The sequence below is a fragment of the Martes martes genome, assembly GCF_963455335.1.
Source record: "Martes martes genome assembly, chromosome: 6".
NCBI classification, from domain to species: Eukaryota; Metazoa; Chordata; class Mammalia; order Carnivora; family Mustelidae; genus Martes; species Martes martes.
In genome coordinates, this window is record NC_137893.1 from 87,779,472 (window position 1) to 87,849,014 (window position 69,543).

Sequence of the window (69,543 nt, forward strand, 5' to 3'; positions counted from 1 at the left end):
CCCTCCTTTCTCTCAGAAGAAACATACTAAGCACCTTGCTTCAGGGGTTCAGACCAGAAAGTACCAGAATTGGGATTAAAATCCTAGGGTCTTCACAAGGAAGGAAATCATGGGGTAGCTCCGGAAGGATGAAGGGAGAGGGGTTCTTTCTTCTGTGCCTGCTCCTCGGCTTTTCCTTGTCCCCAGGCATACCTCCTCTTCCATGGAAGGCTGGGTGCCTGCATAGGGGAGGCAGAAGGGCACTGGGTGGGTGTGCTCTACCCTCCCCCACCCCCATCTTTAGGTGTGTCCTGCTATCTCCTTTCATGGAAATCCCTCCATAGAGAACTCTCACTTGACCCAAAGATGCTGTGTTCTAATTGATGGGAAATTGTTCATTGCTTGTCAAGTTATTGTTCATTTCCTGATCCTTAATGACTGATTTTCCACCAACCAGCCTAGAGTCCCATGCCCACCATCCCATGGACCAAACCTGAGTCTCTGAGTTCCCAGAAATGACTGCAGGGGACCCTGCAAATATCTCCCAGGACCCAGGCACCCAGCCAACCTGGCACCAAGCAGGGCAACTGAGCCCCACCCTCAGTCCTGAGTGCCTTCCACCCCACAGCCCCTGGGACAGCTCCCCACAGTGCATGGTCCTCTACTCAGGGCAATATGGTAACCTGATAAGCTTCCCCCAGGGCTAAGAGCCTCCCTTAAAAGGGGGGCATCTAGAGAGAGTCTTGAGGGTTCCTGGCACAGTTCATTAAGATATCAACCCTTAATGAAATATTTCTTTGTTTAGATCATCATTTATCTTGTGGCCAAGGAAAAGGCTGCCCCCTTATATCCCTCCACCACCTCCACCCAACACACCCCCCCCCCCAGGGGTCTGTCAGAGTCAGAAAGACTGGGAAGCAGGGTGGGGAAGAGCATTTGGGAAATGGGGAGGGGAGAAGATTCCAGAGTGGAAGAATCACAGGGGGAAAGGGGAACAACTTGATTGAGCAGGAGGCAAAGGAGGAGAGAGAAATAGAGGTCTGGGGTGGGAGAGGAGGGAAGGTGCACACAGAAGGAAGCCCGCTACAGTGTGACCACAATAGCCAAAGTTCAGAAACAACCCAACTGTCCATCACAGGGAGGCTGGGCAAAGAAACCAGGGCACTCTGATACAGTACAATGCTCTCCACCAGCCTTTTCAATGATTGACCCAGAGATACATGTAGCAAACCTAAATTAATCTCCCCAGCATGAAATAAACACCAAGAACAAAAAGTAAAAGCAAGGAGCAGAAAGATACCTTCTATTTAAAATTTCAAGACACCCAAGTGACAACTTACTTGGAGGGCTACCTATCAGCTCCAAGAAACTGGCTACCTCTGGCATGGGAATGTTGGAAAAAGTGGAAGGAATAGGGAGAGGTCCTCAACCACATCAGCAACAATGTTGATGCTTATACAGCAGCTCAATTAATTTTCACAAAGGGAACACTCTTGCAACCAACTCCCAAATTCAAAACTCAGAACATTCCCAGACCCCCCAGGAGCCTCCTCTTACTCTCTTTCAGTCATGTCCCCTAAGGTCCAATGCTAGAACCAGTTTTTTGTTTTGTTTCGTTTTTGTTTTTGTTTTTTAAGATTTAATTTTTTATTTGACAGAGAGAGAGTGAAAGATCAAAAGTAGGCAGGTGGGGGTGGGGGGAGCAGGGTCCCCGCTGAAGAGAGAGCCTGATGAGGGGCTAGATCCCAGGACACTGAGATCATGACCTGAGCCAAGAAGAGGCTGAACTCACTGAGCCACCCAGGTTCCAGGTACCCCTGGAACCAGTTTTTGAATTTCAGAGAAATGGAATCTTAATGGGTGCTTTCTCGTGTCGTGAGTTTATGCTCAACATTGAGTGTGTGAGATTTCTCCATGTTGCTGTGCATGGCAATGGTTGGTCCATTCTCATTGCCAAGTACTAGCTCTTGTACACGAAGACAATGATTTGTTCCCTTATTGCACTGCTCATGGCTATTCTGCATGGTGCTGTGGAGAACATTCCAGTGTATGTCTTCCGGTGAACACACATATGTCTGAGTTTTAGGACTGGAACTGCTGTTATGCTGGAAAGTTCTATTCCTTAATAATGCCAAAACAAAGGTTCTGAGGACAAAAAAATAAGAGTCAAACCATCAGATGAATGGAAATATAAACCATCTGAGCCTAGATGTATGGGATTGAGGAGACTAATGTTTTTGGACACTCCCCCATGCCCCCCGAGTGTCAGGCCTGGAACAAGGAATAAGCTCACCCAGTAGCTCACTTCACCCCACCACAGGGCAGCAGCTAACCCTGGTGAGGGGCCTGCAGAGCAGGAAGACCTGGGAGCGCTTCCTCGATACACCACCTCCTAGCTGTGTGACCTGGAGCAAGTTGCCTGACCTCTCTGAGCATCAGGTTCCCCATCACAAAATGAGAAGAGTGACCATGTCTGGGGCGATAAAGCTCAAAGACCCATGAGAGTCAAGTGCCTGGAGCAGAGCAAGCTGAATAAATATCGGCTGCATTTGTGTGTAGGGTCTGCATTTTTGTGAGGTCAGTTATCCTCATTTTTAGGTGAGGAAACCAGGGTTTACAAAAGGGAATGGGAGCATGTCTGGAAAACTAGATGATTTGCCCGTGCTTTTTCCTGCCGGCCACCTAAGGAGCCATTCTCCCAGTGTTGTAGAGGAGGAAAGTCAGGCTCAGACAGCATGTAACTTGCTGAGGTCACACTGCTGGTAAAGGTCAGAGGCTAAAGCTCAACCCATGGCTGCCTCATGCCAGCCCCTGTGCTTTTGACAATGGCCTTCCCGGCAGAGCTAGGCCATGGGCTCTCATTCTTGCCATAGTTAATGCCCCGGCCCCTTGGAAGGGGACCCTCCTGCCAATTCCAGGTCACCTCCACCTCGGGAGCCAAGGGCCACTCTTAAACCTTCTTACAAAGGCCTTGTACCAGAAGAAAGAGCTTCGGAGGGGGTGAGTTGATTTTGGGGTGTTTGTTCGGTACCTTTCTTTGGTGAGGCCTTGTTTTCCTCACCAAAATGCTATTTTTAGGTGAGGATAAGACAGGGTCTTTTGCCTCTCTAATACCCCCCCCCCCCCCACTGTGACTCACAGGGCGCTGGGAACTGAGCTGGCTTGAAGATGACCTGTAACCTGAAATGAAAGCCAAAGCATTTCCCAGGGAACCCCCTTTGGGCAAGAGAACCCCCATGGGAGGTGCAGAGGGCTGCTTCAGGAAGGTGACAGGGAAAGGACTGGGCAGGGGGAGGGGTGCTGAGAGTCAGCCAGAAAAGAGATGGACGAGCCTGTTCCACCTCCCCTCTGCAAAAATCCCTTCTTTTGTACTGAAAGTCCACCCTGAACCTCTGCAGGAAGGATGGGCAGGAGGCCTGAGGGACATGGCCATGGCCCAATTGGACTGACACAAGGACCGGCCAGCTCCAGGCCAGGCCCGGACCTGTCCACCCAGCCCGACTCCCATCAGAGCTGACTCTCCATGGAAGCTAAACTGGATCACATGGCCAAGGGCCTCCTTTCTCCTAGACAGCACTCCTCCTCAGGTAAGCTACTAGCAGTGCTGCTTTAGAAACTTCCATGATATTCTTCCCCCTCCTCACTGAAGTAGCTCTGGTCAGAATCCTGCTTCACCACTTACCAGCTCTGTAAGCCCATGCAAGTGGCTCAATCTTCCTGTGCCTCAGCTTTCTTTTCTGTGAAATGGACATAATGGTACTCTCCACCTCATCAGGTTCTTGTGAAGATGAAGTAAGGCGGCTACCTGGCCTGAACCTTAGCTTTGTTATTCCTTACTGCTACTGCTATTACTGCCCCGGAAGGGACACTGCGGAGAGTCACATAAATGCCACTTAGAATTCTCCCTACAATTTCCCACCTAGATACCTGAAGGGTTCCAGAAGGACCTAATTCTGTCTGTCATACCCACCTAGTAGGGCAAAAACAGAGTATCTGGACCTGGATGGGGTATCACTAACGGTACAACTACTTTTGACTATTTGTACCGGCAGAAAAGGGATGGAATAATTGATGAAAACTGACCCTCTCCTAGGTTCCTATCCTTCCAAGCCCTATTGGAAAGACCTCTTCCAAGAGACCCTTCTCTCCCCAGGCAACGGGCTAAGCACCCCCAGCTCACACTCCACGGGGGCACCAATGGGTCTGCCCCGTCTCCTCCCGCCTCAGGTGCTGCCTTCCTGCCCTCCTCCCACGGCAGGGCCCTCAGGGTATTCCTTGAAGATGGGGGGGGGGGGTTGTCTTTCACTTCTCCCCACCTGTAACACACGGAGACAGACAGATGTTTTGGAATTGGAGGTTTTATTCAGGTTTCCACGGGTGTCTGAGTCGGGGCGTCTGCTACCAACATACCCCTCCGCCTTGGAACTCGGGCCTTTCCCCTTTCGGACTCCCCCATCCGGACTCCCCCACCCCCGCCTCCGCCCCAACCCAACCCACGCCACTGCCACCACCACTATCCCTCCCAGCCCCCAGACAAAGACGTTGAGTTTTGTTTGGAATCCGATTTGTCCGGATAATTGCCTCGACTTTGCACTTCGCTTTGCCCGCGTGTATCCGGCTTTGGGTCCCTTCTTCACCGGTTCGCAGAGCACTTTCTGGGAAATTCCCCTTCCGGTAAGGGAGTCAGCGCGCGCCCGGGGTGAGGGTTCACAATGCCCAGAAGAAGCCTCCCCACCTCCCCCACCCCCGATTCAGAAAGCTCACCCCCAGCCCCCACGCAGTGGGGATCGGGAGAGAAGCAAGGAAGGACTCGGGCCCGACACCGGCTCCGGGATCAGGGCCCCCGGCCACTCCCCGCGCCGAGCGCAGCCCGCCGGGAACCAATGAACCTTGTGGGAGCAGGGCTCGGCCATACCTCCAGACTCCGGGGAAAAGCTAGGGTTTGCAGAGCGCGCCACAGGATTCGCGAGGGCCGGGAGAATCCCTGGGGTCTCTCCACCTCCCCTTTCTCAGGTCCGCAGCCCCGTGTCTTCTTCCCAAGTCCCCACTTTTCTTCCCCTAAAGTTCGGTCCACGTGGTCTTCTCTCACTCGCCGAGGCGGCCTGGCCCGGTAAAAGCGGCTGCACCTGCTTTAGGCGAATTATGGTAGCGCTAGAAGTTGGTCTCCCCTCCCTCCACCGCTCGCTCGCTCGCTCGCTCGCTCCCTCCCTCCTCCCCGGCTCTCTCCGCGCGCTCCCTCCTTCCCCTTCCAGCCCGCGTCCCCCGCCCCCTCCCGCCCCGCCCGCGCACCGCCCGCTCGCAGCCACTCGCATTCCGGGCTCAGTCGCAGCCCCTCGGAGTCCGGAGCCGGCCGCCCCTGCGGACCGGACAGCGCGACCGGCGGCCGGGACGGAGACCCCAGCCCGCGAGGAGGGCGCGGCGCAGGCGGCGGCGGCGCGGCGGGGAGGAGCCCGGGCCGGAACCAGGGCTGGGCCGGGGGCGGGGACGCCGGGGTCCCGGAGCCCCGGAGCCGGAGCGAGCGAACAAGCGTCGCGGGAGCACCGGGAAGGAGGAGCACCGCCGCCGGAGCGAGCCGAGCTGCCCACAAAGTGCGATGCCCCGGCGGGGCTAGGGCGCGCGGCTGCCGGCGCGGCGCGGCGCGGAGGGAGGACGCCCGGGAGCTGCGCGGCGCCGGGAGGCGCGGAGGGGCAGCCCCAGCGGGCGGCGGCGGGCCCGGGCAGCGACCCGAGCGAGCCCCATGCCCCGCGCGGGCTGACGGGCCGGAGCCCGCACGGAGCGGCCGGGCCGGACAGGTAGGTGGCGGGCCGAGCCCGGGGACGCGGGTGGGGGCTGGGCCGGCGACCAGACCAACTCCCTAGCTCGCGCACTCTCTCGGCCGCTCGCTGGCTCACTTTGTGTTTGCAAACTGCCCGCCGGAGCCGCGCCGGGCGCCGGGAGGAGCCGGGCCCAGGCCGGCGCACTTTGTTCCAGCCGGGGCCGGCTGCTGCGCCCTGACCCCGCGCCGCCACCACACCCCGCCCCCGGCCTGGGCCCCCGCGGCCCACAACCGCCTTGGGAACAGGTGGGGGCTATGGCGGGGCGGCGGGAGGTGGGGGCAGTCGGAGGTCGGCGGGGAGGGGGGGTTGGAAAGGCTACTGAGGCCCGCCCTTCCCCCAGAATCTGGGCCCCGCCCCCTCCCGGCCTGGCGGCAGGGAGTGGGGTGTAAGGGGGCGCGACCCCCCCAACCCGGCCCCCGCCCGAGTCAAACAAAGAGTACTTCCCGGCCCGGACTTTCCTGAGCTGGGGAGGGAAGTGGTGGCGCGAGCTCCCCCAACCCAACCCCAGTCTGTCCAGGATTCCCCGAGACGCGCCGGAGGCAGATTGGGGGGGGGCACGGTCGCACCCGCCGCGTCGCCTCTGGTGAGAAGGGGACTTGTTTTCCTGGGCTCGCGCCTTGGAGGTTCCGGGGCCAGTCAACCCCGTCCCCCCACGGCTCGGCCAGCTCGCAGATAGAGCGGAAAACTTCTTGGGGACTTAAGAGCGTCTGGAAACGGCGCCTGTGCTGGAGGGCGGGGGACGGACCCGGCGGATACCTTTATTCACCGCATTTGGGGAGAGCCACCCCCACCCCCAACCGCTTCACCATGTTGGGGAGGAAAGGGTGGGCAGCAGAGGGTTCCGAGGCCCCCAGGGAAGAGGGTTCCCGAGTAACCAAGCAGGGCGCCCCTCAGACTGCCGACCCCAGTGTCTCCTCCCGACGGCCCCCCACGGACACCTCTCTGACCGGCAGTCACCCCGGCGGCGCTCTGACCCCGCGCTCCGCGTCAACGCCAGACTAACTTGGGGCTGAGCCCGGGCAAAGCCTGTGGCGCTAGAATGTGGGGCGTCCTGAGCGACCCGGGGTCCCGGCCTCCCCGGCAAAGGACCGTGTGATTTCGCGGGACGCGGATTCTGAGACAGAGGCCCTAACGGCTGCGGATGCCTTCCTACAACTGGGGCGACCTGGTGAACACCGCCGCGTCCCTCCCGGACCCTCTAGGTTGTAGGGAAGATGATATGGGAAAAAGGAGACCCTGAGCCTCTAGAGCGCCCGGCTCAAACCTCGGCAGTCCAGCTTCTCTTGTCAACCCCCGCCTGACGGATTTCCTCGCTCCCTCCGAGCCTGGGGTTTAAGGCGTCTGGAGATCACTTTGTTTCTTGCACCCCATCACCGGATCTCCCTGCAGATTGGCCGTGGAGTCTGGAGCAAGGGTTCAGATGGGGGGGGGGGGGGAATGAAAGAACAAGCCCGAGTCTGAAGCTGTCATCCCTGCAGTTCCTGAGAAAGCCCAGGAGCATTTTGGCCAATGCGGGTTTTTACTTGAACTTCAGCATCTTCATCCCCCGTTTTCAAGCACCGCCTGGATTGTCCCAGGGCAAACTGTTGTTGGGTCTGGGATTGAGGGGCCGGGGAGTGAAGCTTTAAGGACAGCAGGGGTTGGAGCCAGAGACTGGCCAGGGTGCCCCCATCTCCCACACAGAAAGAAGGTGCAGCAGGACTGCTAAAAGGCCTGTAGCAGTGGGAGGGTCTGACCAGTCCCACCTGAGAGCCCAGTGGGTAACCCAGACTTGACACTGAGAATGTAAACCCAGAAACTCACTTTCAGCAGAGAACCAGGAATAAACGATTCTAGCGCGGGCATTTTAAGCACCTGACTCCTGGTAAGCCAGCGGGTAGTCACAGGGGCCCAAAAGGCAGGGATGGCCGCATCTCAGCTGCCCAAATGAGAGACACCCTTGCTTTAGACAGCCCTTGCCTCAGACAGTCCCCACACAAACCGGCAGAAAATTGCTTCAGGGAATGGGAAGTCTGCAGGCTTGTTTTGTTTTAAACTTGAGAAACTTTGTCTTGCCTGGGTTCTGGGGTTCTTTGTCACCTGGCAGGCTGGAGGAAGGGCCCAGGACTGCTGTAGGCACCTGGATGACTGGCTTGCTCTGGCTGCTTTAGATCTGAGCCTCTCAAAAGCGGGGATGTGCCTCGGGAAGGGGGGGCAGGGAGCACTCCCTATCTGGTGTTGCTCCCACTTTTGTCAGCCAGGCAAGGTAGCATGGGGAGGAGAGGGTGCTGTGGGGGCGCAGTCCCCCAAACATACCCAGGACCCCAGTAGGATGGGGTCCCAGACCCTTTGCTCCCAGACCCTCAGCCTACTACCTTACCCAGGTCCCAACCTTAGCCCTGAGTTAGGGGAGACCATGGGAACCGTCCCTCCTGGCACTAAGCCGTTGGGTGTCTGGGTGGGGTTTTCTATACTTCTCCTAGTCCTGGGCAGGTTTCCCAGGAGTTATGGAGTTGGGGAACCCCTGAGCCCTGGGGAGAGAAAGGCCTGACACCAACGCTGGGGAATGCCAGGGGTAGGGCAGGTTGGGCCCTTCTCCAACCTAGACACTGATACCCCCACCCCCTTTCCCCTGCCTTTGGCCAGAAACTTCCTTTCTGGCTGCCAGCAGGTAGGTCCCTTCTTGCCAGGAATGTGCATATCCTGCTGGGCCCCTACTCCAAACACACTTCTTCCTTGGGGGCGTTGGGGTGGGGGGAAGAAGGCAGCGGGACATGGTGGGGGGGGTTCCTTTGATCCAGTAATTCCCCCAAGTATTTGCCAAGCCCCTGCTCTGTGTGGGCAGGTCCCAGGCTGGGCACTAGAGAGCCCAAGCAAGAGGCTCTGATCCTCCTGTTGCCCAGGTAGGAGAGACAGACAAGATGTCACATTAGGGAGAAGAGAATGGGAGCAGGGTGTCTGTTTCAGAGGGAGAAGTGTGAGCTGTGGCGGAAAGGACAGGTCATCTCTAGAAGGCCCTGGTGCTCTGCCACACTTGGCCTGGCCGTACCCTCTCTCCCGACATCCTAACCCTTCTCTGTGCCCCTGCCTTGGTATTTTTTCTATCTTTCCAGCTGAAATGCAAACCCCCCACGTCTATCCCCAGCGCAATGACTTTACTTTCCTGATAGCACAAAGCACGCAAAATAAGAATTTCTTCTACCTACGGAGTTCCACACAGTGTCTCTTCATGATCTTTTAACTCTCCCAGCTTCCCCAGAACCAAGGCCCGGCAGGTGCTACTTTTGACAGGATTCCACTGGCCAAAGTGGTTTCCTTGGACTTGGTTCCAGAACTCCGGAGCCCAGGGTAAGGAACTCGGGCCAGCCCAAGGCAGAACATGGGTTAGTGTGGAAAAGGCTTTGGACCCCGCCAGCCGTGATGGGACTCTGGGGGAACTTAATTAAGCTCTTGGAACCTCAGTTTTCCTCTGTGTAAGTTGGGTCAATAATAACCACCTTAGAGAGTCCATTTGGGAGTTGAATGTAAGGTACCTAGCTCTGACCGAGGAGTGGTTTTTTTTTTTTTTTTAAGATTTTATTTATTTATTTGACAGAGAGAGAGATCACAAGTAGGCAGAGAAGCAGGCAGAGAGAAGGGGGAAGCAGGCTCCCTGCTGAGCAGATAGCCCAATGCCGGGCTCCATCCCAGGACCCTGAGATCATGACCTGAGCCCAAGGCAGAGGCTTAACCCACTGAGCCACCCAGGTGCCCCGCGAGGAGTGGTTTTTATTATGAGTCTCTGAGCATTGCCAGGACGCACGCTGGACTGAATGCTGGAAATGCTTGCGTTTGAACTTCCATCTCACGAGCTGGGGGAAATAAAGCCCAGAGAGAAGAAGCAACTTGTCTGAGGTTACACAGCCAGTCAGTGGGAGAGCTGGGCTAAAATGTGGGGCTCCTAACTCCCAGTACAACCAGCTGGGCTTCAGCCTCTGCTGTGAGGAAGGGAGAAAGGAGCGGACAGAAGGGCTTGTCAACTCCTCCCCTAGCTCCTTTACATACTCAGGCCTGGGCTGCCCCCTCTGCACTCCTGGTGAGAAGGCTGTGTTTTCTCCTCTTGCCTTCCCTTTAAGGGAGGGTCTAGGTTCAGAACCTGGCATTTCCCACCTCCAAGTGACCCTGGAACGATGCAGTCATATGTTACCCCCCCCAACATACACACACACCACCCTTTTAAGATGCTCATGGAGACAAAAGAAAATGCGAGGGATAATTCCCCAGAGTGTAGAGGAGGAAAATGGCTGGCATCACCTCCAGAAAGGGAGACTTCTGGGGTTTGGAACCCCAACCTACACAGTCTTATGGAAGACAAGTTCAGCCGCCAGTCTTAGATCAATTCGGGACCTACCTGTGGATGGATCATCTCAAAGAAGCAAAAAAATACTCGACTTCAGCCTAAAGTTCCTGGCTTTTTCAGCATTGCCTTCCTGGATTCTCCATGGGAATGGATCCCTTCACCCAGTCCCGCCATGGGTGATCATGGAATCACAGCAGGAACCCTTTACTTCCAAGCCCTGTGGCTGCCCGTGCAGTGGTCTGCGTGAGATGGCACCCAGTGGGCCCCTCACGGAGCCTGGACTCGGGGCATGCCTGCCTGAGCTAGAAATCGAGCACGGAAAGTGCATGCATCAAAATGTCCTGTGCCTCAAGGAGGCCATCCAGGCCTGGGCATGGCGGATGTTCTTCCTTTCCTTGATCCCCATCCCAGGCCTCCTCCTTTCGGGTCTTTGCCAGGCTGTCCCTCACTCCAGTGCAGCCCCGCACCCTCTCCCCACCCTGGCCAGAGACGTGCAGCCTGTGCCTGGAATCCTGGTAGCTCTGCTGACCTCATAGGTCCCAGTCCTCTGCCCACTTGGAGCCTCCAGAGCTGGGGCCTGAGGGGCTCATTGGTAGTGCTGGATAGAGGTAGCTGGGGTTTTCGCTCCCACTCCCAGCTGATTCCAATGGAACCTGACCTGGGCTACCTTGCAAAATGGGGGCAAAATGGGGGCAGGGAGTAGGGACAAGATGGTGGGTTTTGCTCACACATAAGAGTGGAATGTGTGGAGTAGCGACCCTTTGGCATTTGTTCAAGGTAGTCAGGGTCAGCAGGTGGAAGTTACCCCGAATTCTCACCAGCAGCAAAGGAGGGACAAAGGACAGCAACTTAAGGGCAGGGTGACTCAGAATGGAGACCAGGAGGACTGCTGTCCAAGCCAAAAACATTGTAGAGCGCTTACTGTGTGCTGTGGCAAACATGAGGGTTGAGGGAAGAGGTTTAATAAGAGGTGACTCGATTGCAACTTGGACAATCAGAAATGGAGCAAGCACCCCTGGGCTGATCTTTCAGATAGCCCTGGAAGCAGGGCTCTGGTGTGACGCTGGGGGGCTGTGGCAACAGGATGCCTCTGCTGGCCTGGGAGGGCCCTCAGGAGGTCTGTGCTGTGTGAAGGGAAACTGGGTGGCGGTGGGTGAGTGGCCTCCTGTCTGGGTTCCTCAACCCGATGAGCTCCCTCGAACTGAGTTGCGCAGCTCTGGAGCCCACACTTCCGGGAGACCCAGGCTGAAAGAAATTGGTCCCAAAAAAGGGTAGCGGTGTACTTCCTGCTTTCCTTCAGGGGTTCCCGGGCCAGATGTGCATCCGCACCGTTCGAGGAAGGGTGTGCCGGCTGGGGGAGAATTTTGGGTAGAGATTGAACGGCGGGATTTGCGGGAGACCCAGGGAGTGGCTGCAGCTGTAAGCGTTTAGGGAGCAAAGCGCTCAGCATGGAGAAGCTCCCTATCTTCTCAAGGCTTCCCATATCACTGGATCCGAGCAGGAGGTGCTTGGGAAGGTCAGATCGTAAGGATGCAGAGTTGGTCCACTTAGGGGAAGCCTCCAGAATCTCCGCCCTGGAGAGCCAGGGCTACTGGCCTTCCCTCCCAGCTCAGCGCACTTGCCGTGGGTTGCTTGCCTCACCAGCATTGCCCGGAGCCTCTTCAAGCGCATCCGTGCAAGTTGCAGGAAGCTCCTTAATCTCTGAGCCCGGGGATGCTGCACCATGGCCAGAGCGCCTGAGACACAGCCTGGGACTCGGGACCCACTCCGCCCAGTGCCCCGGGGTCTAGGGAATGTTGGAAGAGGGGGCTGCTGGTCCTTTAGCCAGCGGGAGGGCCGCCTCCTCCCCGAGAGCTGCACTCCTCTCACCTGGGGCTGACTTCACAGGTCTGGGTGGTAAACAAGGTCTGGATTCACTGACCAGGGTCACCCATACGCCTGCTGCTACCAACTTCCTAATCCCGTGTAAGACCTTAGGCATGGCCCACTTCTTTCTGGGCCAAGGTTTTCCTAACTGCACAACTGGGAACACTCGCAGACTCTTCTCCCGGGCTTCCCCGGGCCGAAGCTCTGGGCTGGGCATCAGGCGAGAAGAGAACCGGAAGGTCTCCTCGCACTCTCCCTTTGTTCACCGCGGCGGGAGCCTCCTGCCTCTGCCGCTCCTGCCTCCGCCGCTCCTGCCTCCGCCGCTCCTTCCCGAGAGGGGCGCTGTGGAGTTCGGGGCAGGCGGCCCGCGGCCCAGGCGGCCCGCGGCCCAGGCAAGGTTCCTCCCTTCCCAATTAGGCGGCGGAACCTGATTAAAAGGGGGTGCTGCCCGCCCCCTCCTGCCCGATCTCCATCGACGAGATTTCCCTTCATCAGAATCTCACATCCTCCAGAAATTAATTTGATGCCTTTTGTTATCAATTAATTGAATCTCGTTGGGAGAGAGAGCTCAGCGAGGCGGGAGGCGGCTTGGCCCTGGTGTGCCGCTGGTCTGCCCTCCCCCTCACATCAGGACAGCCTCACCCCCTCCCCATTTCTCTGTTTCTGCCTTGCTCTTAATTCCACTTATTTTCTAAAATAAAGCCACTGCTGTGAATCCTTTTGCCTAGTTTGGCTTGGATGGGTACCCATGGACAGGGCACTGCCTGGGATTCACCCTTCCTGAGCTGAGAAGGGGGCCGTGTGGCGGTTCCTCTCCCCTGGGCCCTCTTCCATCCCTCTGTAAATCAACAGAACCTCAGCCTTGGGGAGTTTGGCCCTGACCCTGACCCTGTGTACTCCAGGGGCTGCTGGTGAGAAACTTGGAGAGGAGGACTGGGGGAGGGAGAGCTAGGGACAGACGGCAAGGAGCCTCCCCCACTAGACACACACACCCTAGTTGGAGGAGGTGATTCTGGAGGGCCAGGCTAAGGGCCTGTCAGCCAGCAGGATTTTGTCCTTGTGAAAGCTTCATCTTTTTTAGAGGAGGTGATTAGGAGCTGTTGCCCCTACCAGGGCTGATCCGCTCAGTGAAGGGGCAGCAGATGTGTGGTACCTCCTAGCCGCCCAAGAGCAAAGTTGGGCATCTGCAGGAACAAGAAGGTAAATGAGAAATCAAGGAGGAAGTTTCTAGAAGACATCCCAATCTGGGAGGGGGATGTGGCCGGTACAGGGTACAACTAAGTGGTTTCCAGACCCTGACTTGGGAGCTGTGCCTCCCTGTTCCACATACCTTCCCTTGTCCTGCTCCTCAGGACAGCCCTGGGAGATTGTCCAGGGGATGATCTGTGTTACTCCCAATTAATGGTGAGGGACCCAGGCCTGGAGAGGTCATGTAACTTGCCCTGGGTCACACAGCTAACTGAAACATGCTTCTCTGGAATGCTGGCCATAAGGGCTGAGGTCACAAATTGACCAACTTCACCCCTTAGGAGTTTTGTTGACACACACAAAGCTTATGACAAGGGTACATTTCACACAGATATCCCCACTTTGGCTTCTTTTGAAACACCCAGACCCTGTCACTCTCAGTCTGCATTTCTGCTTGTGGTAAGGACACACTGGGATTGAGTGTCCTGCGCTCCTCACCTGGCCTCCTAGGTGAAGGGCCTAGCCCCTGAGGGCATTTTGGGTAGTAATTCTGTCTTGGAGATTTCACCTGTCCTCTGTACTCTCCAAGGAGGAACTGGGGGAAGGGGGGTGGCCTGAGAGACTCTTCAAGGCCTTTACTAGAGCTCAGAGAAGACCTTTAAGGACACCGCGACCCCAGGTGAATTCCCACACAACTGTTCAAAACTGGTGAGGAGGGGGGGGATAATTGTCCCTTTTCTGACCACGGAGGGGATTATAGGGTTTTGTGTCTCCAGGAGCCTGTTCTAAGATGAAACCAGCCCATCCCTGCCCGGGTGAGCCTCTCCGTGAAAGTCGTCATCACCCTCTTACCTGTCTCCCAAACTTACCTACTTTTTGTCGGGGAGGGGAGAGACTTTCTCCCAAGAATAAAACCTCAGGTGGCAACAAGAGAGGAACTGGGCAGAAGTCACCTTTCTGAAACTCATTTGGGAACAGGGCAAGAGGGGGAAGGATGCTGATGCTTACATATTCAGATGTGGGTGTGTTCTGGATGCCCCTTGAGTTGGTCCCCAAGATCCCTGTAAATGCCACACGTGAACATCATTGGGGAGACAGACAGAGGGCCCAGGGCTGGTCAGGGGCAGGTGGGGCGGGAAGCAGTCAGGGACCCCAGGAAGGGCCAGACCCTATGGTGTGTCCCAGGCTGGCTGAAGCCCCTCCTTTGCTCACGGGAGCCCCCTGGTGCCAAGGGCACTACCAGAACCAGGCTCCAGATGGCCACTCAAGCCCTGGATGAGTCGCCCCACCCCTTAACCAGCGGGGGCCCCCCCCACATAACACGTCACTATTTAATTAGCCGTCTCTGATTAACCAAACTTGGCATTCGGCTTCTCTTGCCCTCATCTTTCCCAGCTCCGAATCAATGGCTTTGATATGCTAATTAGGGAGTAATTTAATTTCAAAAGGCCGCAATTAACAAGGGTGTTGTGGACATGCTGTAGTTAAGCGGAGTAATCTAATTTGCATTAGTAACAAGCAGGGACTAATTAGAAGCTTAATTAGACACTTAGATGGCTCTTATGTTTACTTTCTTAATGAGATGGAGTGGGATCTTTGGTTCTCTTTTTCTTTCTTTCTTTCTATTTTTTTTTTAAATTGTTAATTCTTCCTCTTGGTGTGGTTCTAGGATGGAGTGTTGAGGGAGGCCACCTTGCTAGGGCCTGGTGGGAGCATTTCAGGGCCTGAGTGGGTGGAAAGGACACTGTGGCAGGGGGGCAGTGGTGAGGAAAGATTCCGATTCCAGGGAGATTCCAGAATGACTGCCCTTCAGGCCTTAATGACCTCTGAGGTGGGATTCAGGAGAAGAGCACTGATTTGGGAGTCAGGAGAGCTATAGGGTTTCAGCTGGGCTCAGCCTCCTAGCAGCCAGGTGACCTTGTCAAGTCAGTAAGCATCCTCAAAGTGTCCTTCCCTCTTTATCTGTCAAATGAACACCAGGTTGTGTGCAGAAGAGTGGAGGGAACAGGGTATGGGAAAGGGCTTCAAGGACTCTGTAAGTGGAGTGGTTGTTGTTAAAATAAAATATAGTCACAAACTGTGTGCCCAGGCTTCTCTTCCTCGTGACTCAGCTTAGAAGTCACCTCCCACCGGAAGAGCCTTCCCAGAGTGTCCACATTCCCTCTAGGCACCCACAGCCACCCCCCCCCCCAGTGTCAACGTAACATAACATTTGTAAAGTTGTGCACCATAAAGAGCAGAGGCTCTCAACTCTGGCTGCAAATGAAGTGTAAGATTTTTTTTTTTTATTTACTTGAGAGAGAGAGAGAGGGAAGGAGCACTAGTGGGAGGAAGGGCAGAAGCAGAGGGAGAAGCTGACTGCCCACTGAGCAGAGAGCCCCCCATGCAGGGCTCAACCCCAGGACCCTGAGATCATGACCTAAGCTGAAGGCAGACACTTAACCTGCTGAGGCACCCAGGCGCCCGCTGCAGGTGGCATTTAGAATACTTGGACAAGATTTTTAAATTTTCCATGCCTGGGTCCTACTCCCCAGAGTCCAATTTATTTGATGCAGGGTGCAGCCTAGGTATTGGGTATTTTTCTTAACACTGTGTTTGCCTGGGCATCTGTCTTTCTCTTCCACCAACATGTAAGCCTCCCAACAGCAGGAGCTGTGTTTTGTTCCCTCTTTATGCCCAAAGCCCTGTGTTTAGTATTAGTTGCAGGCAGAGGCCCACAAGCCTGCTGTGTACCCTCTAAACTCACCCAGGTTTGACGGGGTCTGTAGTGTTGCTTTTTGAAAGCCTTATGCAGGATCTGAGAATCTTCTGGAAACAGACCTGAGGAGAATGGAGGGAAAATGCTAAAAAGGTGAGGGGCTCATGAGTCCTCGAGGATGTGGGTACATTGCTGAATGGAGGATAAAATTGGTACAAATTTTATGGACATCAATTAGGGAATAAATGTATTAACAGCCTTAAAATTACACGGTTCTTAAAAAAAAAAAAAAACCACGGTTCTACCTAAACATGTATTTTAAGCAAATAGTTAGAAAGGTCGAGTATGGCTTTCCTATAAGGGTGTTTATTGCAGCATCGTAGTTAAAAAAAAAAAAAAAAGGTAATAGTCTGGATGTCCAACTCTAGGGGACTGGTTAAATAAATTCTGGAACATGCAGCCCATTCGAGCAACTATGTGACCACTAAAAACTGTTGCTTAAAATATTTGATGTCATGTGGAAATGGTTATGATAGTAAGTGGTGAGTGGAAAAATAGGAAAGTTCAAACCATGTACAGATTATGACCCCAATTTCACTTTTTAAATGTTTATATGCCGAAGAGAGTGAAAATGAACAGACTGGAAGGGGGTGGATCCCAAAGGCTAGCTTTCTGGGTGGTACAATTATGGGTATTACTTTTTTTCCCTCTATACTTTATTTTTTTTCTCTTCAAAATTTTCTACCAAGGTGTCTGTTACTTTTAAGATTAAAAAGTGGAGTTACTTGAAACTTGGGAGAGAACTTGAAGCAGCACAGGATGGTGGTTCACCTTGCAAGTCAGGGACTTGTTGCCACCTTCTGTTTATTTATTTATTTTTAAATGATGTTATCTATTTATTTATTTGAGAGACCAGAGAGTGCATGTGTTCCTGGGGGCAGAGGGGCAGAGGGAGAAGCAGGCTCCCCGCTGAGCAAGGAGCCCCACACAGCTCCAACCCCGGACCCTGAGACTATGACCTGAGCCGAAGGTAGATGCTTAACTGACTGAGTCACCCAGGCATCCTTGTTGCCACCTTTTAGAGAGGCAGGTCCTCACCCTGCCACTTGCCCTAAGTTCCTCAGGCCCTGAAATTTTGTGTGGAAAGGTCTTGAATGGTCCCTAACATCAGGGCGTGTGGCTGCTCGTGTGTCATTTCAGGAGAATCTTGGAGTACAGAAGGAAGCCTAGGGTGCCTGCCTCTGACCCACACAAAGGAGAGTCCCAAAGTACAAGGACAACATGGGCTTAGAGAGGGATTAAGGTTTTTCTGGAACTCAAGAGAGCCCCATCTTCCCGGGGCAAGACACTGTAGGCATAATCAGAAAGCCAGATTCGATGTGACTCACATCACCCTGCTCTGGTTTAGGGACTCATTTTGGAGCTAGAGACATCCTAACCCATGGGTCCTGCCTCACTTTCTGCAAATGCTAAACCAAGGGCTGTGATGAGAGGATAATAGGATCACAAACCCTAGCCCACTCAGAGTTGAGGTGTAGCAAGACTTTCTGGGCCCCCGTAATCATAGTAACTGCCCTTCTCTGAATGGCTTTTTCATGCAGTGTATTCTGTTTGCTATCACAGCAGCCCTGTTTGCAATCACGGCAACCCCGAAAGGAAGGTTTATTGGTATTAGTCCCATAAGGCAAATAAGGTCACCAAGGCTCAGTCTGGTGACCTCACTGCTCAGTGCTCTCCATACAGAGATAAGAGACCAGAAATCGGTCCGCAGGTAGGATGGCAAATGAGTGTGGCTGGCTAAGGAGGGCCAAGGCCAAAAGTGGCTGCTGCCCAAACCCTAGCCTCTTCTGGTAGCCTGAGTCAGTGTTCCTTTGGGGCCTGAGCAGAACGAGGGAGGGGGGATCCCCACGCCTTTGGAGGACAGGTTGGGAAGCATTCTTCTGTTACTTGTGATGTCGGTGCTTATTGCTCTGGAAAGCCCTCTGCTTTATGTCCCTGACACAGGTAAGATCTGATAGCAGGACAGCTAGAAAGATAGGGAAAGAAAAGAGGAAATATAATGCATCTTCGTGCTCTGTTCTCTCTGGCACCCACATCTTTTTATGGAATCTAGCAATGTGTCCATTTCAAAGACTTTTAGCTCTGGAAAAGTCTGAAAGCAACAACCTCTCATAAAATAAGGGCCTTTGCCTGTGCTGTTTGCCCTGAATTCAGAGTACATTTTACCTGGCCAGCATCTAATCACCTTTCATCTCTGAACATAAATGCCATTTCCTCGAAAAGAAGGCCTTCCCTGCACTCCCACCACCACCCCCCCATTAAGTTAGAGTCCCCTGCTTATTCCCTGTACTCACATTTGATGGAACCTACTTTATGTGAGCTTATCTACTTATTTGTGTCCTTATTTATCATCTGCCTCCCCTCACGGGAACCATGAGCTCCAGCACATTAGGGCCTGTGCCCTGTTCTGCTCGGGTCTGCCCACACACACAGCCTGGCACACTGTACATGCTTAAGTTTCCTGGGGACCAGTGAATGGATGAGGGTCACTGCTGGGGCTATACACTCTTGGCTGTCCACTGAAGGAGAGAGAAGCATGACATCGTTCACGGCCAAAACTCTACTAGTGGCTAAATTTTCAAAAAGACAATGCCAGATTTACCCAGTAAAAAGGGGTTGGGGTGAACAGGACCCCCCCATTATTATAAATTACCCTCAAAGTATCTAGGGCACTGCTGCACTGGTTTGTTCAAGATCTGGAAACCAGCAGAGGATAGGGACCAAATTCCGGTGTCTTGCAGTCCTGCAAGATAGATTCTCAGGGTTTGTCTTTTTTTTTTTAAGATTTTATTTATTTATTTGACAGAGAGATCACAAGCAGACAGAGAGGCAGGCAGAGAGACAGAGGGGAAAGCAGGCTCCCTGCTGAGCAGAGAGCCTGATGCAGGGGCTCAATCCCAGGACCCCGAGATCATGACCTAGGCCAAAGGCAGAGGCTTAACCCACTGAGCCACCCAGGCACCCCCCCCTTTTTTTAAAGTAAGCTCTGTGCCCACTGTGAGACTTGAATTCACCACCCCGAGATCAAGAGTTGCATGCTTTACCAACTAGGCTAGCTAGGCGCCACCCCCCACCTCCCTGTTGTCTGTCTTAATCAGGCACTAAATCCATGTTGAATGAATAAATGGCCTTGGACATGGATCATCTCATTTTGGCGACGAGGCAGCTCATAAACTAAAGTCAGTGGTCATCACTGAGGAGACCTGTGGTCTTGGATGAGCAGCACTAACATCACTTGGGAACTTTTTAGAAAAGAAGATTCTCAGACCTACTGAATCAGAAACTCCAGGCCTCAGGCCCAGCAGTCTGTGTTCTGACAAGCCCTCCAAGGGCATTCTGATGCATTCAAGTTTGAGATCCTCTGGCTTAAGGTTTCGGCCCATTTTGTTCTCCCTTTGACAAAAGCTTCGTCTGTCTTTTTTTGCAGTCGGCTTCCTGAGCTTTCTTGGAAGTCAACAGGGCTATACATTATAAATAGATAATCTAGTTTCCCCCATCATGCGGAGGAGAAAAGGGGGTAAAGAACTTGGGCCCAAGTGCCCCGGCAAGTTGGTGACAGACCGGGGTGGGGGGGCTAGATGCCACGTTTCCCAACTTTAAGGCTCAGGTTCTCAGCTCTCTCCCCGACCGAGATTGTGGGTTTGCGGAGGGCTGGAAACTGTGACTACTTGTTTCAACTTGAACCACCACCCTTGCTGCGGGTGCGGGTTACCTGTGGTCACGCCCCCACGGGCCTTGCTCTGGTTAGAGCTGGGGTGCGGCAGCTGTCCAGCTGCGGCGCGCGCGCACGTGTGTGCTAGGGGCTGCCCCGCCCCCACCACCCCCCTCCCCCCGCGGGTAAACTCCGGGCATCCATCAGTCTGTTAATTGCGCTAATTAGAGATCGCGGAGGTGTTAATTGGAAAACCCTGGTATTGTGCCTGTTTGGGGAAGAAAACGTCAATAAAAATTAATTGATGAGTTGGCAGGGCGGGCGGCGCGGGTTCACGGCGAGGCGCAGGGTGTCGTGGCAAATGTTACGGCTCAGATTAAGCGATTGTTAATTAAAAAGCTACGGTAATTAATACTCCCTACACCATATGTGCCCGCGGAAAAGGCACAAAGGTTTCTCCGCGTGTGGGGCTCCCCGCCTCTCTTCCTCTCACCCAAAACACCCTAGTCCTTGGGTTCGCCTTTTAGCCTCAAGATGGGTAGAATTCATCACTTCTGCCCTGGGAGGGGACCAGACCGACCAGGGAAGTTACTAGGAGGCGTCCCCTGTGGCATGCCCACCAGGGTTCTTCGAAGGGCCAGGAGCCTCAGGGGAAGTGGGAGCCCCCAGTGGCCCCACAGCCTCCCCCAGAGCGGAAGAGGAGGCTGCGGCTTTGACCCAGCTTCCTTCCTTTCTTTCGAAGGCGTCTGCGGGACCTTTGGGGCCTGGCGCAAGGCTCTGAGGTGCCCTGACTCCCCGAGGGGTTCCCTGAGAGATGGGAGACTGGGGACCTGCCTAAAGATGGGACTAGAGCCCGAGAGAAATCCTTGACCACCTAAAACAATTCGGCCTCAGACATGTCACTTGTCCCCAAGACGTGGTAGAAGTGGGGTCAGGAAAGGCTGGGGTGGGTGCGGGATGAGGGCCTCAGTTTTAGCGAATCCTAGAATGACCTAATTCCCCACTCCTGACATGCTGTATAAAGGAAGAAAGACCAGCCAGGTGACTTGGGCAAGGGGTAGTGACTTGCCCAAAGTCACACAGCTGGCCCTTGAAACCAGATGGTCTCTTTCCTGGTGCTCTCTTCTTCAGGTGTCAGCTGCTCTTTTCTGGGGAAGTGGGTGACTGGGGGAGGAGTGTGTGGTGAGAGGGGGAGGGGCAGGAGTGAAGGGAGGAGGAAGCTCTTGGAGGGTGCCCCACCACCCCGGTCCCAGAGGAAGCAGCTAAGGTTCACATAAGGTGGATCCCTTGGGCAAGGGACAACAGCTGTGACTCTGATGGGCCATCAGGGGCTCCAACCGGCCACTAGAACACTGTGGCTTCATGTGCACATGCTGGACTAGGGATTTTTACTCCTGGAAATTTCCAAGACCGAAAAGACTTCCAGGACCACCCCTTCATGTAGAGATGGGGAAACTAGGCCCAAAGGAGGAAGATAGAGGATTCACAGCTGGTCGTGGCTGAGCCCAGGCCCCTGCCTTCTCCTAGCCAGGGTCCAGGTTCTCAGGGCACTGCTATCAAGGCCTGCCTCCAGCACCACCAACTTCCCGCCCACCTCCCCGGGCCTGCGTGCCCGGGCCCCCAGAGTCTGCACACCCACAAGGCAGAGGACACCCCCATTGCTATCACAACACCCAGTGGAGATATGGGCAGGAGGCGTGAGGCTGCTGGTGTGCTCATCCTCAGAGGGCAGATGTCCTAGGGCAGGGAAGGTGAGGGTGTAGAGATGCCTGGGAAACATGCAGGTTTGGGTGCGTGTTGGTGGGCGGGTGGGAGCAATGAAGGAGGTGAAAGCCCCAGGAGAGGGAAGAGCGTGCCACATGGGAATTAATGCCATTCATACACCCTGCGGAAATGACTTTTCAAATGCATATAATCTCAAGCATGCAAATGAGAGGCTTGCTTCACCCTGTTTAATATGAATGATCGGCCCTTGAATAGCTATTATTACACGCCACATTGCAGCAATTATGTTGTACACTGGGTGTCGCTCTGTACCCCCCCCATAAAAAGACAGAGAAGAAAGGGACACCTCTGTTTGCAGCCTCATTCCTTTCTTCTCCCTTTTTCCAAACTTGCTGTCTGATCTACAACTTTATGGTGTGTGTGTGAGTCGAAGGGGAGGCACTCTCCCTTACTCCAGGGAAGGAACTGCTGGATTCTCTTTCCTTTCTCCTGTGCACACACATGCACCCCTGAGGCTCTGGTCTTTGTCCCCTGGGGCCCAGGAGTTCTCAGATCTCAGAGAAGCTACACTTGGAATCAAGGCAGGCAGCTGCTCTCCACCCCCAGCAGGGCCAGAGTTGGGGGAGAGGGAGCAGAGTGGGCCCCTGCTGTCTCCCCATCCCCCTTATGTGTAGCTGGGCCCCAGGCCTGAGTGGGGGAAGGTGCTCTGTAGGCCGCTGCCAGGGATCAGGGTGGGTGGCTTGGAGGTGGGGGCTGGGGCCCTGTGCTCTGGACGGGTGGAGGATGGCGCCCACCCCATTCATCATTTGGCAGCCACTGGCCCTCGGGCTGACATGGCCATTAAGGCCTGGGCCCAAGTGCTCAATCTCTTCCGAACCATCACCCCCAACCTCACCCTCGCCCTGGCCCACCTCCTCTTGGAACTCAGTAGTGGGAGCAGCAGCTGGGGGGTGGGCGGTGGGGGGATAAGCCCTTGGAAACACACAGACATGCACAAACATGGGATACCCTAGCAGCATACGGTCACCCAAGAGGCCACACAGATCAATCCATTATGACAAAGATACCTAGAGTCACAGACAGAGAGGGAGCGGCGATGTGGCACATGTGACCGTTGGGCTCCCCATGGACCCTTAACACCTCTCTGTCCCCCTCATGCGCCCCCAGACCCTCACACTCCTCCCAACAGAAACAGCAAGTGGCCCAGCCAAGGTGGGGGGGGGGGGAGTTCTTCCAGAGTGAAGGGAGAGAATTTCCCTGGCAGGAGGGAGATGCTCTTGGGAGCGGCCACCTTGGGGAAGGAACTAGGGAAATGATCCAGCCTCTCTGGTCTGCTCATCCACTGCCTATTGGGAGACCCTGCGATCCTAGGTCTGCCTAGGCCAAAAGGGGATCAGAAAGGGAAGAAAGAACGGACAGTGGCTACCTTCCATAGGTCCCTCGATCTCTGCGTGATTTGGGCCAAGTCTTCAGCCTCCCAAAGCCTCAGATTCCTCACCCTTACAAATAAGGCAGGTGGAGAAGGCGTGGATCAGAGTTTACCTGCTGCAAGGTGGTTTTACACGCGCTGTTTTACCTACTCCTTGCAGGACTCCAAGAGGCTAAGATTAACTGCTTCTACTGACAAGGAAACCAAAGTTTGGGGAGGGTTGTTTTTATTTTTAAGTTAATTTATTTAAGTAATCTCTGCACCCAACATGGGACTCATACTCATGACCCAGAGATCAAAAGTCACATACTCTTCTGACTGAGCCAGCCAGATGCCCTGAGGTTTAGGGAGTTTAAGACTCTGTCAAAGATCAGTGGTGGGTATCAGCCAGGTCCCTTTTGACTGCGATGCATGTTCCTCTCAAGGGGCTGTGGCTTCGGGGATAACTGGGAAATGGGGACACTCCAGACTTGGAGAGCAGCTGGATATACTAAAGACCCCCATTTGCATCACAGTATGTGTATTTGTGTGTGTGTATGTGTGTGTGTGCACACATACACGCCCATCCCCCCTCTCCCCCCAGCAGATGTTGGACCCTTCTTGAGTGATAGAAGGAAGCTCAGGCCTTCTCCTGGCTACCTTTGACCATTTGTCAAACATACCCTTTCTTTCTGGGAATGCTTCCACCCCTGAAGAAGCAGCTGGGGAGGGAGGGAGGGCACAAGATTCAGGCCTTGACCCTTTGCCCTGAATTCTCTGGACCCTCAGTTTTTCCATCTGTAAAATCAGGATGATAATAACTATCTCTCACCATCCTTGTGAGAAGGAATCATGGTGCTAATAGAAATAGTAAATGTTATGGAGTATGGCCAGGGCTTTAGAATGGCAGGTCAGGGAAGTGGAACCACTGGCTGCCTTTACCACCCAGCTCCAGGCCCAGTTGAGTGGCTCCCAATAGGTGCTGGGCAAAGGGCAATCACATTAGTGGGACAAGTGTGGATTAGAGCCTTTCTGGGTCCTAAGGGAGGAGACCCTCTAAGGAGGCCCTGCCCTGGGGAAGTCTCTGTCTGTGAGGAACACACACAGAGGTCATTACTGGTGGGGGTGGGGCTCAGCAATAGGGTTGGTCCCAGTGAGTAGCTCCTCCGTGCTTTGATATCCTAGCGGCACTCTAGCTTCCCCGATGTCCTAGCCTGGAGGGAGAGGCCAACACGAGGCTGGGGGTGGGGGATTCCTTACCTCAACCTCCCCAGGAGCAAGGGTGAAGACATCACCTCCTCCCCTTCCCGGCCAAAGTCTCCTGAAGTCCGGAAAATGTTGGGGAGGAGGGCAGTGGGGCCGCCTCAGCTTCAGTCTGGAGCTGCCCCTTCCCCCAGCCTAGGGAGAGGATGACATCGGGAGGGGGCCCGCACCCCAAAAGGGGTCCTAGGAGCCGCTTCGAGGAAGTTAAGGAGGAAGAGATGCCCTAGGATTGGGGGGCGGGGGGCTGTTAAGCGGTGGAGGTGTGTTGTTTGGGGTTCGAAGGGCTTCGGTGGCTGCCCCCGGTAGCCCGCGTCCCGGTTTGAGCCTCAGCTCCTCCCCCATGTCTCTCCTCCCCCTCCAGGTCCCGCTAGAGCGACATGATGGTGGAATCTGCCTCGGAGACAATCAGGTCGGCTCCCTCTGGCCAGAACGGCGTGGGCAGCATCTCCGGGCAGGCCGATGGCGGCGGCGGCGGCGGCGGCGGCGGGGCCGGGGCAGCAGGCGCTGGCGGAGGCGGCCCGGGCAGGGACTCTGCGGCGGCGGGCGCAGACAGCAACGGCGAGATGAGCCCGGCAGAGCTGCTGCACTTCCAGCAGCAACAGGTAGGAGCGGGCGCCCCTCCCCGGCAACCCGGAGGAGCAGAGGGGCTGGCCGGGCCACTTCCCACTCTCTTCCTGGCGACATGGGTTCCAGGCTTCCTGCCAAGCAGCCTCACTTGTAACCCTCTTGAAAAGATCCAGCCTCCAGGGACTCCCTCTGCGCCCTCCCACACCAGTGGCCATCCAAAGGCAGGGGGAGAGCGGCACTCCCAGGGGAGAGAAGTGGGACCCAGGAGGCCAAGAGGTCCGGGAGCCTGGACCCGTCTCAGAAATGTCCACAAAGACAGAGAGACTCCTGGAGAAGAGCGTGAGAATGTGCGTTTGTGCTCTCCTGCACATTGGCTAAGTGAACAGGGTTGCGGGAGGGAGACCCCTTTCTAGGGTACATGTTCCTTGGAGGAAGGGGCTGTGTATACAGGGGTATCTTCACTTTCTTTGTACTGTAAAATCTCCCTCACTGCCTTCGCTGCCTGGGCCCCTAATTCAAGCTGTGAAGAAATTAAGCTTCCAGGCACCAGAGTCCAAAGCAGCTAGGAAAAGGCCAAGAGTAGGAGGCAACGGCAGGGCTCCATTTTTAGGTGTCAGGCTGGGAATCCCTATCTGCTTCCCCCTTCCTTTTCTCCCCCCTCCATCATTCCACCCTAAACTGCAGAGTTCAGGAGTTCAAGACCAGCTGCTAAAGTTTGAGAGGCTGTGGGGTGGGGAGCCTGGTTGGTGGTGACAGAGCAGGGGCCCTAGGTCCTGGCCCCATAGCCCCACCCCTGGAAAAAGGGAGAATCATGCTTGACAAGTTCAGGAGAACCGGCCCAGCCAGCCTTGGCCTTGGGATTCTCCTCCTCTTGTTTGATTGCTCCTCCGAGCTCACTGCTGGCACTGCCCCTTGGGGGCTCTGCTGGGAACAGTCGTGTCCCCACCCACATCCCCACCCCTGCCTCAAGTGCGCACAGATGTGTATTCCCACCTTGCCCTGGTGTTCTCTCCCATGCTCAAAGTGGGGCTCCTCCCCCAACTCCTTTCCCACCGCTCTCTGTGGAGTGGAGGTCAGACTGGGAGCTGCACCATCCAAAGCCGGCGCCCTGCCTGGAGCTGGTTAGCCACCATTAACACAGAAACTGAACCAACCCGGGTTAAGTCCCAGCCAGCCCCTTAACCAGCTGTGCAGCCTTGGCCAGGTCCTGGGCCTTGCTCTGAGCCCTGGCCTCCTGGATGCCTAAAGCATAGGATTTTTAGGATCAGGTGCGATTTGAGCGTGAAGTCTCTGCACACACCAAGTGGCCCATGTAGATGCTGACAGAATTGAGGACTTCAGAAATCACTTCCTCTTACACACTGTGGAGACCTGTCACCTTCCCCTGGGGAGATAGCCCTTGGGAGTTTGCTGGCATCTCCCAAGGCTTGCTAACAAGCAGGATCTCTGGGGAAGAGACCAGAGTTTGTGACATCTACTGGGGACAGAAGGTCAAAGGGCCAAATCTGACCCTTATGAAAATAATAACAAGACACACCCCACCAGAAATCTCCAAGGCCACCCATTTTTTATAACCACCTCTTCCCTTCCCCCACCTCTGTGCACACAGGGCTAGGAAAGGTTTTGAATGTGGTGGGGGATGGGACGGACTCAGGGGAACTACTGACACTGGAAAGTGTCTTTTAAACAATTACTTCAACTGCAGGGTGAACACAGATTATCTGTAAACTGGGGACATGTGTGGGCTGAGGAGAAACAGAACTTTCTGTACTGGTCAGGTTTCTTCGCTCTGCGTCGCACACAAGCCATGTTTTGCCATCTATATTCCACGTTCAGGTTATTCCTGTTTGTTTTGGGGAGTATCCCAAAGTCCTGGAAAATCCTATATCTGTTTCACAAATAAACTGGGGTGGAGATTTGGAGGCAGGCAGAGGGCCGTTTTAGCCGTTTGGGCTCACTATGGGCCTGGGGCCTGGGGCCAAGGGAAATAGACTTTAAAAAGTTCTGTTGGCTCCGAACTCTGAAAGAACCCCACAAAACTAAAATGGTAAGTTTTTTCAATTAACAGGAAAGTCTATGGTCAGTCCTTCTAGCCCCAGTCTATGAGCCAGGCTTTGGGGTAAGTTTCAGGGGTAACGCTTTCTGGTACCCCCCCAAAAACAAATGTTCCTGACTATTGGTGGGGTAAATCAACTGTAGAAAGGAAAGCCTGGTCCAGTGGGTTCCTCCTTCCTCTGCTGGGCCTCAACCAGGAAGTCCTTTGAGGACAAACAAACGAATAACCTAGCCTCCGTTTGGTGCTTTGTGTCTTTCTCATACATGGGCCACTTAATCACCGTGCCAGCCCTGGGATGTGGGTGTTATGATTCCCATTCTGCAGATCAGGGGACACTGACTGGGCTTGGTGACACGGGGACAGCTGCAGCTAGAGCTCAGCACAGCCTCCTTTTGGCTGATCCCCCGTCACACAGTCCCCTATGGGAAATGGAGGGAGTGAGGCCTGGAACATAGTAGGTGCTAAATAAACGGTCCATTGCTGAGTGCCTGAGGGCATTCCATCCCCAGCCCTAAAAGCTCTTAGACAAACGAAAACAACACAGCCCGCAGGCCCTGAGTAGCCACTTCAGAGGAGGGAGGTCGAGGGCAGGTGTGCAGGCTGTGCACTGTTCCCATTCCTCCTCCTCAGGCCTCCTTGGGCCTCCAAGCCCCTCTCCCTCTTTCTGTCTGCTGGTCTCTGTGCCTCCACTCTGGATAAAAAAGCCCTGGAAATGCAGGCTTGGCCTTTGGGAGTAATGAGTTGACAGAGGGGAGGGAGATAAACAGGGAGAGTCAGAAGTCAGGCCAGTGACAGGACTGGAGGCTGAGACAAACAGTGCTGAAGAGGGCAGCCGCATCACTTTGGAACAAGAGCAGGCACCGTTTCCATGCAACAGCAGGCCGGGAGCTTGTTCAAACAGAGGCTGGGGATGGGGGTGGGGGGTCACATGGCTGGGCTGCCAGGCCCTGTCTGACTAGAGAGAGGGTCCCCAGCTAGCTGCCCCCTTCTCCCAGCAGCCAAGGCCCCCGCCTCTGCCTCTTAAGCCACTGTCTGCTGAGTGGCAGAGCCCCACCACCTCCACGCTGTCCTTAGGGCTTGCACCGGCTCTCCAGTCTCACCCCCTTACAGGGAACTGACTGTGGGAAGTCTCTCGGTGCAGGAGGCCTGGGAGTGTGCATTCATTCAGCAAACATGCCTGGAGCCTTATTTACACCGGGCTCCCTGCTGGCCAGCTGGAGCTGATGACCCCAGCTGCTATTCAAGAATACCCTGGACCCAGTAGACACGCCAGCTGTGCACCCATCCCCTTCCTTCACCCAGCAAAGTCTCCTTCCTCATTGCTCCTTCTGCTCCTGTTTTCCCTCTGAGGGTTTTTTCCTTTGAAGGTTGTTCTTGCATCTTACCCTAATCTGATTTCACCTGGATGAAGTGTCCCCAGGACGGGGGTGGGGGGTTCCCCAGGGACAGCACAGAAACCCTTTGGGCTCTGATGGGGAACAGTGAGGGTTGGGACAAGTGTGGGAGGTGGCGGGCCTCAAGAGGCCTTGGGGCCGTGGCCTGGCCGCCCTGGCCCAGGGGGGCTGGGAGGGCTGGGCCGGCGGGGTGGGGGCTGCCAGAGCTGCTGGCGGCTGCACTGAAAGGCATCCTGGGCCTCTGGAGCCTGCACTTCCATTGTCCTCTGGTTTCGGGGGTGACAGGTCAGTGAGGGTCATAGGAGGGTTGCCTAGCGTCTGGGAACTCCCACCGCAGTTGCTGTGACAACCGGGGCCAAATCCCACCCTGTTCACATCCTGTGAGGATATTCAAAGGGGTTGGGGGGCTCTGCACATTAATGGGCTTTTAACTCACCCCCTCCTAAGAGATGGGGGGGATGTCAGGGCACGGAGGAAAAGAAGAATGGAAGACATTTTTGTTCCCCTCCTGCGTCTGGCCCTCCTCTGCCCGAGCTACCTAGGGGGACGGGATGGGAAGGGGAGGCTTATGGGGTGAATTAGTGCACATACCCCCACATCACACACATTGTCAACAGTGGTCTTTAGTCCTCAGGTCAGGGGCCCATTTCTCCTTGGGACTCGTGCCCCCAGACACTACTTACTCCTCCTCTCCAGTCTCACACCTTCTGTACTCTGCTCTTTTCTTTTGGTTAGGATGACACTCTCCCCAGGAGGTGCTGGGGACCTGGAGGGAGAATGGGGGCCCCAACTCCCTGGAGGGGAGACTTAGGAACCTGTCTGTGAAGCCCTTGACTCCCAACAGCTGCAGCATAGAGCGGACTTGCGTCCACCAGGACATAGAGGGCTGGGAAGAAGGCCGCCACCCGGGTCATAGGGGTCGTGGGGGGAGAGGTCCTTAACTCCCCACCTCTTGTCCCAGTCCTGGGTTGCTAAGCCGAAGGCCAGCCTTGTTTTATGTGTCTGTGTCAGGGCAGTGGCGGGTGGGAAAGGCAGAGGAGAGGCTCCGGGCCCAGGAAAAGGAACCCCCAGGGTCCTGCTTTGCTGGGACTAGGAGGGAGCCAGCCCACCTTACCCCTAGCCTTCCCTTCTGGTATGGAATTCTGACACTCTCTCTGTCTCTCTCCCACCCCCTTTTTATGCCAGGGTTCTTGTGGGTACCGATCGGGGAGCTTGGGGACAGAGGAGAATTTGGGGGAGGGGTGCCTGAATGTTTCCTCTTCTGAGCATGAAAGGTTAAAGTGGGGAGGGCCACCCCTCAGCGGGTCAGTGGAACACCTTGATTCTGAGCAGCCCCAGGGGGATTCCTTGGGAAGGGACTTGCCTGCCCCCTCATGCACGGCTCTGTGTCCCACATGCCCCGCTCTGTGTCCCACACTTGAGTCTTCTGCGGAAGCACTAGCGTCAGGGTCGTGGCTGGGCTCGCGGTGGCTCTGGACCTGGAAAGAGACGTGCTTCCGGAGAGCCCATAGTGGCTGGCGGGCAGCTGAGGCAGGTCTGGGAGGTGCCTGAGCAAGCAGGGGGTGAGGTGGGGGACAGGCAGCGCTACTACCACCCTGCTCTGTTTCCCTGCTTCCAGATCCAGGGAAGGAACCAGGGAGCCGGAGAGGAGCTCCTTTCCTGGCTTCGGAGCCTCTGGGTCACTTGTTCATTCTCATCTCCTGGGGCAGGGAAGCCCTTGGTGGCCTTGGTGGGGCAGGGGGCCTGAAACCCGGCTGTGTACCCGGGCTCTGAGTCTCCCACCCACGTGGGCCTGCCTGTATCAGCGCGTTGCTGGTTTTCATTTTAATGGTTCTAATTTGAGAATGCGCCGATGTCATTTTTACGAGGTTGGTGTAAAAAAAATTTACAGCCTTTCCAAAAAGCTTTTTTTTTTTTTTTCCAAGGGAAAAAGGTGTAGAATCACTTCGGGGGTTTTATGGTCTCCTCTCCCCCATCCTCCCAGCCCCCCTTTTCTGTGTCGTGTCGTTTTTCCTGCCTCTGCTGGAGGACAAAGCCTAGCTAGTCAAGAACCTGGATCTCCCCAGGTCAGTACCTTTAGTGGTTGGGTCCACTGACCTCTGACCCTTCTCCCTGGGCCCCTTCCCTCTGCTCTCTGGCCTCAGAGGAGTTGCATTTCCAGCCATGGACAGAGAAGTGTTTCCTGTTTAATTCCAATCAACAAGTATTTATTAGGCACCCACTGTTTACTAGCAGTGGGTTAGGTATCTACCCTCAGAGATTATATCACTGCCTGTTTAAAATCCTCCAGCATTTCTTCCTCAAGCATAGAGTGCAATTGAAAACCCTTGTCCCTGTATGATCTGGCTACTGCTCACCTCTGGGTCTTCCTCCCAGGCAGGATCCTTAGCTTGGCCACTCAGGCCTTGGTAGTTCATGATGCTTCGAGCTTAGTCCCGCCTCAGGGCTCTTGCACCAGTGCTTTTGTCCCCCAGGAATACTGTCCCCTGAACAAGTTCTCTCCTAAAACTCAATGTCTCTTCAGAGAGGCCTTCCCTGGCCACGCAGCTTAAGTAGGCAGCCAGCCGTCCTGCATGGAACGCTCCTGGAACACTAACCACCATCTCTTCTTAGCCTCCTTCTCTTTGTTTTCATGTCTGGTTCATCACCTTAGAACGGAACCCTGTAAAAGCAAAGACCCGGAGTCCCCCCGGAGGCTGGGATGGTGGGAGCGCCCTGTGGGGCTTCACACATCCTCGCTAGAGTACTGCCAAATGAATAGGGAGTCGTAGTATGGCTGAGGGTAAGGGAGGCTGGGGACAGGTCATGGGCTTTCCGGGGGCTCTTTTCAGGTTTGGGATAGGCTAACCACCACCTCCCCAAGTGTCCTCCTGTGCCCCTTCCCCTAAATCTAGACAGCCCCAGTGGAAATTATCAAGACAATTTCTATCTCAGTTTTGCCAGAATTAGCTAGGTGCAGACAAAAGAAGTTTGGATTTTATTTTGGCTGCCCCTCCCCACAATCCAAATTAAACCAGAATTTGCCAGAAGGTCCTCCATCTTGCCCAGCCACTCATGGCTCTGCTTCCCTGCGCAAAGACCCTGTCAGGTCCAGGGGATTCAGGTTCTGCCTCTGCTACTGTGTGACTTTGGGCACATCACTGTCCCTCTCTGTGTCATTTCCACATCTCCGAAGTGAACTACAGCTGCGCTTCATAAACCATTTAGCTTAAGATCCATCCTAAAAGATACATTTTCTTGGAGCCGAGCTCTAGCACAGTTTCTTGAAACAATGCTTCTGCTTACCTAATACCTCTGATGCTTCCTTGTATGTGAGTGTGTGTGTGTTTTCCCATTTTTTTGACCTACTAAACTGCTATTTTGACCCACCACTAGATCATGACCAGCAATTTAGAAAAGGTGAGACTAGATGCCCTCCAGCACTTGGAGCTCACCAGGTCTGTGGGGTTCTGCTGCTCCACTCTCCAAGGTCAGCCCTTTCAATCTGGCCCCTGAGCACCACATCCCTGCCCTCCCAATCCTCAGGCCACAGAAAGGACCAGTAAACAGCCCTGCACCTGGCCTCCATTGAGAGGATGCCGGTCTGGGTGTGGTCTCACCCCGAGGACAAGAGACCCTCCTGCTCCAAGACTTGTTTTTCTCCTCATAGCAGCCCCTGTTGCCCTCTAAGCTCTGGCTTCATTCCCCTCCATCCTGACCACCCTCCCTGGACGCCATCCGTTATAAGCCATTTGTTCCTAATTGTGGAGATCCTGCTAATGACTTCTGACGCGGGGGTGGGAGGGAAGTGGGGGGTTGGTGAGGGGGAGAGTTCGCCCTCATTAGCAAGACAGTTCTTGAGCTGGAGGGGGAGAGGTGGGGCGTGGAGGCTGAGGGAGGTTTTGGTGAGTGGGTCCTGCCAGGTGGCACTAACAAATGACAAGAAGGTGGCAGATGAACAGTAAAGACAAAAGTTGGTGTCCATTCTGGACCCACTGGGTGCCTGACACTATGCTAAGTACTCCACATGCCTCGTGTACTCTTCACAGCAGCCCTGGGGACTAAGGGCAGGGTTATGCCTATTTCTCAGAGGAAGAAACTGAGGGTCAGAGAGGTAAAGTGACTCACCTAGGTCACACAGTGTATGGTGGAGCCAGGATTTGGATCCAGATCCCTGACCAGGGTCTGTAAACTGAATGGCCTAGTACTGCTTCCTTTGAAGGAAAACTGGACCTTATCCCCTAAACCACAGAGCTGGGGGTGAGGCTTTGAGTCCAAGGGGTGGAGAGAGGGGATTGAAGAGGCCGGATGACTCCCAGTTTTCCATTCTGCCCTGAGCACACACCCCGCCCCAGGGTTTGCATGATGGTTTCTCCTTGGTGTGGGATTCTAAACGCCTTTTCCCACCCCAGGCTATATTTGGATATCTCTGGCCCTCAGGGAAGGGACATGGGGCCAGCTTTCTGAAGATTCCTGTGTTGGTTCTTGTCTACCCGCCTGCACCAGCCTTACCTCCCCTTCACCCCTAGACAGTTGGAAGCACCCAGGCTGAGGGGAGAGCAGACTCATAGGCTTTGAGGGACCATGCACAAGCTCCTGAAGGCCCTGCAGGGGTGAGGGGCACTGGGCAGCCAGAGGTGTGCGGACTCCATTTCCTGCCCATGGAACCTTGGGTCTCAGTTTCCTTCCTTGTCTGGAAGATGGAGACTGTGACACAAGTCCTGCCTCGCTCAAGGTGATGAGGCTTCAATCAGATGTAGTCCTCTACAAACGCCTCTTGAACTCTGTCCCCTCGGCCTGCCGCCCCTGTTCAGCCTGGACCAAAGTGAATTGCACAGATGTGTCCACCATCTGCTGCTGGCCGGGGAGGGGGTTCACAGGTGCATTTGACAACATCTGTGTTTTCAAGGGGGCTGTGACCTTGTCGGCATCATCAGAGAAAGTGGAGCTGGCTGTGTTGGGGTGGGGGCTATCATCCTCCACGTCTCTCAGCAGCAGGCAGCCTGGCGATATAATCAGGCCCCAGGACCAGCAGCCGGCGTAGATGAGGCCTGGCGTGTTGGGAGTGCTGGATGGGACTTCGGTGGGGCTTCAGGAAGTCTCCGGCCTACCAGCTCCCTTGGGTGACCGCCCTGGAGGAGGGCATCCTGGGCTAGAAGGAACCCCTCACTCCCAGAGTGCTGTCCCCAGCCATGGACAGTGGTGTGGCGTGGGGCATGGAGCAGCACTGGAGTACGTCGAGTGGACAGGGTTCTGTCCAGGCCATCTGGAGAAGGGATCTTGGACCCCAGGTCCAGGGTCTGCCCATTACCCTTACCCTGGTCACCTATGGCATGATTTTTCAGTGGTACCCAAACCATTCTAAATTGGGTCAGGGCTGAGCACTAAGCAAATGACACAAAACAACCTTGGGTTATCCACCATCACCTCTCTGTCCTCTAAGTGCAGGGCCTGTGCATGGTGGGCAGTCATGCATGTGAGTAAGTGAATAAATGAAGGAATGAATGAATGAAGTGCCCACAGGGCCCTGGGGCTCCTCCAGCCTCTCCCGCTGCCCGGGAATGGTTTCAGGGTCCCTGGATGTGCTGGGCGATTTCACTCCTCTGCACAGTGGGGGTCACTGTGCCAGGAACATACTTCAGCCTTCTGTTCCAGCTGAGGACCTCGCCCTTCGGGACTCCGATCAGGGGCAGCGAGTGCCGCCACCTTCTCTGGGCTCTAGGGCCCGGTGCTCACCTCCACCCCGGCTCTGATGGGCGACTGTCCTTGCAGCTCGGCAGCTGTAAGTCCTAGGGCAGGCCAGGTTCTGTGTGTCTGTGTCTCGGCACCCAGCACAGCCCCTCGAGTACAGCAGGGGCTAAGTAACGTGAAGGAGGATGTGAGTGGAGGCAATCCCCGGAGGGTCCAGCTTTGGCTGGGCAACCTGTCACTTGGCCTGCAGGGGAGGAAAGGCCCCGAGTGGGAGGAGGGCAGGAGGGTGAGTGAAGGGTCCATCACAGATGAAGACTGTAAGGCCTGTCGTTGTTTCCTGTAAATCTTGTAATTTCGTGCTCCAGGGGACCACAAAGTAAGAGAGTCTGTGGGGAGTGAACCCAGCTCCCGGGGCCACGCCCCCCAACTTCCTCTGGAAACCCCTCCCCTGTGTTTCCCCTCTGGGTCACCTAGGCCAGCCAGCTTCTCCAAGGCTTTCTCTTCCCCCAGCTCACCCCCTGACCTCTGGCCCCCTACCTCTCTACCCCACCTCCATCTTTTTGACAGAGAGCATGTGTCTGACTCATTAGACCTGGAGAGGATCACTCAGGCACCAAGAGGCGGGGCTCCTTCCCAATGACCACATGGCAACCTCCCTTCCTTCCTGCACCCCCGCCCCCCCACCCCACCCCCTTTCCATAGCTTCTCAGAGCCTTTTGACTCCAAGAGGTCAGAGTTCTACTTTCTGAAGTGAATCGTGCCAAAGAAACCCCAGGCCACTTGTCCAGGGAAAGAGAGGGGCTGGGGAAGGCCTGGGATCTGGGGGGGCTGGTGAGGGGCGCATTCATGTGAGCTCCAGGTATGCTGGGGGCCACACACCCACAGATACACCAGTGAGTGTTTATAGACCGTGCTAAGAGAAGCTAGGTTCAAGGCTGGGGGCAGCTCAGCTGTTCAGTGGCTGTAAGGAAGGGGCTCCGAAGGGTGTGTGCAAACATGCAGTGGGCGCTCGGGAGCGTTTGCCGGGCGGTGAGTGTGTATGAGTGTGTCACATAAGGTTTTGCCTTGTTGGTGCATGTGATGAGGTCAGAGAGCAGAAGTCCACATGAGGAGAAACACAAGTGTGTGTGCGTGGACAGAGGTGAGGGGCCGCAATGAGCACGTGTCGTTATGCAGGCATGCTGGGCAGGAGGCCATGCTGGCCACTGGCTCACTGAGCCGAGGGGGACAACCCACATTCCTGAGAAGGGGAGGGAACGGACCCTTCACGAGACCACCTTGGTGCCCAGCTTGGGTCGTTTTGTCCCCCGGTGTTTCAGAGATGGATGGTATCCCAGGTTTGCAGAAGATTGAAGCACAAAGACAGTGTAACGTGCCCACGCCAGTCGTACTGCTGGTCAGTGGCACAGCTGGGATTCAAACCCAGGCCTGTCTGATGCCAGAGTCCCTGTCAGAGGCCTGGACACAACTGTCTGGGGAACATGGGGGACGACAGGTGTTGTGCTCCTGGAATGTGGATTCAGGACAGGTCCCCATGTCCCCTACCTCTGAACCCCGCACTGATCCAGAGTGGGGTGATGGAGGGCTTGACCATCCTTACAGAGAACTTCCTGGGCCTCCCTCCCTGAGCCCCCCACTCTCCCACCAGACCTCTCACTGCTCACTTTCCAGGCTCAGGGATGGGCCAGAGCTGCTCCCTCTGCAAAGGCCATGCATTTCCCACTGCTATGACCCTGCCAACTCCCAGTCCAGTCCAAGCCACGGGGGCCTCTGAGCCCAGACAACCACAGTAAGGTCAGAGCTACTTGCTGGAAGTTCAGACACACCCTTGAGGACTTGACCAAATTCCCCTATACCACCAGGCCCTGCACCCAGATCCCTGGACTCAGAAGGTCACACCATGCTCAGAACCTGAGACTCCGCCCTGATCCCCCTCAGCTGGGTGCAGTGACCCCAAGTGAGTGCTACTCCCTTTGAGTCCAGACTGGCCACCTGGCTGAGGCTTCCTGAGCGCAGATCCTCACTCTGGGATCCTGGGCAGAGTATTCACCTCCTGGAGACTCTGTTTCCTTAGCTGTAGAATGGAACTGATAATCCCTACCTCACAGCCTCACAGGAAGGATTCAGTGAGGTCTCGAGTATAAAGGGCCTGACACGGAGTAGATGCCCAGCAAGTAGTACCTAGTATTAGTACCTGGAGTCCCTCTGTTGTGCTTTCCCCGGGGATCCTTTTGTGCCCACTGTCTCTTCTGTTTGCTGCCCCCATTGAGGCCCAACAAAACCTCTCAGGTCCCAGAGTGAGGCCCGTATAAGCTCTGATCCCCATAACCTGGCAGCTCCTCTCAGGGACTCCTACCTATAGGCTTAAGGGCAAGTCCAAGTGCCCCTGTGACCCTCTCACCATCCCCAGTACCTTCCACCTTAGCCACCTTAGCCTGGCTTCCTCCCCCTTTCTGCCCCCTTCTCTCTGAACCTTCGATCCCGCACTGCCCCCTCCAGGCCCGTCAAGCCTTTGTTGGAGCAGGTAGGCCCTGTCCTGACAGCCAACTGTCCCCTCTCTTACAGGCTCTCCAGGTGGCCAGGCAGTTCCTGCTGCAGCAGGCCTCCGGCCTGAGCTCCCCGGGCAACAATGACAGCAAGCAGTCGGCCTCTTCCGTGCAGGTGAGGAGGAGGGCAGGGGAGGCGGGTGGAGAGGGTAAATTGGCCCCGGAGGGACGAGCAGGACCAGCTGGAGGATGGCTCTGGCCAGTCCCCAGTGCCACAAAGTAGGCAACTTTCCAGAAGCAAATGCAGTCAGTGCAGGGGTGGGGTGAAGAAACTTAACTTTCTCTTGTCTCCACCCCATGGCCCAGGCCTTGCTCTGCTCAGTGTCTTTGTGTGTGTGGCTCAGAGTTTGTGTCTGCAGTCAGCTCTTGCCTTCTCCGGGTACCTCCTGCTTGCTTCCCTTCCCTGGCTCTGCCTTCTGGGTCCCGTCCCTTCACAGGTTTCTGTTTCTCCATCCCCGTGGGTCACTTGGCCTGTCCCTCTCTCCCCGGCTCTCTTAGCTGCTGAGGTCACCACGTGCCTCCTCTCCATCTCTCACTCACCAACTCTCTCTCTCCCCCCCAGTTTCCTGTCTCTCGGTGTCTCTCTGTCTCTTTTGTTTTCCTTTGCACAATCTGCCCTTTTTTCCCCCTTTCCCTTCCCCCAGCTTGCCGGCCCATCTGGCTGGCTGGGGGAGGGGAGGTCTGTGGGAGGTGGGGGGTGGGGGGAAGCTGGGCCTTCTGTTTACCTTTTGTGTCACAAAGAACTTGGGAGAATTGCGGTCTGAGTCGGGTGGGTCACGATTCGGGCAGCCAGTTCCCCTCCCCCTGGGCCCTGCAGCCTTGCTCCCTCGCTCCTCCACGCCCCCCTTTCCCCACAGCAGCAGGGGAGGCTCGGAATTGGGGAGAGGATTAAGCCGGGCTTTGAAAGGAAGTTTATCCAGGGGAGGAAGGGTAAGCACGACCCTGAGCTAGGAGCTCTGGAGTTTGTGGGGGCGGGGTGGGGAAGGAAGGAGGGAAGTGAGGATGGCTGGGAGGAGAAGGACCCAGGACAAGGCTTTGTCCCAGGATGGGGATTCCAGGGCTCTGAGGAGTATCTGAGTCTTATGTCATACAAGCTTATGTTTGGAAATGGTTTGAACAAGTTCAAGGTGGCCGACGGGTGTGGGGCCTGAGCAGTGGTCCTCTTTTAGAAGTCTTGAACCTAATGAGACAGCCCTCAAGAGGGAGGAGTTGGGCCAGGATAGGTGGTGGTCTGGGTGGGGAGGTGAGAACAGATCTGGAAGGTAAATAATGGGAAGAAGAGAAAGTTCTCACGCCAGAATGATATAGCAGGTTCTCATACCCATATCGCATCAGGACTGGGCCCCTTTGAATTAGGGATCTCCCAATGCCCCCCCCCCCCCGCCAACACACACACATATTTCCTGGGTCTGAAATGGCTACTGCTCTGAGTCGTCCTCACCCTGGGCCAGGCCTCACACCCTCTTCTAAGAACAGGGAGGAGTGGGCTGGGGTAACAGGAATGTTCCCCTAGCCAGAGAGGGCCTGCTGACCCAAGGCAGGAGGGAAGGAGCTTGATGGTAGTTGGAGGGACTGAGATCAGACATCAAGAAGGACTTTATTACAGGGGCACCTGGGTGGCTCAGTTGTTGAGCATCTGCCTTCGGCTCAGGTCATGATCTCAGGGTCCTGGGATCGAGCCCCACATCAGGTTCCCTGCTCAGCAGGGAGCCTGCTTTTCCTTCTCCTACTCTCCCTGTTTGTGTTTCCTCTCTCACTGTGTCTCTCTCTGTCAAATAAATAAACAAATTAAAAAAAAAAAAAAGGACTTTACGGCTGGCTATGAGGGATAGGAGAGCTGAAATAATTGAGAGGGGAAGGGAGGCTATGGAATCTGCCTCAGGAGAGCCCCTTCCCCAACACAAGAGCAGCCCTGGAATGGCTTAGAGTAAGAGGCAGAGGTTTGGTCAGAGAGACAGAGCAAATGATCGTTTTCTCAGGCCTCTCTTCTTGCCTCCTCCTCCAAATCATTGACTGATTCATCCATTCATCAAATACTTGCTCAGGACTAATGAAACTAACAGCATTTACAGACTGCTGACCATGGGGCAGACACTAAGTGCTTTACATGTGTCATTTGTCTCCCTTTATCCTCACAATCCTGTGGGGTCTAGAGATGCTGTTATGAGAAGATAAGGAGACCTTGGCCCAGATAGGTTGAGTCACTTGAGTCAGGATATGACCCCAAACAACTGGCCCCAGAATTTAGACTTTAATGTCTGCGCTGTGATGTCACGTGTGCTCAGCACAACAGTGAACGCTAGCAATCCCCAGGTGCAGAGTCCCAGCCAGATGAGTCTCTGGGTTCAGGGAGATGGGGTTCATGGGCCATGTCTGAACTTCCCCAGGAGCCTGGAGATCCAGCTGTGGACCCTCTTCCAACCTGGATACCTTCCTTGCCTCTCATCCCCACCCTTAGGTTCACAGTTTCTAAGGAGGTAAAGCTTCTGTCCCTGAGTGGGGCCCAGGGCCTTCAAATAACCTCTCTGTGAGTGAAGTCATTAATGAAAAAAGGTAGATGGCCACCCGTTTCCGGTGGCCCCCACATAACAATGCTGCTCCCCAGGGCGAGGCAGGATTGGCTGCCTCACCTCCCCTCTCCCGGAGCCAGCTTCTGAAGTTTCTAGAACCATGTTTGTCTCCAGCTCCAGAGATGGCCTAGTTTGTGCCCTGGCCTGGGCCCCAGGCTGGGAGAAGTCAGTTACAGAAGGCAGCAAAGTTAGCTGGGAGTTTTGGGGTGCAGAGGGGATGGCGTCTAGGGCCAGACCCCTTAGCTCTGCCCAGCCTCCATGCAGCTTGTCATTGCCCCTGAGGCTGACCCTTCCAGAATTTCTGGAAATTTATCTTGGTGCCCCACCACTTCTTTCTTGCTGCAGCCCCAGCCCAGAACTAGTCTGAGCACTTCCTTCTGGTCATCTGCAAGGGAGTTTAACCTAAACCAGGCTTCAGCCTGGTGTCCCCACTTGAGCCAGTGACCCTAGACCCCACTTCAGAGGTTGAGTTTGGGTCCTTGATTCTAACACCAAATTGCATCTGTGGGGTGCTCAGCCTCCCCATGGACAAGCATCCTCTCTGTAAGCCGCCAGCCAGCCCAGCACACTGTACATACCGTGGGTGGAGAGGACCCAGGGGCCTGGGCCTGGGCCGGGGCCCTGCGGAAGGGGCTGGAGGCAGCTGTGGGCATTTAGCCCACGGTTCACACTGCCAGGCCTTTAGTAAGCATTTAGCTGCCCTGGCCACTCTCCAGACAGTGACTCATGGGCCTTGCTGAGCTGACAAGCTGACAGTGTCTATCCTGACCCATCCTAGCCTAGCGAGGGGTCAGCGGGGACACCAGGGGAGCTCCAGCTCCATCCTCAGAACCCTGAGGGGTGTGGGGGGATGGTGTCAGCCAGCCCAGGAGCTCAGCAAGCACTCAGCAGCCCCCTCCCTGACCTCTCTTGACCCCCTGGTCGAAGACTAGTACACACGAGGCAATCCAGGCGTCTCTGCAGCCGCCTCTCCGGCCAGCTGTGCGGCCAGCTGTCCAGCCAATTGGCAGGGACGGCGGGGGCCGGAGAGGCCTTCCAAGGTCATCTCTTCCATTCCCCTGCGTCCAAGTAGGAAAGCCCCAAGGAAGGAAATGCCACATCCTTTCTTGTATGCCACTCACCGTGACTCACAGCCCTATGGTGTCTGGGCTGTCTCCCTGCCTGGGCCATGTCCATCTCCAGTTCAGTCCTCCCAGGATGAGAAGGTCAGGCCCCGGCCATGTGGTGCCTTCTGGGGTTGGAAAAGTCATGGAGAAAGGAGAGTGAAAGGAGGAGAAGAGGAAAACCCAAATGTTTTACAAAGTAGTTTTCTCGGGGCGCCTGGGTGGCTCAGTGGGTTAAAGCCTCTGCCTTCGGCTCAGGTCATGATCTCAGGGTCCTGGGATCAAGTCCCGCATCGGGCTCCCTGCTCAGCAGGGAGCCTGCTTCCTCCTCTTTCTCTCTCTGTCTGCCTGCCTGCTTGTGATCTCTGTCAAATAAATACATTTTTTTAAAAAATCTTTAAAAAAAAGTAGTTTTCTCTACATTTGCATAGAATTTAATGGGCTACAAATCACTTTCACTTGCCCCTATTCCCACTGTCCCTTTGGGGACAGGCCAGGTTATTAAGTTCTCTAGGTCTCAGTTTTCTCATCTGTAAAATGGTAATGATGATTAGACACCCTACCCCCCCTCCCATTTGCTGTGAAGATTTAGCAGAGTGCCTAAAGGCACCTAATTAGCAATTAGCCGTCTGGGTGGAAAAGGTGAGGCGCCAAGGTGATTTCAAAGAATAGTTAGCCTCAGGAACAGGAGCCTAGGTCACCTGACTCAGAAATCCAGGACTCTGAGCTCCCTGCCACCATGGTGGGCACCCCCGAAGGTGGAGGAAAGAAAAGAACGGCTGAGCGGCCTCCCAGCCTCAAGGGCACCCAGCAAGGCACACAGGCTGCCTCGGCAAAGGGTGTGGGTCTGTGCCACTGTCTGCCCCCTCGCCCAGGCCCCTCCGAGAGTGAGGACCAGAAGACCCCCACGGCCTGGCTTTCTAGGGTCTCCTCCAGGTACAGTTGTGAAAAGGGAGGTTGGCCTTTGGCTCTCCAGCCTCCTCGACCCCTCCGCTCCCTGGATAATTCAGTTTCTGCCCACACTTCCTAACCTTCCTCAAGATCTGCTCCGAGGTAGGGAAAGCAGTGTGGACAAGGGGAAACACCAGGAGCCATGGAGTTCACAGACCTGAGCTTGAATCCCAACCCTGCCACTTAAGGCTCCTCTGCAGAGGCCCGGGGGGGGCCTTCCTTCACACACAGCATTCCCCGCTAAAAAGCCAGGGTGTGTCCCTCCCAGGGCTGTTGGCACAGAGATGGCAGATAAAGGAGAAGAGCCCAGGGCTGGGGCTCAGCCACCAGTTATTGGGGTGAGGTGTAAGAAGAATTGGGAGCCTTGGGACTTCCCCCAAGTTCCTGGATCCACTACACCTCCTGTGCCACTCCTCTTCCTGGGGGTTCCCTAATTGGTGGCTTGAGGCTGAGTCCTTCTCCCCCTCCCCCCCCACCAGCTCCTCCTCCCCTGCCCTACCCATGAGGCTGGGGTGGGGGGAGGCAACAGGGGTCACCAGTCCCTTGAGGACATAACCTGTCACATCCTGCCCAGACAAGTCCCTGCAGGATACTCCTCCCTGCCTGGGCTGCCCGGACCCCTCCCTCCACACCCTTGGGCTGCCAAAGGGGCCTCTGAGCTGCTGGGGTAGGTTTTTCAGTTCAGGGGAGTAAACGCTCAGTGAGTGCCTGCTGTGTGTGGGAAATGGTTGGGGGTGGGGCCGGGGTGCTTCGAGAGTTTGGCAGCAGGAGGGAAGATGAGACCAGCCGGGCTCTGAGCCCCATCAGGGTACCCGTCCTGCCAGAACAGTGGGACAAGACAGCCTTGCCACTTGGGCCTCCCTGGCGATGACTACCCCAAAGCCCCAGGGATTTCAGGAAGGTGGGGCGGAGAAAAGAATGATGTTAGTGCTTTTCCAGGAACCTGTTAGCTGGTAGCTAGGTTCTCTGAACCTCCTCCAGAGGCCTAAGCCAGGGCAGGGCATGGAGAGCGCCTCCACTCTGAGAATCCTGCCTGTTACTGCCGGAAGGCGTCATCTCCACTGGTTCAGTTCCTGGTTTAGTGTTTGAGGAAACTAACACCCCAGAAGTGGCTGCAAGTGACTTGCCTGGAGGGCACACAGCAGATTCCTCCCAGAGCTAGAAGTAGCGCCTACATCCTGGCTCCCTGCTTGGTGTTCTTTCCAGCCCACTTTGACTTGACAACACCTACGTATGCCATGGCGGGCCCTCCCTGGGTCAGCTCTGGCTATGTGTATGCCCTGCCAATGGCCATGCCAGGGTATGTGATGTGTGTGCGATCGGAACCAGAGTCCAGGTCCTCGTGCCGTGGGGGCCGCAGACTGCCCTCCGGCCAGGCCCACCATGGACATCACGCTCTCGGAACACACCAAGCTAAAACTGGGAATGGCTAGGTGTTGCCCATCCCCATCCCTAAGGGAGAACGCCTGTTAAGCATGGATATGGGTTCTACGACTGGTGTCACTGGACATAGTGCCTCTTGCGATAACAGCCCCGCCCCCCGCCCCCGTCCTGGGCACCTGCTGTGTGCCGGGCTCTGTTTGAAATTTCAGCTCACTAATCTTCATGAGAGCCCTAAGAAGTGGGCGCTGTTTTTACTTGCCCTTCAGAGACAAGGGAATGGAGAACAGGGAGGTAAATCACTTGTCCAAAGACACACAGCACATAGGTGGCAGAGCCAGAATTTGAACCCAGTGGTCTCCCTCCGGTCCTCATGGCCATACTGTGGATGGGAGTGAGAGGAGCAGGCTAATGGGGCCCAATCCCACAGGTGCCTGTGTCGGTGGCCATGATGTCGCCGCAGATGCTTACCCCCCAACAGATGCAGCAGATCCTGTCGCCCCCACAGCTGCAGGCCTTGCTCCAGCAGCAACAGGCACTAATGCTGCAGCAGGTGAGTCTGGCCCCAGGGCAGCTGGGAGGTGGGAGAGAGGAGGGTGGGGCGGTGGAGGCTCTACGCCTCCCATCTCCCACCCTGTTTACTGCCAACATCACTGCTGGCCAAAGCCGGGGAAGAAACCAGAGAGACCAGAGAGACCGCTCAGGCTGGATGGATCTGCATTCCTCCAGGGCAGCTGGGGAGAGGTCAGGGGTCAGGCCTCTCCTGCAGTGGCACCCCCATGCTCCCCGTCTCACCCGCCCGCCTCTGTATCCAGAACCCCAGGGAAGGGCAGAGTACTGGAACATCCCGGCACCTCGCTGTGATGGATTCAGGAGACCCACAGAGAGGCAGGGTGGGCTCAGAGCTGTGGGGTGAAGCCCCCCAACCCCCGTCCCTGCTCTGCTCCCTCCCCACCCAGGCCCTGCTGGGGACCCTCAGAACAGACTGAGGAGAACGGGCATCTCCCTGCGGGGTGTCTCTTTCACCACCCCAGTGAGACTCCCTACTTCTGCCTCCAGGAGCCCCGTCACAACAGGGCCAGGGCTGTTCTGGGGTCCGCAGTCCCCGGCCCGTGGTAACCCACTCGCACCCCTGCCCCCCTCCACCTCCTACCCAGCTGCAGGAGTACTACAAGAAGCAGCAAGAACAGCTCCACTTACAGCTTCTCACCCAACAGCAGGCTGGGAAGCAGCAACCCAAAGAGGTAAGGGGCCTGACTTGCCCCCTCAAAGGACCGCTGCCCCGGGCCCCTCCTGGCCGGAGGCTGGGAGCCCCACAATGGCCAGGAGAGAACTGCGTTGCGGGCATAGGAGACAGATCAGGAAGCGCCGGGAGGGAATTATGGGGCAGGGGGGAATGGGAGCTGGGGGTGCACAGTTCTCCAGCTGCCCTCGTCCCCACTCCGTCCTTCCCTCCTTGCCTCGTGTTGTCGGATTAGTGAGGACGGGCCTCCGGTGTCCCTTGCTCATGACCAGCTGCCTTGTTGTCAGGTCCTTTCCTACCCACTTGTTTCTTAGTGACTTAGCACCTCAGCCCGCCACACACCCTCCCCCACCCCCGGGTTCTGGTCCCTCAGTAAACCCCTTGCGCTGCTTCCCCCAACCCTGCCCCAACCTCTGCCACTTCTTGTAATATCAGGCCCTTCCCCTCCAGAGAATTCCCAAGCCTCGCCTGGGCCACAGTGCCCCCTGAGCTTCCATACCAGGCCCCTGGGCTCCCCCTGTGCCTCCCTCCTGCTGGCCTAACCACAGCCAAGTTCTGGGTGGCTTCTTCCCAGAAGGCAGCCCTGCTGACGCCCAGTCATTTCCCAATGCCCTCAGCCTCCCCATCAAGGTCTCATCCTTGTTGCCTTCCCTGCATTTCCTCTAGGCTGCCTTTACTGAATAGCTAGCCCCCCACTGTACCCCCAGGGCAGGGGGCCAGGCAGAGACATCCCTGTCTCCCGAGCACCCAGCCCAAGCTTGGCTCCTGGGGCTCAGAAAAGACTTGCTGATGGGCTGACTTGTCGGTGCCTGTGTGAAGAACTGACTGGCTGGGGGGGGGGGCGGTTTGCTGGCGGGAGACAGAGAGGGAGAGAGCGGAGGCTGGCGGGGGGGGGGGGGGGGGGGGCGGGGAGGAGGTGCTGGCGGGAGACAGGGAGAGAGCGGAGCTCCAGACCTACAGCGAGCAAGCGAGCAAGTGTGCGCCTGAGCAGTAGAGATGCGACTCTTCCCCAGGCCTGGGTCCTGATGACCAGCTGATGCGGATCTTTTAAAGTCCCGTCAGACTCTTTGATTCCCTGTATCTAAGAAGCAGGAGAGGAGAGGAGCTGGAGGGGGTAGGCCCCCTCCTCGGCGCAGGAGGGGGGCACTCGTGCATGTGGGAAGGGTGCCCGCCAGGCGGGAGTGGCCCCCGGAGCCTGACAAGCTCATCGATCATTGTGATGAGAGCCCCCCCCCCCTCCTTTTCCAGGCGAGCACAGCTGCGGTGCGGGGAGCCGAGGCGGAAGGAGGGGGGCGGGAGCAGGGAGGGCGTCGTGCTGAGCGTCTGGGTCTGCTGTGTGTGTTTGCGCGCGTGCGTGCGTGCGTGCGTGCGTGTGTTTACTGCGAGGAGGCATGCAGCCCTATGGAAGCTGGGCCGGGAGCAGAGAGGCTGCAGCGGCAGACGCCACTACGACAGCTCCGGGGGCTGACAGGCCCTGGGAGGGGGTGGCCGCGGGGTGGGGGCCGGAGGGTGTGCCCGAGGCTGATGGTACCCCTCTCGGCCCGCCCCCTCGGGCCCCCCACCAGGCCCTGGGGAACAAGCAGCTGGCCTTCCAGCAGCAGCTCCTGCAAATGCAACAGTTGCAGCAGCAGCATCTGCTCAACCTGCAGAGACAGGGGCTGGTCAGCCTGCAGCCCGGCCAAGCCTCAGGGCCCCTCCAGACCCTCCCGCAAGGTGAGTGCCCCCCAGCCCAGACCTCTCCCCGCAACCCCGTTCCATGGGCGCCTGGGGCCCTGCCAGCCTCCCACCTCTCTCTCCTGCAGCAGCCGTGTGCCCGACGGACCTGCCCCAGCTGTGGAAGGGCGAGGGTGCCCCCGGGCAGCCCGCCGAGGACAGCGTCAAGCAGGAGGGGCTGGACCTCACCGGCTCAGCCACCACCGCTACCTCGTTTGCCGCCCCCCCCAAAGTCTCACCCTCCCTCTCCCACCACACCCTGCCCAACGGACAGCCCACTGTGCTCACACCTCGGAGAGACAGGTGCGGGGCCCAGGCCCGGAGAGGGCGCGGCACATCTGCTCCCTGAGGAATGGCATCCCTGGGTGAGGGATAGGGAGGAGGGAGGCGGAGCTCGTGGACCCGGAAGTTTACCCCTCTCCCAGGGCACACAGCATTGTTCTCAGCCTCTGGGAAACCCATATGAGGGACAAAACTTCACCAGCAGGGGAGCCTGGCCGAGCTGGACCCAGGGCCGTTGGGGTCTCCAGAGTCCCTGACTACTGCCTCTCTCTTGCTCTCCTAGCTCCTCCCACGAGGAGACGCCAGGCTCCCACCCCCTCTATGGACACGGAGAGTGTAAGTGGCCAGGCTGTGAGACCCTGTGTGAAGACCTGGGCCAGTTTATCAAGTAGGTGTCACCCCAACCCTCCATTCCCCACCCCCCTCAGCAGACTTTCCACAGGGCCCTTTATCCCGCCCCCCAGCCGGCCACCTAGCTTGCCCCTCTTTGGACCTCAGCCACCAGCTGTTCTGCTGTCCTCCCCTCCTGGGCGTCTAGCCTAGCTCCTTCCCTGCCCCCACCAGCTCTCTGATCCCCAGCCCCCCATCTATATTTGCAGGGGCCCGCAGCCTCAGTAAACCCCATACCCAGGCTGTCAGAGCCCCTCAGTGTGGGGGTGTGAGGAGCAGGAGAGGACGCCTCCCCGTAGCCCTCCCCTGCTTCCCCCAGACTCAGCCCAAGAGACTGACGGCCTAGTGACAGGCCGGAAGGCCGGTGGACAGGCAGGGCGGGAGGCGACCAGCTGCCACTGCCGTGCCAGGCTCTGTCACTGACTGATTAACTCCGCTGTCTCCCAGACCCTTGCAGCATCAGGGTCAAACAAATTGTTTTCACGCTTCGTCAGAGGTTTACTTAATTAGTTCATTTGCAATTAGATCTCTCTGTAGCTGGGATTTTAGCAAAGACATCAAAGGAGGCTGACGAGAAGGCTGCTTCCTTGGTTGCCCTGTTGCCCCGTTTTTTGTTTTTTTTGTTTTTTCTCCCCACCTCTTTCCCTTTGTATCTCTTGGTCTGTCTGCTTTCCAGGCTGTGGGCGGGCTGGGAGCACGGGCTGGGAGCACGGGCTGGGAGCACAGGCTGGGAGCACGGGATGGGAGGGTGGTGGCCACAGGCAAAGCGGGGCCAACTGTGTCTTCTCTGCCCCCTCCTGCCCCAAAGACACCTCAACACAGAGCACGCCCTGGATGACCGGAGCACAGCCCAGTGCCGTGTGCAGATGCAGGTGGTCCAGCAGCTGGAGATCCAGGTGCAGCTCTGAGGATGCTCAGTGGCGGGGGCGGGGGGGTGCGGGGGAAGCCAGGCCTGGCCCCACCCTCAGCACTGACATCCCAGGAGGGCTTTAGAGGGCCTTGCGGACAGGGGTCATCTTAAGCTTTCTCGCTCCTAAGTGCCAACGCCATGAGGTGATTGTAGTTAGAGTCTCAGGAGCAAGCCAAGGTGGGGGGTGGGGTGTGGTGTATCTGCTGGGAGTCCCGAAGAGCAGCGTCCATATAAAAACCATAAAAATGCCGACAGCTAACATATGGAGCCCTTACTTGGTGCTGACTTAAGTACTTTACCTGTAGAACTCCGGGAATCCTCTAAACAGCCGTATATGGCAGGTGCTATTCTCATCCCCACTTTATAGACAGGGAAAACTGAGGCCCAGAGAGGTGAAGTGACTTGTTGCTCTGGTCACTCACCCCAGCGGGTGGCCGAGTCGGGGTCAGAAGCACGGCGGTCTGGCCCCCGAGTCTACACCCTGTAGCATGTAGTACTCAGGACAGTCCAGCAGGCAGAGTGAGGGACATTTACCCATTTCCCTCTGGCACCTAGCAGAGCGCCCTGCCCTGAGTGGGTAGTTGTGAAAGACCTATTGAATTTATGAATGGGGGTGAATGAATCATTCATCCATTCCTGTGTTTCCATTCATGGCGCGAGGCCCCTCTCACACACAAGTGCCACTGAACTTGGGTGTTGTTCAACCACAGCCTCTGCCTTGGAGGAGGAGAAAAAGCGTGTGTTGTTAGCGAGGGGGCCCCTGACCTGTAGCTCGAGCCTGGGACTCACGGTCTGGAGGAGAAGTGGCGAGGCCTTCATCGGGCCGGCAGCCCCAGGCCCTGGCCTCGAGGGTAGCAAGGGACGGAGCAGAGCCGAGGCCTTCTAGGAGCAGGGGACAGAGGAGCCAGAGGCTAATCTGTGAAGGAGAGGAGTGGTGGGAGAGGGTTTTTCTCGGGTGTCTGGTTGGAGAGAGTTGGGATGCGGAGGAGGAAGAGGACTGGACCCCTTGGGGGCTCAGCCCTGGCTCACCTCCCACCTCTCCACAGCTCGCCAAGGAGAGCGAGAGGCTGCAGGCCATGATGGCCCACCTGCACATGCGGCCCTCCGAGCCCAAGCCCTTCAACCAGCCCGTGAGTGACTCTCCCCTCCCTGCGACCCTCCCAGGACCCCTGGCACCCCCACCCTGGGCACTGGACTCAGCACCCTCCCCATTGCTCACAGCTGAACCCAGTCCCCAGCTCCTCCTCATTCTCCAAGGTGACCGTCTCCGCAGCAGACTCGTTCCCAGATGGTCTCGTGCACCCCCCGACCTCGGCTGCTGCCCCCGTCACCCCTCTACGGCCCCCCGGTCTCAGCTCTGCTTCCCTGCACAGCGGGGGCCCCGCCCGCCGGAGGAGCAGTGACAAGTTCTGCTCCCCCATCTCCTCAGGTAAGGACTTCCAGGAGGGTCGTTTCTCCCCTAAGCTGGATCCCCCATCTGGCTACCCCACCCTCTGCCTCTCTTCCCCAGAGCTGGCCCAGAATCATGAGTTCTACAAGAACGCCGATGTCAGGCCTCCCTTCACCTACGCCTCCCTTATCCGTCAGGTGAGCATGGAAGTAGATGGGGGGGGCACCCAGGCTGAACCCCCATCTCAGAGTCTCAGCCTCCACAAGAGTCCTGGGACCAGAGGAGAGATAGCCCCTCCTGCACCTGTCCTCTCTCTCGGGCTTCTTCCTGGCTGTACGGCCTCTCACCCAGGCTCGGTCTGAGTCTACCACTCGTGTGGGCGTCTCTCTGGGTTTTTGCTGCTTACACCCACTGTGTCGTTCATTCTCTCATTCCCATGTGCACACGCTCCTAGGAGACTGTTTTCTGATAGACTCAGGGTCACTCTCAGTTGGTTGCCACCTGCCTGCCTGCCTCTCCCTCCCCCTCCCTCCCTACCAACCCTCTCTCTCTCTGTCACATACACACACATACACCCCTCTGTTCACTCATGTCCTTGATGCTCACGTAATATTCTTATGAATAGACATTTGCATAGATGTCCTCTTGCTGTGACCCCCCAGCAGGCACACGCAGCCTCACATGTACCCTCATATATGCATACACACCCCACCTCGTGCTTAGGGAGCCCTTTGCCAAAATCAGGATAAATTGTAAACAGCTCCCACCCTGTGGCTATCTCTCTCCCAAGAATACTACTTCATTTTCATTCCAGAGTGGGGGCCCTTGACACCAGTTGCCCTCCAGAAGGAATTTATGTGCTCCTTGCACAAATGCATAGCCCTAACAGCTCATGTTTCCTAGCCCGGAAGCAGCCTGCCCCCCTCAGGGGATGGACGACACCCGCCAGTCCTGTCCATGAGCCTCTGTAGCGGGCATCCTCTGTTCTCAGGGTGGGAGTCCGGCCAGGCAGGAGGGAGAGAGCAAAGGCCTGTGACCCTTGAAGGCTCAGACTGAGGGTCCCTCTGCTTCTCTCTGGCCCACAGGCCATTCTGGAAACCCCCGACAGGCAGCTGACCCTGAATGAGATCTATAACTGGTTCACCAGAATGTTCGCCTATTTCCGGAGAAACACTGCCACCTGGAAGGTGAGGCATGCTCCCTCCTCCTTGCCAAGGGCCCCAGTCACCCTCAAACATCTCCTTATCCCCTTGACACCAAGGCCGTATCACATTTCGTCCCCTCAGAGGGTCAGTTCTGCAGAAATGTCCCCAGCAGGGCCTGGGCCGCACCATAGGTCCCTTCACCCTCACCTCAGCATGGGCTATGGAATGTTCTCTAACTGCCCCTTAGTAGCCCCTTCTTTCCAGCCTCATGCTACCTTCTTTCTGGCAAGAAATCCTCCCCTTCCCTGGAGTACCCCTCCATAGGCCCCACAAAGTAGGGCCTCCAGGAGTTAGTAGTGCCCCAGCCTGTTTGGGAGGCTTGGGGTGACACTCTCCACAGACCCTAAGGGTCTGGGTACCTTGGCTAAAGGTGCCTGTTCTGGAGCCAGGGGTGGGGTGGGCCGTGTGTAGGCACAGACACAGGGACAGCCGAACGAGACCTGTGGACGGCGCACTGGGACATAACCACAGGCACCCCCGCCCTCTCCCCAGCTCTGCCGTGGCGGCAGGAAGATAATTGTCTCCATCCAATTAGTCATTTCAGCACCTTCAGCCATAGAGTTTTCTCAGGGGACTGGAGGCAGGGAAGGAAGGGACCCTAAAAAATGGGACACGGGGATGTGGACTGGGGCACACAGCCATTCATTTTCCCATAGCCAGGATGGGAGGGGTGTGTGTCTGTCTGTCTGTCTGATGGGTGAGAATATTAGTGTGTGCAGCAGAGTGGAAAGTGATATCTAAATTGGGAGGGGGTGGAGGGAAGGAGAAGGGAGTGTTGGCACCCTGCGGGGAAGGTTAGAGGCAGGGGAAGGTGTCCTTAGCTCACAACCTTAATTGTATCCCTGGCTCTTGAGTCCCCCTGCTGGCCAGCTCAGAAGGTGCAGCCAGACAGGCTACCTCCCCACCAGCGGCCAGCTTTCAACAAGTGTCACCGAGGCCCCCTCCCCACCAGTGCCCAACTGGGTGGGGTCTGCATAGGGCCCAGTCTCCTCTAGCCCCAAAACGTGCTAACCGCAGCAGGAGAGACTGCTCCGTGACCTTCCATATCCCTGAGCGCCCAATTCTCAAAGCTGGGGAAAGAGGCTTAGAGGCTGGGACAGCAGCTCTGATTGGCTCTGAGTGATGTCATTTCCTGCCAACCACAGTCCTGCCCTATCCCTGAGCTGGCAGGGCCTTGTTGGGACCACCAGGTCCAGTCTCCAGCCTCCGGGACAGTTTGGATACCAGGTTTTAGAAAATAAAGTCCTATACAGACATAAAGGGTTGTTAATGATTGTTATCTAATGTTTATGTTCATAATGCAGGTTAATCCTTTACCTGTAGGGGTGAGAGTAGAGAACTTCATTTCCGTTAGACAGCTTCCTGCTCAGGGGCACGGTGTCCCTCACCCCCCTACCCTCCTTTCCTGTTCTCTCCTTTCTCTGGGATCAGGAGAAGCTGGTTTGGGTGACTTCCTTAAACCCCTTGAAGACTGTCTTGAAACCCCTCCCGTTTAGCCGAGCTCCTTTGGCCTTCCATGCCCCCTTCCATGGTTGCCCAGCCAGGATCATCCCAGTGGTCTCGTACCCCTGGGGTCTTCACCTCCTCGTCCCGTTGCCTCATATAGGTCCCAGTGCAACACCAGCTGAACGAGCAGGTGACCTTCCTAGTGAGCAGCGCTCAGCTGCTGTTTCTGCCACTTCGGGCACTGCCTATGTCCTCCCCTCCCTGTGGCACAGCAGAATCTCTCTTAGCTTGAGGTCCACTTTGACCTTCAGGACTTTTGCAATCAAGCTTCATTCATGTTCCTGGGAAAATGTACCCTGTCTACACCTAACTGTTCGACTTCCACCAGCCACCCATATATCTGCCCCTTGAGGTCCCTCTTCTCCTCAACTCCTCCTCCTCTTCCATTCTCCCTCTTTCACTCTCTCTGGCCCCCACCCTGAGATGCTGTCCACTTCGGACTGGGGCAGAAGGGTCGGGAGCCGGCGTGGGCCAGGCCAGCTGCCGTTCATCCGGGGACAGAGCTGCCATCTGCCAAGCTGATGGTCCCCCCCAGCCCTCCCCCTGTGTCCATCCCCTCCCAGGGCCCATGTTGTGGGCCCGTCCTTTTGTTTACGCAGCCCCCGCCAGACCCCTTAAATTGCCGTTAATGTTTCAGCGTAACGAATTAGTCTCTCATCACGAATCAGGCTTCGAAATGAGGGAAAAAAGCCCCGGTGAGGCCATCCTCGGAAATTGGGGTCATTCTCATTTGCAAAGCGGAGGATCGGAGCCCCATAATGCGGGCAAATTTATTCCGAGGCAGGAGCCCCGGCGTGATTAGGCCCTTTGTAATTATCGCTCCAAGAGATTCCACTCCAGCCGCCCGCCTCCCTCGTGGATTAGCAAGCGAGTCGGAAAAATACACAGGATTTAATTAGAGGCAAATTAAAATTGGTAATGAAATCGGGCCAGTTGCAAGTGGCAAGAGTTGGAAGGGAGAGAGGGAGAGGGGATCTCCAGGGGCACGGGCTGCCCGCCCTGCCGGCTTTCTTCCCCGTTTAGAAATGTAAAGAGGAGACAAGGATGGGGACAAGGCAGGCGGGGGAGGCTGAGGGAGGACAGGTAACAGGGACAGGGATGGGGGGGGCGGTGGTGAAGCTGAGGAGAGTACAGGGACAGGACTGAGGGACATGGAGTGAGTGGGCTCGGGCCCTCATCTAGGCCCCCCGGGGGGCAGGTTGGGGCCAAGCCACCCCCCCTCACCCAAGTGTCCTACAATTCAGATGGCCTCAATTCCTGAAGTCACCCCGCCAGGAGGAGGTGGGAGCGACAAGGTGACTTTTCCTCTTTTCTCTCCTCTCCCTGCCTCGCAGCTACCAAATCCATGCTCTTCTTTCTCCCGGTTTATTTCAACAAGTATGTATGTGAGGCCTGCTGTATGCCTCCTGCTCTTAAACTATCCTCAAAGCCATGGCTCCCACACTCCTAGACGCTGAAGAAGGTTGCAGCGAGGGTTCCCCATTTATTTCCAAAACTTGTAAAGCCACGTGGGAATGCGGCATGCACCTAAGCTAACAGGCCCCAGGCTCACTGACAGGCCAGGGCCCGAGTGCAGGCCCATGGCGACCAGGGGCCCCAAGTGACAGCTGTGTGTGCCTGATCAGTGCTGCTGGGAAAACAAATGATTCCTACCTGGATAGTGTTCAGTTGGTAGACAGAGTTTTCCGAAACATGGCAGGGAGAAGGGGAGTCGATCATAGAATGGGCTGTCTAAAGTGAAGACCTTGGCAGTCCCTGGGTCAAGGGCAGGAGAGAGGCAGGGAGACTCCTCCCCCTGGGCAGCCTGCGTCGCCCTGGGCCTGGGGAGGTGGGAAGTGATGGGGCTGCGGTGGGGCAGGGATGTCCCTGTGTGCTTGCCGGTGCAGGGAAGGGTCCGAGCAGGCTGCCTCTGAGCATGTGCCGTCATTGCACCCCCAGAACGCTGTGCGACACAACCTCAGCCTGCACAAGTGCTTCGTGCGCGTGGAGAACGTCAAGGGCGCTGTGTGGACTGTGGACGAGCGCGAGTATCAGAAGCGGAGGCCGCCAAAGATGACAGGGTACGTAGGCCCAGCCCTGAGCAGAGGCACCCACCTGCAGCATGGACCGGGGCACCTCCCCCATTCTCTCCAGGACTCGCCTGTGTACCCAGTCCTTCCTCCTTTGGAGGTGGAGTGGGGAGAAGAGGGATGGAGGAGCGCAGGGGAGCCCAGAATCTAGAAGTGACATGAAGGGGCAGGTGATCTGTCCCTATTTCTGACTGAGGAAAGGAGCCTGGGGGCCTGGGACCAGAGAAAGAGACCCAAAGTACCTGTGGCCAGAGTTGGGACATGGGCAGATGCCAGCTAGAAGCTCTGGCTTCCTGTGCACCTCTGCTTCTCGCTGGCTGTGTGACCTTGGGCCAGTTCCTTGACCTCTCTTGGATGCTCTATAAATGGAGAAAGGGGATTCATCATTATGGTAGAGGGACAGCCTTGAGCCACTGCTTTACCCAACCCAACTCCTGGACACATTCCCGGGCAGAAAAGTCTTTGGTGTGGAGCGCATGGGGACCAGCGGCGCGCATGGCTATTAGATGTCCCAGAATTCAGGATGGCAAAATAACGTGGGTATTACAGATGTGGGCCTATCCGGGCTCTAGCTTCAACCTGTTGGGCCCCAGAAACAACAGAGAAACCCCTCTGGGGTAGCATGATTTGAAGACCAGCATGGGGAAGGATCCATGTTCCCCCTTGCCAGCTCTGAGACACTGCACCTGCCCCAGAGCCCCAGGGAGCCTTGACCTGGGAGCTGTGAAGGGAGCTGTCCCTCCATGCTGCGCCCATCAGCCTGAGGCTTGAATAGGACTTAGAGGTGGTGCTGACCCTACTCTGGCCTCCTAGGTTCAGGAATGGAATGGTCCTTGGCATGAGCAGCGCTTGTACGGCTGCACTGCGAAGGGGGAGTAAGTGAGTGAAGGAACCAAACAGTGCCTTCTCTGTCTTCCAGGAGCCCCACCCTGGTCAAGAACATGATCTCGGGCCTCAGTTACGGAGCACTTAACGCCAGCTATCAGGTGAGTGCTCCCTTGGCCTTGACCTCTGGCTGTCCGCCCCCCCCACACTGACCCTCCCCCACTCTCCCCTGCCAAGAACCCATCTGTCCAAGGAGGGGCAGGAGGGTGAAGACCACTCTGGGTAATCTGAATCCCACCCCTCTGCCCCGGCCCCACTCGGGGCTCAGCCCCCACCTCTGCTGTCAAGGCTGGGTTCGGGCACAGCAGAGAGCAAGGAGGGAGGTTGGCATAACCAATGGGGCCCTGTTCCCTGGTTTGCCAGTCTTGGCGGGGGAGGCATTCTCTGCCCTCCCCTTAAGGGATAGGTCAGGCCTAGGCTCCCAGGGAGGCTGGGAGGCAGCAGGTCAGGGTCATGATCTGGCCTCCAGAGGGCAGAGTGCAGAGACTCCAGGAGGCTGGCTGGGAGTGGGGCAGGGACCCACTGGGCCAAGTGGAGCTGGCTCACGGGACCAACCCTTGCCCTCCAGGCTGCCCTGGCCGAGAGCAGCTTCCCCCTCCTCAACAGCCCTGGCATGCTGAACCCGGGCTCTGCCAGCAGCCTCCTGCCCCTCAGCCACGAAGACGTGGGCGCCCCCGTGGAGCCGCTGCCCAGCAACGGCAGCAGCAGCCCCCCTCGCCTCTCCCCACCCCAGTACAGGTGAGCATGTGGCATGGAGCCCCCACCCCCGTGCCCCCCAGATGCCCCTGCAGGTGGGATCCCCATCTTATCACCCCCCCATGTACACACACCTGTCTCCCTGGGGCAGGTGACCTGGCTATCTCTCCCTTCTTCTCCTCCCTCTCCCCTCTTTTTATTCCCCTCCTTCCCGCAGCTTTTTTCCTCTTCTCCTTCCTCCTCTCTACTGTTCCATCTCCTCTCCTGCCTGCGGAGACCACCTCTGTCCTTCCCAACCTCCCCCTTCCTCAGAGGAGAGCTCCTGCGGAGATCAGACCGAAGACATCAGGCCCCAGGGGCTCAGGGATGATGCGGTCCTGGGGAGGCGACCTGGGAATACCCCACTGCACCCCCAAATTCTGGATGTTTGAGGGGCAGGGGAAGGCCCCTGAGGTGCCCACACAATCCCTTCCGTCACAGCCACCAGGTGCAGGTGAAAGAGGAGCCAGCCGAGGCCGAGGAAGACAGGCGGCCGGGCCCTCCCCTGGGTCCCACCAACCCCAGCACCGTGGGGCCGCCCGAAGACAGGGACCTGGAGGAGGAGCTGCAGGGAGAGGAACTGTCCTAAGGGCCTCTAGGGGCAGGCTGGGCAGGGGTGAGACCCCTCCCTCCGGAACCCAGGCCCCACCTTCCCCCACTCCTCAGCCCCGCCCAAACCTCAAGGCACTTCCAGGACTCAGAAGGGGGGGCTGGGCCAGCAACTCCCCACGTGACCTGACTGACAGACGCTCGGGGGCAGGGACGGTCCCGCCCCCGAGGGGACACAGAACCCCTGGTCTGGGACCGGTAGAGGACTCGGAGGGCCCAGACCCTTCCTCACCCTCCCTTACATCCGAATATCGCCTCCCCCCAACCACCAGCAGCAGCAGGGCCCTCCTCCCCCACCAGCTCTCCCCTACAGGGCCCCTCAGCGCCGTGGAGACCCGCAGGCGGGGCTAAGCCACCCCTCTCAAACCCAGGGCCCCTCGCACCTGGCTCTGGCAGTGTTTTCTGGCCGGAGGCCCCCCACTTTCCCAGTTTGTGCTCCCTTCCACCTTCTTTTCCGTACTGTGAAGTCTCCCCGCTGCCCCCCAGCTCCCGCCCCTGCCCTGGCCTAGGGGGGGGGTGGGGAGGGGAGCTGAAGTTTCAGACCATCCCCAGAAGAAACCGGCCCCCTCCGCTGTGCCTACTCCGAGGCCACAGCTGGGGCGGGGCAAGTTGTGTGCGCCGTGGTTGTCGGTGGGAGCAAGGCTGCCCGGGTCCGGACCCTGCCCTCGACCTGAGACAGAACCCAAGCTGAACTGGGCCTCTACCCCCTTCACGGGGTGCTCCTCAGCTTCTGCCATCCCCCGCAACAGAGGAAGAGGCCCAGCACTGGCCTACTGACAGGGTCTGTGCTGGGTGTACTAATGGAGGGGGAGCTGCCCAAGGGAGCTGTGCGGCCCTTGAGGCTGGAGTTGGGCTCAGAGGGGCTGCCAGAGCCACCAGAAGCATCCTGCCTCTGTCCCAGGAGAGGCCGGGCTGAAACCAGGCTTGAGGGGCAGGTGGCTGCTGTGACTCCGATGGGTCACCCCCAGCCTACAGGTCCCCCATTGTAGTCCTCCCTCACCCTCCCTCCGCACCCCTCCCTGACCCCCCCGCCCCCCCCCCAGTTAAACCGATGACCAAAGACCTTTCTTATGCCGGAAGCAAAAACCAAAACTTTTTGTTGGCTTTTTCCTTTGTCGCCTCCCGCACCCCCTATTCCTCCTTGCTCCCCGACCTTGGCCCCAGGCTGGAAGCCCTCCCTCCACTTAAGTTATTGTTTTAAACCAAAGTTTACAGTGTCTGTTGGTGGCCCAGACCCTCTCTCCACCCTTCCTCCACCCCACCCCGAGGACCCTGGGACTCAGTAGAGGCTGGGGGCCCTGCTCACCCCCACTCTACTCTTGGCCAGCCCGGAGGAAGGCAAGAGGGCGGAAGGAAGGAGGTGCACTGCCCTCAGCACCCCAAGGGGTTCACCTGTCCTCAGGCAGTGAACCTCAAGCCCTAGTCCCCACCCTGGGCTTCTTCCTGGGGGCTCTCCAGACCCCTCGAGAGGACCAAGTCCCCCATCACGCTGGGAGTGTGGATTCCAGCAGAGGAGCTGGGAAAAAAAACGTGAGACTCCACAGACCCCCTATGGGGGACCCCAACTTGGGCCAAGGACTGGGTGTGTTGGATGCTCATGATACCCCAGGCCAGGCCCCTTTGCTGAGAAGACTCCTTGGACTATTTCCCAAGAACCCCCCCCACATACACCCCTTCACAAGCCACCCCTCCTGAGAGGCAGGGGGCCCTCCGCCCCCTCCCCATGTACTCCCCACCTGTGTTCTGTTTGACCAGCACAGAAATATTAAATGTCCTCTATTCACCGGGCCCTGTGTGTGTCACCAAGGTGAGGGGGGAAGGACACAAAAGTGAAAAGATTGTTCTGGGGTCTGAGGGCAGCAGGCCCTGGCGGATGGTGGGAGCCCCCCAGAGGGTGCTTTCTGGGAGTGCATGAATGGGCCAGGTGTGGGGGGGTGGCCCTCTCTGCTCCTCCTGCCCCCCACTTCCACTGTCACCCACATTCTCTGGTGTTTTCTCTCAAAGCGGGTCTCTGGGTCATTCTGCTTTCTCCCAAGGGTACAATTCCTTCTTGCGCATCCTGCCCCTTCCTCCAAGGGTGTATTCAGGGGGTAGATTTCCTTCAGTGCTGGAGAGGGTTCCTGACACAGGGCCACCACCTCTGAAGACGGGAAGTCTGTCCCCCTGCAGGCCCAGGTGCCCTTCTGGGCCCATCACCCCGTCTTCGCAGGGGCTCCCTGGCGAGGGGCGTGTGTGCACGCATGCGTGTGGGGCTGGGGTTGAAAGGGGGTGCGTGCAAGCCACCTGGTGTGGGGCTGTGTCCTGCTGGGGGGCTCAGGGTCAGAAAAGGGGTTACTCTAATGCATGGGTAGGGGCACCCTGGACAATTAGGGGAGGAAAGGAAGGAAGGAAACAAGCCTAAGCTGTTAAACCAAAGAGGTGTTGTGACAGGTCCCTCAGCCTTGCCTCTCCCTGCAGCAGGAGAGACCCGTCCACCTCAGCGTCCAGAGCCCATCACCCACGTGTTTCATCTACCAGTTCCCTTCTTCAGCACCTTCCAAACAGTTCCTCCTCAAGGGCATGGACCCCAGACCTCTATGCTGGGGCAGGGGCCCCAAGAAAGAACGTGTGTCCTTGAGGGGAAACAGGGAAGTAGAAGGGCGGGTATGGAGAAAGCAACCCATTTGGAATCAGTCACACTTCCCCCAAACCACCAAACTGCTGAAACTTTCCAAAAACCATACTTGGCGATGGGGAGACCCGGGGAAGTGGGGTGGGAAAGGGGGCAGGATCTGGAAATGGGAGTCTTTGCTGACTTCTGTCTCAGAACTGTCTTGTCCTTTCCTACAGCTTTCCATCTGATCTGTTATCTTCTGCGTCTCTCCCATTTCTCTGTCTCACCCCTGCCCACACCACCTCCTCGTCCTGGCCCTAATCCTCTGGACACTTGCACGGGCCTGGGGTGAATTCCCCATTCCTCCTCAGCGTATCTCAGAGGGCCTGGCCAAGTCAGGCCAGGGGAGCTTGGCCTGGAGTCTGAGTACGCTCCAAGCCTCCACCCACAGGCTGGCCCTCCCTGCCCTCTGTGGAGGCTGCAGGCCCTTTAGCTGCTCTGTCATCTGCATCGACAGCAGCTTCCCCTGAAATGTAATAAAACAATTACCTACGATTTCATGCCGCTCCTTCCCCTTGGGGGACCCACCAGCCCCCTCCAAAGCCCCAAATCCAGAGGCGTCTGCTGCTGAGCTCCCTGCTCCCTTAGTCTACCTTGGGAGAAGGTGGTCTCTGGTTTACAGACTACCCCCACGGACGTCCTTCCTGCACCAGGGACGACACGCAGCCTCACTCCCACGACAGTCCTTCCAACAGTCCAAGTTCAACTTCTCCTGCTTCAACTAGAGTTTTGGTTTCGGTCTTTGTTTTTAATTCCTTCCCCAGAGGTAGAGCAAGTGTCTGGTCAGTGCACTTGGACATGGAGTGAGGATCTATCTCTGGCTTTGACTGAGGAGGAGAGGGGTCTGCTGTCTCCACCACCTTCTGAGTGTGCCAGGCTTACAAATCCATAACTCATTTTCTTACTGATCTCACAGGTTCCAGGGTGCCCCCTCCCATGACCTTCTTCTAAATAAGAACCAACCCTCTTAAGCCCCCTCATGTTCTGCTGTCAGGAAGTTCTGCCTACTGTCTCGTCTCTCCTTCCTACTGCTGTTCCCGGTGATGGGGGCAGATGGCTAGTGCTGGCTGTGCCGTAATCTTGGTCTTAGCATTCTTCCCTGACGGGGAGAGGGAAGCTCTCCGCTGAACCTGTTCTCAGGCTGACAAAAAAGGAGGTCTCCTCCAGGTCTGAAATTTGGGGGGTTAGAAGGAAGCACTCTGGGTTCTGCACGCATCAGAAGACCCCCTTCCCCTCATATTGGGAAAGCTCCTTCCTTCCTCTACCATTAACTGGTCACCCCTGCCCAATGTCTTTTGCCAATGGCCAGCAGAGGGCGCTTTAGACAAAGCGGACCTTGGGCTTCTCTGGGCACACTTGCAGGTCAGAGGAGGAAGGGAGGAGGGTGTGGGGAGGAGGGGCTGAACCTTCTAGGAGAACTACAACCCTTCAACCGCTCTGGCCCAGGGCACGAAAGGGCCCTCTGCTGTCTGTGGGCTTCCCGGACCTCCGATTCAGTGACCTGTGAAGTCTGAACAACAATGGGAGAAGGCAGGGGAAATGGCTGAGAGTGATCTGGAAGAAAGTGGTCTCTGGGGGCACCTGGGTGGCTCAGTGGGTTAAGCCTCTGCCTTCGGCTCAGGTCATGATCTCAGGGTCCTGGGATCGAGCCCCACATCGGGCTCTCTGCTCAGTATGGAGCCAGCTTCCTCCTCTCTCTCTGCCTGCCTCTCTGCCTACTTGTGATCTCTCTGCATCAAATAAATAAATAAACTCTTAAAGAAAGTGGTCTCTGAAGACGACTACACCGGGAAGACAGGCTCAATAAAGATGTTTGATGGTAACAATTGCTAACATTTAATGAGCTCTTGTTGTGTACCAGACACAGTTCTAGGGACTTTATCTTTCATGTCATCCTCACACTCGGAGTCAGATGCCATCATTATCCCCATTTTACAGATGAGGAAAACGAGGCACAGGAATCGAAGAGGTTAACAGATAAAGCATTAAGAATGAGGAAACAGGCTCAGTGACTTAGTCTCAGCATTGTAGCGATGCTATTTACTTTGGCTTCCCGCCCCCCCAACCCCTTCTGGAGTCTCCCAATCGGGAAACTGAGGTAAGAGCACCTCAGAGCCAGGGGCTAGTTCCCCAGCAGCCATCCTCCTCTCAGCAGAATGAGGTAAGTTGGGGCTTGGAACAGTTGCTGTGGGACAGAGGGAACTGGAGAGAGAAAGTTGGAACACCCTATAAAAATAAGCAACCGGGGGCCTTCTGATGGGGCAGCGCGTCAGAGCAGCGAAGACAAAGAGGCCCTTGTCTGAGATGGGGAATTCACAGCGACCACACACACGCGCACACCTGAGCATGTGTGCAGACGCACACGGACACGCACACGTGCTGCCTGCTACGCAGGCTGTTTACACCCAGAGGTCTCTTCCATCTTGGAAGCCTGCGGTTAGCCTGTGGACACCCAGGGCAGGGACACAGGGCACGCGGTCGTCACAGAGACATCCCATCACACAGGCCCAGGACCTCTCCACACCTGCAGCCGGCCTCCACCTCAGGATCGAGAGTGTAGAAAAACAGCCCCTCCCAAGAAGGCGGTCATTCGTGGTGGTGCCGGGGCTGAAAGGTGCTCAGTCCTCGCCAGGAAGGGTCAGGGCCAGGGCGCAGGGGAGGGTGGACCAAATTAATGGGGGAGGGGGTGCAGAGGTGGGATGGGCACCCTGGAGCTTCCGGCCCAGACTAGGAGGCTTCTACCCCCTCTAGAGGTCAGTGCCCCTCCTGCTCTCAAACCTGGAGCTCAGACTGTCTACATTAGGCAGGCACCGCCTGGGCTTAGGAAGGGGCCAAGCGCAGGGATGGGGAGGGGCAGGCGGACACCAGAGAACGACAGGACATGTCTCTGCTCTCAAAGAGCTGGTTTTCTGGCTGAGAAATGGTTGGAGATGGGCCGAATGTCCAGAGCTACGAGGACGAAAACTCAGGCCCTGCGGGAGTCAGCCCAACGAGGGTCCAAGTCCTCCCTCTCCTCCTTGCTAGCTCTGGGGCTCTGGGAAACGTCTTTACCTCTCTAGGCTTCCATTTCCTCATCTGTGGATGAGGGTGGGATGATCCTCTCTGGCTTGTTGAGAAGAATGATGATACATTTAAAAAGTGGCCTATATTAGGGCCACAACACATAATAGCTGTTAATAAAATGTAGTCTCCGGTATACACGACCAGTGGCCTTAGGGCATGTGGGGGACCAGAGCACTCCTGGAGGACTTCCTGGAGGAGAGGCTGGAGCTAGGGAAGGGAAATGTTGTTGGGAGGGGAGAGATATTTCAGGCCCGTAGAGGAGCCTCCGTGGGGCTGGGAGAAGGTTCCTGTGGCAGGGGACGGAGGGCTGAATCAGGGCAGGAGACACAGGGGCAGGGAGTCCCACGGGCCTGCAGCTGTGCCTGCCACTGTCATTGTCAAGCCCATTCACATCCCCTGGCACAGGGCGAGGCCTCAGGGAAGGAAACCGCAGTGGGTTTCCTTATCTCTAAAAGGGCATTGAGGAGCCCTGACCAGGCAGGAGTTGAAGGGGAGACTTAGAGGAACAGAGGATAGGAAGCATGAACCCCAGATTGGCGCCCTGTAGGACCCCATAAATGCCGAGCTCCTGAGGCTGACGGGAAGGCTTCCAGGCATGACCCATGTCCTTGAGGAGTTCCCATCAGAGGGGGACAGTCTTGCATTCAGATAAACACAGGTGCTTGGCCTCCAAGTGTTTCCAACAACACATGCTTGGCCCTCGGAGGTGTTCAGAGCAGGCCTCGTGGAGACGATGAGGCTGACAAGGAGCCTGGAAGAAAAGATGAGATAGCAGGAGAGCTCGCCATCGGGGCAGTAAGGGAGTGGAGGCATGGGGGGGGACCGGCTAGGTTGTTCGGGGTGGGGGGACCCTGAGGGGCCGAGATACTGGAAGATGATGCTGGGAGGCGGGAGCCAGGCTACTGGGGGGCCCACAGGCCAAGTACATGGAGTCCAAGCCAGGGGCATGGGGCCGCGAGCCCAGGAGGTGAGAACAAGGCAATGACCGATGGATGTCAGGTTTAAAGGGAAAGTAGATGTGGGAGAACAGCCTGGTTGAAATGCTAGGGTGGATGGGGGCCGGCCGGGTGGCCACCTGCGTTGTTGGGTGGCAGGTGACCAACTCCCAGATGGGGAGGGTGCTTTGCAGAATGATGTCAGGAGGCTCATTGAATAACCACAGAGTAGAAGACGGGACTGGGTGGCTGCATGAGAGAAGAGAGGCCCAGAATGGCCTCCCCAGGGTGTATCTAAAGGTCTGTTCCAAGCGTGGCACGTTTTCACATGGGAACATTATCCTGCCCAGAAAGGGAATACGTAAGAGCGGCTTGTATTCACAGGGTACATGTGAGGGAAGAAAAAGTAAGTGGAAGAAAGAGAGCATTGCCATTTACAGAATGCTTGCAAACAGGCAAATAATGCCATATTTCACGTATAGCAAACGTGTGTAGCAAACATTTAAACAATTTGGAGGACTGAGAGGGCACAAACTCGGGTCACTGCCTCTCTCGGGCGGGGAGGGGACTGAAGGGGGTGGGGCACTCAAGGGGCTTCCAGTATATTGAGGATAATTCATTCTTGAGCTCAGAGTGGGGCCACAGGAGTTCGTCCTCTTTCTCCCAGTACCTTTTGTTAGGCTGGAAGAGTTCATTTAAAAACAAACCCAAAAAAGAATGGCTGAAAGGTTTGGGTCCTATACAGTAGAACTCTCATCCTCACAACCCCTCTGGGCTTAAGATAGGGCCAAGGAAGAGGTCAAGTATTCAACGGGCCCTGCCGGGCTGGGCAGGACATCATGCTGCCCCCATGCAGAGGGGCTGGAGAGAGGAAGAGAGAGAGCTTCCTTGAGGGGCACATCTGGGCTCACATCTGGCACTAGGGCAAAAGATATAGCTGTGAAGGAAGGTGGCCATGGTCAGCAGGCAAGGAGGAGGAAGAGCCAGGAGGGAGGGCAGTCCTGAGGCAGTGATGGGGCTGTGGGGTCCATAGGCTTCAGGGCCGGAAGAGCCCCCCACCAACACCACCATGGGACTTGGCGATAGGAAGCCTCTGGCACCCTAAGACCGCAGTTGCCAAGGATAGGGATGAGATCAGGAGTCAGTGTGTGGAAAGGAGATGGGGGCAGAGGTGGGGGTCTCTCTTTCAATGAGTGTAGTAGCAAGGGGAGAGTAGAGAGCAGACCCCTGGAGGCAGTGAGGAGGGGGACACAGCATAGAATGCCAAGCAAAGATTTTCTTTTTTTCTTTTCTTCTTCTTCTTCTTTTTTAAGATTTTAGCTATTTATTGACAGAGAGAGAGAGCAAAAGTAGGCAGAGCAGCAGGCAGAGGGAGAGGGAGAAGCAGGTTCCCTGCTGAGCCTGGAGCCTGATGCAGGGCTCGATCCCAGGACCCTGAGATCATGACCTGAGCCAAAGGCAGATGTTTAACCGAATGAGCCACCCAGGTGCCCCAAGGAAAGGTTTTCTTATTGATTTTCTCAACTGTAATGATTTTGTGTACTGTTGAGTATTTTTAAGCTGGGGAGAGGGCAGAGGAGGACCAAACTGTGTACTTCAGTGAGTATGTGTGTGATAACCCACCCTCCCTCCTCCATCAGACAAGGCAATTCTCTCTCTCCTTCTTCCTCATTACTCATTAGTTCCCCCAGGACTCAGGCCCAGCTGCTCAGGAAGAGGGGAGTCTGGAAACAGTCGTGGGACTCATGTCCGGGGGAAAGCGGGGGTTGGGAATCCCATCCTATCCCATCCTGGAGCACAGGCCTGGGCCAGTCCACGGCCCCGATGACAATCTGGGGGAGAAGAGAAGACCGGGCGCACTGGGGACCGGGGTGGCTCTCACATACATACTCCGTGGTAAAAGTCCTCAAGTGAACTGGAGGCGGAGAGTGGGAGGGTGGGCTGGGGCTGGGCAGCCACTGGGGTGAGGACTTCCCACCTACTTCAGCCCTCCCCCCCCCTACATTGCACTTGCCACCCCCACCCAACCGTTATTCACCCCCCTTTCTATCTCTCACCATCTAACACTGTCCTCATCTTCCATTGCTTCCAGATTCTCAAAGAACACGTGGGTGTGATTGGCTTTTCCCTGAGGCCCTCTCCCAGCTGCTGCTCTGGTCCTCGATGTCACATGCCCCTCCCCCCTCAGGTCTGACCCAGGACAAGCTGGGCTTCCTGATTTTGCCTCCATATCATAAAGTCCCCCCAAACTGGCCCATTTATCTTCCCGTACTGGAGCCCACCCAGTCCAGCAACAAATCTTTACTGAGGACCCCTATGCCTAGTGCTGGGTGCTGACAGCAACAGCGAGGCACAGGCCCTGCCCTCAGGGAGCTAATGGAGCACTGACACAGAGAAGGTCCTTCTTATGACACTTTCAAGGAGTTCAATTATTTAAAAGACCTTCTTGGGGCGCCTGGATGGCTCAGTGGGTGAAGCGTTTACCTTCGGCTCAGGTCATGATCTCAGGGTCCTGGGATCGAGTCCCACATCGGGCGCTCTGCTCCGTGGGAAGCCTGCTTCTCCCTCCCCCTGCTGCTCCCCCTGCTTGTGAGTCATAAATAAAATCTTTAAAAAATAAAATAAAAATAAAAAGATCTTCTTATAAAATTGTGATTAATGTGGTGACAACAAAGCCAGTGGCGTAGACAGATGATAAAGCCTCGCTACAGTCAATCATTCAGACACAGGATGTTTATTGAGAACTTATTACACACAAGGCACCAAGCTGGGCCCTGGAAGTACAAGATGGCCAAGACACAGTCCCTCCCCCTAAAGAACCCAAAGAGAGGCAGATATGGAAGCAGATACAATGTTCTGTTGGAGTTTGGGGACCCAGAAAGGGTGTGCACGTCTTCCCTGGGATAAAGAGGAGCTGTGCCTCGGAGGCCATCATTTGAGCTGCAGCCAGAGTGAGGGTCGTCAAAGGAGGGCATTGGTATGTTCAGAGTGACAGCGCCCAGCAGAAGTGGCAGGAGAATGAGGCCCGGAGAGGCAGGTTGGAGTCCTATAGTGGACACTTACCTGCCAACTCAGAAATCTGGACTTTTTACTCCCTGGGTGTGAGAAGGCAGATTGGGGTAGTGGCCGGGAAGAGAGAGGGAAGGAAGGGGGAAGACCGCCAGAAAGGAAGTAGGGAGAAGGGGAGATGCTCCACAGACAGGCGGCAGGAGACAAAGGTGAGAAGGGGGCCCTGTGGTCTCCCCCTAAGGTAAGAGAGAGTGGCAGAAGCATGGACGGAAGTCAGGAGAGATGGAAGAGGAGTTTCTCCGGGTAAGACGTGAGGGTTCAGTGGGGGTTGGGTTGAATTTGAGGTAACAACCAAAAATCCAATGGAAGTGATTTGTAATCAAAGATGGTAGATGGAGCTCATGCATTTCTCTTCAAACCCACCGGAAGCCAGGCTAAACTACAGTAGAGAGACTTTTTTTTTTTTTTTTTTTTTAAGATGTGGACGTTTAGAAACAAAGAGAACAAGGCAGAAGAGGACAGCAAGTTTTGGAGTTTGGAGAGGGGATGGCAGAAGAATCTGAGTCCTGAGCCAGCAACGAGATAAGGACAGCTGAAAGGCGCCCAGCCCACATTAGGGGCCTCCCTACTCAGGTCCAGGGATCCATGGCTGACAGGGTTACCTCTAGAAATAGGGGTAGAAGTGGATTTTAAAAAAGTAAACAAGTAAGTGGCTCCCAGGGGGTAGGGAGGAAGATGAGATAAGCGGGCAGAGCTCAGAGGATTTTTAAGGCAGTGAAACTACTGATGAAGGATAGTTGGAACACAGGTAGGCAGGGACAAAGGCCCCTCTACCTCCACTCCCCGCCCCCGCCCTAATTGGAAACCACCTATAAAAGGACTTTACACAGCCCTGGAAGGAGCCCTCTGCCCTTCCCCATGCGATAGATAGGTGATAAAAACCTGATTGGATGACAGGCGCAGGGGGGCGGTTCATGAGATGAAAACAGCCTGCCGACAAGCCCATAAAATCCCCAGGACTTAGAAACTCTGTGACAACCCTCTCAGGTCCCCCTCTCTTCTGGAGATTTGTACAATGACTTTGCTATCCCTCAATACACCTTGCTTCGCTTACCGCACCTTTGCCTGGTCTACCTCTTCATTCTTGGAAGGGGAGTGACCAAGAACCAGGGGCACAGGCACGGGCGGAGAAAAAAGTCCCTGTAACACTAACCTGTATGAGATGATGGTGGTTGATACATGTTTCCACAACTGTCCAAACCCATAGAACGTACAACAGCAAGAGAGGGAGCACTAATGTATACTACGGATTTGGAGTGACTATATGACCATATAGGTTCCTCTATTGTATTGTAACAAATGAATCGCTCTCTTGGGTGATGTTGATGGTGGGGTCGTTGTGTGTCTGGGGGGAGCAGGGGGTATATGGGAACTCTCTGTATTTCCCCTCAGTTTTGCTGTGAACATAAACTCTAAAAACTAAAATCTGTTATTAAAAACCAAACAACAACAATAAAACAAAAGAGCAAACAATAGAGCAAACTGGGAGAAAGTCACTTTAAGGAGCAGTTAGTCCTCCAGAACCCCTCCCCCACCATGAGCAGGCAGGTCCCTTCCCTGCCCAGTCCCATCAGAGACCATGAGAGATGCATATTCTGGAGAGGGTAAGACAGAAGGTCTCTGGGCTGGGGGACACTGATATAGTTAAGGCAGGGACACCACGGGGGAATTAAGTGTAAGACTCTGACATCGCGGTTTCTAAAGACCAGGGCAGCAAAGAAAGGCCTACCCACCTGCACAGAACTTTGAGAATCCCATTCTTTAACAGAAATCCAGGGATCAGTAGACATATGAGGAAAGAATTTGAAAAAAGAGAGAGAGAGATCAAAGCAAATAGAAGCTACTTGAACTCTCCTACGCAAAGAGAAGAAAAAAAAATTTCAAGTCATTTATTCGAAGAGAAATATGACATTGCACCCATGCAATAAGAAAACATGCTAGGGATGCCCAGCTGGCTCTGTCCATAGAACATGTGACTCTTGATCTCGGGGTCATGAGTTTGAGCCCCCCATCAGGCATAGAGAGTACTTCTTAAAGGAAGGAAGGAAGGAAGGAAGGGGGAGAGAGGCAGAGAGAGAGAAAGAAAGAGAGAGAGAAAGGAGAAAGAAAGAATGAATGAAAGAAAGACAGAAAGAATGAGAGGGAGGGAGGGGGGAAAGAAAGGTTAAAAAAAGACAACATGCTATAAAAGTAAACATTTGGAGAACAAAATGAGAAATTAAAAATAAAAGAGAAATGAAAACAAACTGGAAAGCTGGAAAGTTAAAGATATCCTCCCCAAACTACTGCAAACAAAACAACACTGGAAAACAGAAAAGAAAATGAAACTAGAGGACCAGTTCAGGTAAACCAACATCTAACTAAAACGAAATCTAGAAAGAGAGAAACCGGCAGAGAGAAAATCCCTGAAAAGGGAAGTGAAGAGAGCATTTCCCAGGATGGAATGACATGAGTTTCAAACTGAATCAGCCAAAGAGTGCATAAAAACGTACCCTCCCCAGAGCATATCCTCATGGAAGGTCAGAACACCAGAGACAAAAAGAAGATCCTACAAACTTTTAGAGAAAAAAAACAAGTCATGTTAGAGGACCAAGACTCAAAGAGCATTGGGTATTCAACAGCACTGTTGGAGAAGATAATGGAGCATCTGTTGCCTTTGAAGTTCTAAGAGAAAATTATTTCCAAGCTAAAATTCCATACCCTGCCAGACTGCTAATTAAGCATAGGATAAAAATGCGTCAAGACATGCAAATGACCCAAAAGCTGCAACTCCGGTTTACCACTTGCCATAGTGGGAGGGGAGACAGTGGGTCCACCCAAAACAAGAAAAGGGAATAGGAAGACAGCAGCCAGCTTTTAGGGGCCCAGGCAAGGAATAGACCCAGCTGGGTCTGCTGGGGGGAGTCAAAGATCTCTGGGAGGGATTTCTTCAAGAAGATAAAATGCAGAAGGTAAAATTAATTAATTAATTAAAAATGCAGAAGATACCTAACATTTGAACATACTGTGATGAAAACCTACGGCACTGGGAAAGATTTGGGGGAGTGGGATGAATCACTAATGTGTATAAAGAAAACGAAGCAAATAAAAAAAGGACCATTAACTGCAGAGGGAAGAAAATGTTGAAAAAAGGCAAATAATGTACATGATTTAGCTAGAAATAACATTTTGCCATAATAATGAAAACACTGAACCCTGATTTAACTAAGAGGATTATATAACCATAATTCATCCTGGGAAGATGGGGAGACAAGCAGGGTTTTGGGGGACAGTTATATGGGGAGAGAGGCTGAAAGATAATTTCATCTACACCTTATAGGGGGAGACCATAATGGGTACCCAAAACTGAAAAATCCAGAAGCAGCAATGCACATCTCTTTTCTACAGATATGATGCCCAAACTCAAAGGAATCATCTAAAAGAACTGAGAGTGGCAGTGCCCGGGGAGTGGGAAGGGGAGGCCAGGAGGCCAGGAGACCTCGGCTTTTCTTACCAAGGCTTCTAGAACTAGCTGATGCTTTCAACCACAGCCCGTAGCCCTCTGTGTTCTAATTCCATGCTTCTCCATCTGCCTGACTTCTGGGAAGTGAGTTCTACAAGGACAAGGGCCAGGCCCCACTCATCTCTGTTGTCCCAGCACCTGGCCCAGTACCTGTCCGACCACAAGCCCTTAATTACATGTTTGTGGAATGAATCACGGTAGGCTCAAGCTGGGAGGGAACTTTCGTTTCGAGTCTGTCATTTTATAGGGTGGAAAACAGGAGCCCACAGAGAAGAAATGATGTGACCCCCAGTGAGTCGCAGCCCCAGAGCCATGTTGTCAACCTCTGGATTCTCTGTCCACCGCTCCCGCAACTCCAGGGGCTGCCTTCTCGTGAGCATAGAAGCGACAGTTCCGGGAGTTGACAGCTCTCTCGGGGAGAAGCTTTAGAAGGAGAGGAGCAGGAATGTGAAGGGGGAAGACAAGCCACGCAGGAGAGGGAGAGGTGAGCGGAACCTGCTTCTCAACAGTCAGGATGCTACAGAAAGGTGCCTGGAACAGTGTTGCAGGAAAAAACGGCACATTCCCACCACCTTATCTGTGGGCAAAGGCACCCACAAAGAGCGCTGAATGCATGGACATTAGACAGCAATGAACTTGCACCCACATCACGACTGCCTGTGAGTTTTGAGAAATGTGGCTTTCACTCTCTACAGCCTCCAGAGAAGAAGACTGGACCAGAGGTGGAGAGTGAGGCTCCACAGCCCCCTCCGGGGCTGTGCCACCCCTCTCTCTCCCTGCATCCCAGGAAACTGCACTTGAAATGCCCCCCTTCCCCAGACCTCTGAAGGCATGCCCACCTGGGCATTAGTAAATTCATACAAGCAGATGTGCCCGGGGGCACCCAGCCACCCAGTTCTGCCCCTAGCCTGACTCTGAATCCCAGTGTGGGCTTAGCAAGGCCACCCTGCTCTCCACGCCTGAGGAAATATCTGTGTCATTAATGGGCACCTTGTCCTTCCCTGGTCATGGGGATCCCCAGGTTGGTGAGCGGGATGAGCCAGGAGACCTCTGTAGAGACAATATCCAGTTGGGAAGTTGTGAAATCTGGTGGTATCTCAGACAGGCTACAGGTTAAGATCTGCCTGGGTCAAAGAGCTCCTGGCCACAAGGACCCTTCCTCCGAGAGCTCTGG

At 55.8% G+C, this 69,543-nt stretch overlaps 1 protein-coding gene across 3 annotated transcripts; it reads left to right on the forward strand.

The window, feature by feature from the left end:
• Positions 1-5,234: 5,234 nt before the first annotated feature.
• On the forward strand, positions 5,235-56,930 carry FOXP4 (forkhead box P4). 3 transcript variants are annotated; one of them, XM_080806505.1, is made up of 17 exons: positions 5,235-5,771; positions 24,335-24,575; positions 36,226-36,321; positions 42,641-42,763; positions 43,368-43,454; positions 45,019-45,166; positions 45,256-45,469; positions 45,732-45,836; positions 46,647-46,734; positions 47,795-47,878; positions 48,006-48,177; positions 48,259-48,335; positions 49,224-49,325; positions 52,788-52,909; positions 53,838-53,904; positions 54,372-54,541; positions 54,980-56,930. In XM_080806505.1, exons 2-17 carry the CDS (start codon positions 24,351-24,353, stop codon positions 55,125-55,127), a joined length of 2,028 nt encoding a protein of 675 aa, XP_080662631.1. In that variant the 5' UTR covers positions 5,235-5,771; positions 24,335-24,350; the 3' UTR covers positions 55,128-56,930. The 3 variants fall into 3 exon arrangements, with proteins under 3 accessions (XP_080662631.1, XP_080662632.1, XP_080662633.1); XM_080806506.1 differs by having other exon boundaries at positions 45,259-45,469; XM_080806507.1 differs by having other exon boundaries at positions 43,374-43,454.
• The last annotated feature ends 12,613 nt before the right edge of the window (positions 56,931-69,543 follow it).

Excerpts from the sequence above, each read along its gene's own strand:
- FOXP4 (XM_080806505.1), top strand. The coding sequence starts at position 24,351 with ATGATGGTGGAATCTGCCTCGGAGACAATCAGGTCGGCTCCCTCTGGC. Across the intron at positions 24,576-36,225 it reads TGCACTTCCAGCAGCAACAG|GCTCTCCAGGTGGCCAGGCA; the intron begins GTAGGAGCGGGC and ends CCTCTCTTACAG. Across the intron at positions 49,326-52,787 it reads GAAACACTGCCACCTGGAAG|AACGCTGTGCGACACAACCT; the intron begins GTGAGGCATGCT and ends TTGCACCCCCAG.